The sequence below is a fragment of the Hemibagrus wyckioides genome, linkage group LG06 (assembly GCF_019097595.1).
Source record: "Hemibagrus wyckioides isolate EC202008001 linkage group LG06, SWU_Hwy_1.0, whole genome shotgun sequence".
In the NCBI taxonomy this organism is placed as follows: Eukaryota; Metazoa; Chordata; class Actinopteri; order Siluriformes; family Bagridae; genus Hemibagrus; species Hemibagrus wyckioides.
In genome coordinates, this window is record NC_080715.1 from 18,657,236 (window position 1) to 18,717,120 (window position 59,885).

General features: G+C 38.0%; 2 protein-coding genes across 5 annotated transcripts; one reads left to right on the top strand and one right to left on the bottom strand.

The window, feature by feature from the left end:
* Window positions 1–972: 972 nt before the first annotated feature.
* On the bottom strand, window positions 973–2,644 carry lg06h3orf38 (linkage group 06 C3orf38 homolog). Its single transcript, XM_058391120.1, has 3 exons — window positions 2,440–2,644; window positions 2,106–2,284; window positions 973–2,016 (listed from the first exon to the last, which is right to left on the bottom strand). Exons 1-3 carry the CDS (start codon window positions 2,630–2,632, stop codon window positions 1,456–1,458), a joined length of 933 nt encoding a protein of 310 aa, XP_058247103.1. The 5' UTR covers window positions 2,633–2,644; the 3' UTR covers window positions 973–1,455.
* A 1,313-nt stretch (window positions 2,645–3,957) lies between these two features.
* On the top strand, window positions 3,958–56,706 carry myo1b (myosin IB). Of its 4 annotated transcripts, XM_058392638.1 has the most exons (32): window positions 3,958–4,191; window positions 11,250–11,392; window positions 14,950–15,065; window positions 29,340–29,434; window positions 32,508–32,612; window positions 33,757–33,803; window positions 35,590–35,653; window positions 38,021–38,119; window positions 38,522–38,625; window positions 40,589–40,736; window positions 41,259–41,377; window positions 42,049–42,135; window positions 42,213–42,278; window positions 43,985–44,089; window positions 45,644–45,706; window positions 45,925–46,125; window positions 46,502–46,728; window positions 46,852–47,052; window positions 48,016–48,109; window positions 49,395–49,544; window positions 49,670–49,738; window positions 49,829–49,915; window positions 50,214–50,300; window positions 51,022–51,108; window positions 51,812–51,898; window positions 52,942–53,016; window positions 53,106–53,240; window positions 53,761–53,867; window positions 54,084–54,216; window positions 54,327–54,479; window positions 55,250–55,380; window positions 55,477–56,706. In XM_058392638.1, the coding sequence occupies exons 2-32, from the start codon at window positions 11,258–11,260 to the stop codon at window positions 55,604–55,606; spliced, it is 3,507 nt and encodes a 1,168-aa protein (XP_058248621.1). In that variant the 5' UTR covers window positions 3,958–4,191; window positions 11,250–11,257; the 3' UTR covers window positions 55,607–56,706. The 4 variants fall into 4 exon arrangements, with proteins under 4 accessions (XP_058248621.1, XP_058248622.1, XP_058248623.1 ...); XM_058392639.1 differs by lacking the exon at window positions 50,214–50,300 and having other exon boundaries at window positions 3,959–4,191; XM_058392640.1 differs by lacking the exons at window positions 50,214–50,300; window positions 51,022–51,108 and having other exon boundaries at window positions 3,959–4,191.
* The last annotated feature ends 3,179 nt before the right edge of the window (window positions 56,707–59,885 follow it).

Here is a 59,885-nt window from a genome sequence, read left to right on the forward strand (position 1 = left end):
CACACCCAAGTATTGCATGATAATGTACTATGTTGCAAAGCGAAAGTTGTCTCACACTGGTTTCATTCACACAACAATGTTCTCCAGTGGTCTTCCAAGTCAAAGGATCTGAATCCAGGAGAACAGCTTTGGGTTGTGATAGAACAGAACATGCATATGAAAGTGCACCTGAAAAATCTGCAGGAAATGTGTCCTGCAGTCATTTCAACATGGATCCAAATCTCAAAGGAATGTTTCAGACATCTTGTGGAAATCATTACATGAAGTACTCAGGCTGTTTTTTAAGAGTAAATGGAGGCCCTACCTAATATTAGTGAAGTGTTTCTAATAAAAGGCTTCTATTTCTCTAAAATGCTCTGTGACTGTAGTATATAACATACACCAATCAGGCATAACATTATGTCCACTGAGAGGTGCCATGAATAACACTGACTATATCCTCATCATGGCTGGTGGGTGGGATATATTAGGCAGCAAGTGAACATTTTGTCCTCAAAGTTGATGTTAAAAGCAGGAAAAACGGGCAAGCATAAGGATTTGAGCGAGTTTGACAAGGGCCAAACTGTGATGGCTAGACGACTGGATCAGAGCATCCCCAGCTCTTGTGGGGTGTTCCCGGACTGCAGTGGTCAGTATCTATCAAAAGTGGTCCAAGGAAGGAACAATGGTGTACTGGCGACAAGGTCATGGGCGACCAATGCTCATTGATGCATGTGGGGAGAGAAGGCTAGCCTGTGTGGTCTGAGCCAACAGACAAGCTACTGTTGCTCAAATTGCTGAAGAAGTTAATGCTGGTTCTGATCGAAAGCTGTCAGAATACACAGTGCATGATGTGTCACGGCTGTTTTGGCAGCAAAAGGGGGACCAACACAATATTAGGCAGGTGGTCATAAAGTTCTGCCTGTATTATTAAAAAAGTCTTTTTTTTGCATAAAGTAAATCAGAACATTTTGATAACATATCATATGTTCAGACAAGTTTTAACAAATACTGTGTTTTTATTGAAAAGCCTCAAAATGAAAGCCAAAGGCCTGTCCATTCTGAATGAAGTTATTTTAGTCTTTAAAGAGTGGACAAAGAACAGATACTGAATCAGTAAGCCACTAAATTTCAAGCACTGGTTAGCAACCTGAAGCAAATCATTTACAACCACCAAAGGCATTTTAATCATCAGGCATCTTTGATGATTATATGCTGTATGGATTAACTCTATGACTGAAAATATGGGACAGATTATACGTTTCACAGCACAAAGATAAACAGAAACTGGTAACCAATTTGCATAGCCCCTTTACCCTTACACCTGTCTTAATGTATGTTTTTCTTTAAACAGAATTCTTAAAATGTCACACTGTATGTAAACAGTGAAAACTAAAAGAAGTTAACCATGATAAAATATGTACAATCATTTAAAGTGCTTTTTTTTTCAGTGTAAAAAGTCCAACATAAACAGTTTTACTTAGTGAACAACTGCAGCAGCTCTTCTGAATCATAGGTCACTGCTGGCAATGTCCCTTTAACAATGTGTCCCTTTACTTTCAAGTGAACAGCTTTGATCTTCCAGCGATTGTCGTCCTGAGGAGCACGAATCAGCCCGAACACTTGCTCAAAAACTCCAAGGCAATCGTTTTCTCGATGAATGGTGCCAGCAACTGCCACCACCACCAGCCCATGAGGTGAAGACACACACTTCAGACCTGTCTGCTCCAGGTTAGGGCAGAAGAGCAACCCCTCCTCCCAGACGAGGGCTAAAAGCCGCTGGCTCACCAGCTCAGCTCCAAGGAACTCGTCTTTCTGCTGAACCTGGGCTTGCGAGAGAAGCAGCATCCTGGCATCACTCCAGAAGTGCTGTGGACCCCAGTCTTGAATCGTACCGCATTGCTGAGCGGCCTGAGGGCTCTGGGAGTTTAGAAGCTGGAAGAACCACTGACAAAACTGCTTCCCCAAAGCTTCTAGCTGTCCTAAACCATCTCTATTCTGCTCTATAGAACCTGTCTTGGAGACCTTTACTGTGTTCTGAAACAAAAACAAACACGTCAAGTGAATCGACAACATCACACAGTCAGCTCAGGTCTGATCCGAGTTAGAGAATATAATCTGTGTACCTCGCTGACGGATGTCCATAATTCAAGAGTCGTCTTTACCAGGTGATGTTTGTCACTGTTTGGATTTAGATGAACTTTTTCTGCGGCGAGGTATTTAAATATAACATCCCGATGGACCTTTTTTCTTTTGAGAAGCTCTTCGGCGCTCTGAGAGTAGGCTATAATAGCTTCAATTGCCTCTGTTAACATAGGACAGCATGCATAGAACAGATAAGCAATGACTGTAAAAACTGTTAAATCTAGTTAGTTTGCTAGCTGGCTAGCTAGATAGCTGCAAAGTTAGCCCTCAAGCTAGCTGAACAGTCAGGTATGCTAGCATGTTTTTCTGCCTTACCACTGGAACTCGCTGCGGTGATTAACCGGTTAGTCACTGTATCGTTCAGGGCCAACAAGTCGTCCTCTGATAATAGTTTTAAAAGTTTTCTGCAACCATCTGACTCTTTTTTCGACATCACAGCCATTTTCGCAGTGATCACGTTCGACGGTAGCCTGGAGCAACATCTCACGTCATTTACTGTCTCATTCATTCGCGGTTAATTCAGCGCCCCCTAGCGGAAACATACAGACAGAGCGAGCTTCATAATAAAAGTTTGCTAACTGTTTTCTCTAAAAGTTTTATATCTTATCCGCAAAGGGTCGGTGTGGGTGCAGGTTTTCATTCCAACTGAGCAGAAGCCACACCCGAGTCTACTGAAAGCCAAGAACAGTTGATTAGCCAGTTGGAATCATGTGTAGCTCCTGCTTGGCTGGAATGAAAGCCTGCACCCACACCGGCCCTTTCTGGATAAGATTGGACATGTTTGGACCATGTTTTATATGAACGTTTTGCTTCAAATACATGTCTCATTAAGGTTGTCTCATCGCTGTACTATTTTTATTCATACAGTCATCTTCACCACTCTGGTCGTGTTTTAATATATGGGGAACACACACACACACACTGTGATCTTTTTCCTGTTGTAGCCCATCCACCTTAAGGTTGTGCTTACTCGGATGCTTTCCTGCTCACCACAGTAGTAACGAGTGATTATTTGAGTTATTATATCCTTCCTGGAAGTTTAAAGTTTATCTGGTCATTTTCCTCTGACCTCACTTCAATCCACAAGGCTGTTTCCCACTGGATGTTTTCTTTTTTGTTTATTTGTTTATTTTTATTTTTTCTTGTTGTTATTTGTTGATTTTTTTTGCGCCATTCTGTAGAAACTCTAGAAACTGGTGTGAAACGCTTTCTTTAATAGATGTGTAATGCCTCAGAGAGGCCGCAAGAGGGCGATATTGCAGGCAGTATCGTCCACGCGCTCGTGTAAATGCCACCTCACCGTGCTGGAGGCTTTGGGATGAAACATGGGTAGTTTACTAGTGTTACTGATTCTTCACTTTCAATATACGTGTTAAAGTGAATCAAAGAACACAAATCGAATTCATCACCACATTAACAAATATAATACACACCGGTTATATTATTATTATTATTATTATTATTATTATTATTACTACTACTATCATCATTATAATAATAATAATAATAATAATAATAATAATAATTATTATTATTATTATTATTATTATTATTAGCAGTGTTTTACTCGACTCAAAAATAACATTGTATTGTTTTGTGTAATAATGGTAGAACAACTGAGACCAGATTACAAAGTAAATAACAAATCGGCCGATAACTGTGGTGGAAATAAAGAACGCAACTTCTTTCGAATTCTTTTCGATTTGTTATGAATCGATCAGATCACTCGATTCACTTAAGAGTCATTTAAGAGAGTCATTTAAGAAGAGAGTAAAAGAATCGTTTCCGAATGAACCAGCGTTAGTGACTGGGGGCGGTTTTGGGATCTAGAGCCACTCCCGCTGTCTCCATTCACACACTGGACACATCACAGTGTCTTTACCGGGAGCGAGCAGCGCTGCAACAGACTGGAGACTGACGCGTCCCGGCTCTCTGAAAGGGACAAAACAAAAACACCGACAAAAACGGGAAAACATTAAGAAATCTCAGTTTCACCGTTATAAAGACGGCTGGATGTTCTGTTTCCCTCCGGGAGTGGATTAAAGGGAATTTCATTGTGAACACGAGGTAAGTTTCATTCTCATTCACACTTAGGGTATCATTTTTCCACCAACCAGACCGAGTCCTGACTGCGGGACCAAACTTTTCCGTTCAGATTTTATGCTGGATTGCTTCAACCATAAAATCTATGTGTGAATGGAGAGGGGGACACAGAGTCTCAAATACTGTGTTTAAAAAGTGAAGAAAATGCATGGAATCTGCATGATTTTTTAATAAACTCAGATTTTAGCGCAGGAGAAATTGCTAGAGAGCGCATTAGTAGTGGGGGGTGTTTTAAGGTTGCGTTACATTGTGTGTGTGTGTGTGTGTGTGTGTGTGTGTGTGTGTGAGAGTGTGAGAGAGAGAGAGAGAGAGAGAGACACCGGTTGTGCTGCGGTGTAAGACATACCGAAGACAAAGAGCCGTGCTGAAACTCTGTTCCTGTCCCTCTTGAGTGTTACTAGCCAGAGCTCATAGAGTTCAAGAGTCCACCCTAGGTCTACAGAATGCTCAGTTTCATTTATTGTGTTTCTTTTTGACCACAGAAATATTTCTTTACTAGGTGAAGCAACTCATTTAGTCTGATTTTAAGTTTTTTTAAGGGTTAAATGAATGTGATTTGCAAGCACATTTACTCTCTATACTGTTCACACTGTCCAGTTTGGTGAATTTTGTTTGTTTCTTTTTTTTTTACCCCCTGACAATGGCTATTCTTAATTTTCTGCAGTTAAAACTTCTTACTAAATTTACAGGTCATCCTATTTGTCTGTGAAAATGTCCACTTTTATGTGCCCCATCAGTATTGTTCATCCATTTGATTATCTTGTTCCTATAGAGCAAATTGTTTAGTTGCCATGCACCCAGTGTTGTTTTTCTGCTATCAGTAAATCTGCACACCTTCTTACTGGTTAGTTATTTCTGTGTTTTTCTTTTTTCTCCCCTGTGTATGTTTAATTTTGCTCAGACACATCCAGATTCTGATCTTCTGTGTTTGGTTGTTTGGTAACACAATATGAGTTGTTTTGTGGAGGTTGTGTTATTGTATATAATTTGCCTGCAGAACTTGGCACCAACTCTAGTGCACTTCTCAGGTAAAGTGGATAATAGATCACAGGTGATTTGGGGATGTAGGGAATATTCCAACCCACACTGTATTTGTGGTAGTAGTGTTTAAATAAAGGAAGCTCAAAGTGTGTAAATCAAGATTAACAGTACAGCCCATTTTACAATTCTGGTGTGCCATGCTGGTGTGTTAAAAATGACTATTTAGCTGTGTGTGTAGACCCTGGCTACAGAAATTAAGTGTTACATCAAGGTATAACCTGGTCTATATGGGCAGATTAACTAATTGTTTGCAACATTTTAATGTCTGAGCAAGATCATAAAAACCAAAACCATGCAAATAAATGGAGACATTTTTGCCACTGTTTTTTATTTATTTATTATATTGGGTCGCATGTAGCATACTTTCAAAAATGACTGTTGCTAGGTTGCACTTGCTTAACTTGCAGGATGGCTTTCCACTGCACGCATATACAAGTCGACTCATGCCTCAAAACCAGTGTTAATAGAGATTTATTAGTAGACGCTGTTCTAGAGGCTGTGGCAGGTTGTGCTCATCCCTGTTTCCTTTAGAGCGTCATGGGGTGTTAGCTTTGCAAGGGAGGGGGGGCAGCTTCGTCACTAATTGGCAAACACATGGCTAGCTGAGGGTTGGTGCAATCTTGGGCCCAGTGCCAAACAGGTGGAGTGTGGCAGTTTTGGAAAAACCTCTCGGATGTCACTGTGAATGAATTCTGGCTCACATCCAGAAACAAGGGAAAGTTGAGTGTCTGATCTGAATCAGGTTTCTTTTGTCATGACATAATTTGACACCTTGCCCTCAAAAAATTCTTAATTTCTTGAAATTAATTCTGATTTAAATTTGCCTAGGATTTCTGCAAAGACCACATTGGGCAAGGATCCAGTTTAACAACTGTGATGGTAAAACCAGACAGTGTGCCCTAAGATGTGTAATACCTCATTTGCTTAGAGATCTTTACTTACAAATTGAATGGCAGGCTAGGATGAATTAGTTGTGTAGCTGTGTGTGATTGTGAAATGGTCATAAGTCTAAGCAGATACCAGCTATCAAAATATTCTTGATGCATCTCTGCCGCATTTGAAGTGGAAGGTTTAATGTGTGTTCACTTTTCGGGTTAATCCAATTTTTATTATGGCTTATACGCATGCAAAAGAGAAACATATTTCAGTTCAGGAAAGCCTGTAGCCAACATTATAAATCAGCATATGTTTGCAAATGATGTGTTCATTTGACTAATGTTTTTCCTAATGTGACATACAGTATATCTTGGCCCTTTTAAAAGGATGGTTTTCCAGAGTCTGTCCAAGATATAGCAAAAATATAATTTTGTCAGTACAGATGAGTCTTTTGTAATTGCTTTAAGACTTAACCTCTAGCTATCATTAAAAGGAAGACTGCTTGTTATAGTGATAAATATAATAATAATAATAAAAATCTGTGATCTGTTCAAGCTTAATGGAAATCAAGACCATTTTTATCTTCACTCTATCCTTAAACATAGAAGACAGGGTCTTGATGTAGTAGCAGTAACCTTTATTTAACCAAGATAAAAATTCACAAGAGTGCTTTTACAAGAGTGACCTGGCCAAGAAGGCAGCAAAAGACAGAACAACAATAAATGCAAAATGAAAATAATATAAAATACATGTGTAGTAATATAAAATCAAATATTGTAGAAACATTTCCAGTCTCCCAAACGGCTATATTGAGAATTTTTTTTACAAGTGCCATAAATTCAACCTGTGAAAGGAGCACAGTAAGTTTTAGGCGTTCTTGTAAGTTATTCTCTCAATATGTTCTAAACTGAATTTTGATTGCCAGCCAGATACATCCTACATGGTCTACCAATATTTTATTTTTACATATGGTTATAGACTTTCAGATTTTTCCATAAGTCTCCATAAATTAGTTTTCCATGCATCAGGACAATTGTGCATAATGGTAATTCAGGATGTAGGTTAACTTCATTATAAAGTCTGACTGTGTAGGAGTTGTTATGGTAGAGATGGTCCTCAGATCAGTGATCAGTGGTAAGCAGTTGAAAAAGGCCCAGAAGAGTTGATGCATTTTAAGTGCTGAGTCAGGACAGTGGAAAAGTCTGTCTCTGAGTTTACCCTGGCACAAGGAGATGCTCATGAAGCAGCGTTTCAGGTCACTGAACAAGCTTGCCAGTCCACACAAATAGTCACTGTGTCTGTGTCTTTCTAAAGCTGTTGGATTTGGAAGCACTCACGATTCTCACTTTTGCCAACAAGCAGGGATACAGTTTGGCCGCCACTGCATTTTGGATTTTGCACTCCATTAGAACCACCAGCCTCATATATTTTTGCTCGTGTATCTGTTAAGGCCATAAGGTTTCTAAAACAACAGATTTCTATACTGTGGTTTTAATATAATTGACAGTTGTCCCTTACTTTTAGTTTTCCTTCCAAATTGGTAAATATAGATGGTGTATATTTATTTTTCCGAGATGATCTAAAGCATCATGAGTGAAAAGTGGGTGGACACGCCTCCTGTGCTAGGACAGACAGACATACAGACACAGAGGTCACACCTACTTCATCTGGACTGACGGGCACAAAGACTCAGGCGGAGGATGGGTGAAAGAGTGCAAGAGGGAAATAATGTGAAAGGAATGTGGACAGAAATTATTATTGTGATGAATTCATGATTGCCTAGAATTTATGCTGTGTACATGATGCCATGAATTGGTCAGACCTGTTCTAAGTCAAATTTGTGAAACCAAATTTTATTTTATACACTGTGTGTTTGTGAGAAAAGGTGAGAGGAGGGAGAGAAGGGAAATTCTGCTCTAGGGTGAAAAGGGGGAACGTTTTTTCTATACCTAACCCGTAAGTGGAAAATCACACATGGCGCAGCTCCAGGAATTCCAAATTATATATTATTGTTGTTGCTTTAAGAAAATTAAGAGCAGCTGTGACATTTTGGATGTGGCCCAAACACGATACAAAAGGTAGTGTGATGTGCCATCCATGCATATAGCTTCTGATCAACTGTTCATGCTGGTTTAATTTTTAGGGCAAATGCAAATCTGAAAATATCCAGCTTAGTGGCTATGTTTCAGTAATGGTCAAACATAAATATGAAGACTAGTGCAATCAGTGATGGGAAATACTATACAATACAACTACACTGTTTGACCTGTTGCAGGCTGTTTGACACCATTATAGTACAGACATCTACAAACTGCATGTGTTAGTGTGATGAACCTAAAGCAGGATGTACTGTATAGATTGCACATCAGAAATTATGAGGAAAATCTGTAATCTCTGAATGGTTTGGTATGAAAAATGAGAAGAATTTGCATGTTTCCCTTGTATCAGTGAATTTAAATATCCAAGATTGCAAATATTCTACTTTTCAGGCAAAATTTTTTCATCTACTCTGCATTAGTTGATGTTAGTATTCAGAGCACATGTCCAAGCACTTTTTTTTAATGTAGTTACTTCACTGGCTGTCTTCAAGCATCAACAGAAATTGGCTGACCAGACAAAATATCAGTCTTTCTATTACTACTGTTCAGCCGTCTAGTTTATTAGAAGTCAGTTAAATATTATTTTCTTGTATACTGATGACATCACATGTGAATTCAAACGTCTGGCAGGTCATGCAAAATGTGCCAGCAGTCAAATGGTTATTTGTGATGGAAACAGCATGCAAAGCCAGGTGAATAGTGAAGGACAAAGGAGACATTGACATTTTTACCATCCATCAAATAAAGCAAAGTCTAACAGCATCTAAATATTTTAATGTTATGATTCGTCATAGGCAGGCCACATTAGCTTCCTTCTTTTGTAATTATGGGAAGCGGGAGGTTGCAGGATGTGTATTCAGGTTCTGTTGTCTATTGTTCTATTCTTTTATGGCTTAGAAATTCTGATCCAATCAACACTCCACAAACAAAGAAACACACGTGCCTGGGTAGACATCTGATTTTTAAAATACTGTTTCTATCACACTTGAGTGAAGACAGCTGATGTATTTGCCTACTTGTTGCAAATCTGCTGCTCACATGTCTGTCGGGTTGCAGAGCTCCACTGCCTAAATGCTGGTTTCTACTTTCAGGATTGAACTAAATGAGAGACGAGGTGTGCAGTCCCTATGATCAGAAACTAGTAACAGTAATATTCGGGTGCATAATATTGTGACCAACAGCTGCAAGATATCAGAGCACCACCACAATTTCACAAGATTACTCCAATTTCACCGTGCACACACCCTCACCAGGGTGGGTCAAATATAAATTAGGCTTTACGTTCAGTTAACATGTGGCATGGAGCTGATTAGAAAATAATTGTTTTAAAGTGATTTAATATGGGTCATTTGATGTTCCAGAATGTGGAACAGGAGCTCTATATTATTCTTTTTTGTATTCTGTTCTCTGATTTGTTGTGTTGGAATATCCTGGACTTTAAGCTTAAACAGTCTTTAACCAGGCTGTTTAGGGACAACAGGTTTTTAACCCTCCATTTAACTCTGTTAGACTTGAGCTGTGTATTTCTGTATAAGACATTACATTTTCAGTATAAATTGAAGGCTCTTGTATTATATAAACCAATAATGCTTGTGGTGAAATGCATTCAATCCTGGTTTTGTATTACTGTTTGTGTTTCTCATGTTCTCTTCATGTCTGTGTGGGATTTCTCTGGCTTCTTTGGTTTCTTCCATTCTCCCCAAAACATGCTTGAAGGTGGATTGAAGGTGGTTATACTACCTTGAAGGTGGTTATGCTAAAGTTTCTTTAAGTTTGCATGTGTATGCAAGGTGCTAGACATGGACAGACATCCCTTACTGTTGTGTCCCTTCTTTATGTCCACTGTTCCTGGTACTCGCTCTGCATTTATCATAAACTTGACCAAAATAAAGAAGTTACTGGAGATAAATGAAGAGCATCTGTCTGTTACATGATCAGAAGGCTTTAAAGCTATTTTACTTTAATGGGCAGAGCTTATTGACTTAAAGTATCAGAAAGGAAGTAAATTTCATGGGAACAATTGTGCTGAAAATATAAAAGCTTAATTAGTTGAAAGTTTAATTAGTTGCTGCTTAGTTATACAATGAATTATACAAAATAGTATACTCATTCTTCTATTTTTTTCTGAATATGGTCCATCCGGAGTTGTGTTGTGAGCAATGACATCAAGCAATGAGCACTGGAGGCTCAATAATTGACCCTGTGCTTAACAGTCGTCATTGAGCACAGCAGATTATGATAAGGCACATTAAGTTGAGCAACCACAGTCTGGGATACTGATAACAAGTTGTTCATGTTAGGCAATTTTTTTCCAAAGGAAAAGGGATTGAATTAAAAAAACCTCTTGCGTCAAGGACTAGACTAACAGTCATACAACAAGTGATTTGCTTGTCAGTTCAGTGTAGCCAGATAATTCCAATAAATCCAGATATTAGGCTGTGAATGGACTCTGCCACCTTTTATGTTTTTTAATTTTATTTAATTACAGTGTGATTTGTGGACTGGTAAAGAGAGGGGAAAAATCCACATTCCCTTCCCATCCATGTCTTTATGTTCAGTTCTCTGTCAAATGTGACAGTAAGATGTTTATGCTAAAAAATACTGCTGAATTCTGGTGGAGGCTTGACACAGCCTTTCTGTAAAACTAAACTTGACCCCTCTGTTTAGTTGGAATGTGGATTCATTTTAGGAGCTTAAACCATAAATATCCAGTGAGCAGGGATCAAGAAAAGGGACTGTGTTGTTTTTTATTACATAACTCCCAGTGGAGTTTCTGAAGTCTATAGTGTTCTGGGTAAAACAGACCTCTTGAGTATAATAACCTTTGTGGCCCCAAACTGCTGCTGTGCAAATATTTTGTGTGGGTTTATTTGTAGTGACCATGTTTAGAAATCATGCACTCAGTTCATTACCTTTAGGATTAAAGCTGTATGTGGAACTTGAATGCATAAAAATGGTGTTAAGTGCTGTTAAGTCAGATGTATGTATGTCTTTGCATTTCCACAGGGGGGAGAATGTCCAAAATGGAGGTAAAGACATCACTTCTTGACAACATGATAGGGGTCGGCGACATGGTCCTGCTTGAGCCCCTATCAGAGGAAACCTTCATCGGGAACCTAAAGAAACGCTTTGAGCACAATGAGATCTATGTAAGTTCTCCTAAATGTTCTACAGATATGTTATCTTTAACTGAAGGCATCAGTATTATGACTTCATTTCACTTGTCAACTTTTAAGCTCTTAATAGAAATTATTGTTTATATTTCAACAGTATATTTCAATGCTAAAGTCAAAGTCACACACCAAGTGTTGTCTTGCAATCTAAGACAGTGTTCAGACGCAAATCTAAGTTGGGTAAAAAGAACATGAAGTCAGACCTTTTTCTGTCAACTTCAAACCACTTTTTTATGTCATTTTACGGCATATGGAAATATGCCTGAAAAGTTCTGCACATGCAGCTTGGTTTGAAAGTCAAATCAGCTTTCATCATTTTTCTTCTTCCATTTCAATACATGACACATCTTGACCTTAGAATGTTTTTCAGTGACAACATCACGGATGAAAACCAACAGGAAGGCAGAGAACATGTGCCTAGTTTGTTGTTTTTCCTTTAATTTGTCACCAGTCTGTGTATACAGTCACTAGGGAAAACAAAGTCAACAAAAGTGACCATATGGCAGTCTCTGAATGTTTTGTTGCTGTTGTCGATGTTGAATATGTTTAGAAGTATGACTGAACATTACCCTAATGCAAAACAAATTCATTATAAAGTTGTCAACGTGAACTTCACGGTTTGAATACAATTCAAATGTTTATTATATTTACATATTCAAAGATAAATATTTTCATTTTTTGACACGTTTTAGCTTGTCACTTAACACAAGCGTGCCACACGTCCTTTGCTAAAGCTCAAAAAAGATTTCCATTGGGCATATAGTGTACTCGGTATGGCTATGACATCATCTTTAAAGCTTATGTTAGGAATATATACAGAATGTGCAATAGATGATGCATTATATTATACTTAGTATGCTTTATTGCTTCATATAAAAACGTATACATTTTCAGCCTGCTGTACGAACATACACAATGTCCGTGTGTTTCCACATTCTCATTCCACATCGTATCAGTTCCTCTAAGTTTAGCTCAGATCCCATTCACTGTGTCTCGGTGTGTTTGAGTTGCATATTTCTTAGTGAAATGTGAAAAGGAAGAGGACATAAATGAGCATTCTTTCATTGGTCTGTCACTTCCCTAAACATATTCTATTCATTTACATTTGCTTAAGGGCCCAACACTGGAAGCTGGAATTTGAACTTGTGATTTTCTGACTGTCTGAGAACAATGCCCCATCCACTGAGCTACAACTGTCCTTTTAGATCATGTCTTAGAAGCAGGAACTCACAGAAGAAAACACGCACGAGATCAATTAGATTAGCCTGAAATGTAGATGTTGCCTTAAGCAGGTCATCTAGATAGAGCTAGTCAACTCAAATTTATGAAGATACTTCCAAATTGATGCATGTTATTTGAAATCATTAAGCATTAAAAAAAAGCTTATTCTGACCTTTCTAAGCATGGAATTGTAACACTTTAGGTTAACAATTTTGGCTAGTGCCACAAACTCACAAACTTGAAGTAGAGAATGAATTCATTCTTCTCTGTCTGGACATCTTTACACATTCTGTTTAGCTTCTCTCACTTCATTAATCAGATGATAGATGTAAATGAATAACAAAAAAAGTATCTGTCAAAACGCCTCCTATTCTCAGTGAGCTGCAAGGTAGGTAAGTTACATAAGTGCATATAATTGGCTACAATGCAGAGTCAAAATGGTCCATTTTTATAAAATTCTGTGACTCCGGTATTTTTAAATACATTGATCAGTTGTACGTCAAAAATCTGTACTTAATTTACAGAAAGTCAGCTTTATCACCACAGTCCACCCTATCCTGATTCTGGTGTGTTTGCTTCTGACTTACAGTCTTACAGACTGACATGGATTTTTAGCAATGAAGTTAGCAACTGTATCTATTCAAATAAAAAGAGATCACTAAGAACTGCTTACTTGATCAGTTGTTGGATGTTGTGTAATAGTTTCTATAGCCTTTTTAAACTATAGAATTTTATTTGCATGCTATGTTCTCAGGTTGCTATGTGGTTTCAAAAGCAGGGCATGGTTCATCACCAACACCAATTATGTCCAGCCACATTCAACTTTTAGCACAAACTTGCTATAGCCTTGCACTTGATACTTGACCTATGTCATTCAATGACTCGTTATTTTATGTATACTTTATGCTTTATGATATGACAATCGCCTTATTGACTGGTTTATCTAAAGATCTGTCTAATAGACTGTTACAATAGATACATTATCAGTTTTAGTAGGTTATTATATTCCCTAGGTAACAAAGTCCATCGGAAAAAGAGCTTGAACTTCAGACTTTTTCAAGTATTGTAGTTAGTGATAAGGAGAGATGATGGCTATTACAGTCTTGAAATGAGTATTATGTTCAGGAAAAAAATCCACTAGATCAGTGCTTAGAAATTAAATGGATCAATGTGTAGAAGCATTGTACTCTGGGGGTTTCTTGTGATTTCTGCTCTTTTGCTATTTATTAATGATTAACCAGCCTCATAATGGCACATTATTATCAGGTTAAAGCTAATTCGAATGTTCATGATCCTCGTTATATATCTGTTGTACAGAGGTCCTTGAGTTTTGTGCTGCCTCAATTCATGCGATTATTACTATGTCTTAGGACAGAGAAGTGAAAGGTTGTGCTGAATTATTTTGGGAAGTTGAAGAAAACATATTTAGGTGTGTTTCTTTCACATGTATATAACAGTAGGCTTAGGTTGTTGTAGGCACAATACCTGTTGCATCCTGGGCATAAATTATGTCCGTTATACACTGGGTGCTGTTTATGTGTATCAATAAAACACCTTCCATTTAGTGCTATATGCAAAGATATCATTACACCACCCATTTCAGCTGAACAGTTGGTTGTGCTTTTGCGTTGCTATGGTGGAGGCTTGAATCTCCAGCTGAGTGGGTTACGCAACACCCATTATAATAGAAAGTAAGTGTGGCCTGCAATACTCAGACTGCCATCTCATGTGCATATAAACATGTCCACCCTCTTCTGCTTTTAAAATCACAGGTTTGATAGAAAATTTGATAGAAATATGGGAAAATGCAATTGGGAGGGACATGGAGAGACTAAAACCAGAAACTAATTCAAACTGTTTTAGCTGATGCTTCCTAGGATTCCACACATTTTTCATTGTGTTTTTGTATGCTTGTGTTTTTGGGCCCCTGCGTGCCTGAACAATACACCAAGAATTCCCAGATGAAAAATGCCAACAGATAGAGTTCCTCTGACCTCAGTGCAACTGCCTTCCGAATGGTTGAGTGTTTTTTAGTAGGATCTTGGGACCACATGTCTGTGGTTTGTATATAGCTTGTTTATGTAGCCTTGTAACCTGTATGAGATGTTATAAAATACTTTAGAAACCTCTATAGTTAATGTAATCTAGCTAGAATCTTCTCAACTGGAATTATTTCCTCTTATATTATTGTGCACATTTGATGGTGTACAGACTCTACACTACAGGAAAACATATACCTGATAAGGATTTCTGTGTTTTTTTGTTTTTTTTCACTTTTACTTGTGTCTAACACTTATCTTTTTTTTTTGCAGACATATATTGGTAGTGTGGTGATTTCTATGAACCCTTACAAGTCTCTGCCAATCTACACAGCAGACAAAGTAGAAGAGTACCGCAACAGGAACTTCTATGAACTCAGCCCTCACATGTAAGTCTAGCTTTCTTTTTGTTCAGCCTATTCATATTGTATAGGACATGTTCACAGTACACTCTCAGAAATAAATGTACCAAGCTGTACTTTTCCTTGTTTCAGGGGTGGTACCATCAACATCTTTTGTGCCTTTAGTATGCATTTTGTACCTGGAAAGGTGAACATGATATACCTAATTAATTGGCATTTAAGATAAAACTTTCATGGTAGATCAGTGATATTTAAATCCAGAATGTGGTTCAAAGTACTTTTTATTCTGTAGATATGTTTCCAGGTGAAAAATATATACTTAAGGTACAAACCTTAATGTACCATATCAGCTACAAAGGAAATGTACCCTCAATGGAAAATATTTTTGTGCAATACAAGCGTTATTGTTCGTACCATTATCGTTAGAAGAAAACAAAGCAAACTCATCGTTTGTACTGTTCAGTACTCAGAATGCAAATTGCTTAAAAAAAACAAAGATATTCCATAAAATACAGCAGCTTTTATTTATGTTTTACACAAAATCATGTACTTGTTCTTTTAATCTATACTATACATTTTATTACACTTCATAGTTGTCTTGCTTCATCAAAAAACTTTTCATCAAAGCTTATATGATCACTTCACATGGTTAAACTGCAAACCTCTTCCTGCTTCCTGTGACCTATGAGACCTGCTGCAGTTGTAGGTGGGGGATGGAATGTCGTTTTCTGCCACACTCCAGCTAATGGCCATCTGTCTCTCTCTGACTGTCAGAGGCAAAACAAAGCAGCATGCTTTGTGCAATTAGCCTTTGCTTTCTATAGAAATCAGCAGACACACAGGCCCTGTGAAAGACCAGTGGCCCAATGCCAAGTGTGGGATGCATATTAAACCCAGCGGGATTTCTGCCTGTACCATCACCTCAGCTGCTGTCTCACTCACTCGCCTCTTCACTGGAACAGATAGATGCTTATTGTTTTTTGTATTTGTTAATAGCATTCACAGTTTTCTCTCACCTTAAACTTACATTCCTGTCTAGAAGAGCTCCAGGAATTACGGTCCACTCCATGTTCATGTTTTCCCATTTATATTTCCCATTTTTTTTGGCATGCTGAGTTTCTCATTCATCTCTTCTATCTCTGTCTTCCTTATTTGTTCCAGTCTTAACCCTCACATTAGACTAAAGTCAGGGTCGATGTTCACTTCGTTTGTGATCCTTTGCCAAGTCCAGTGCGGATCCAAAACAGCTGTTTCAGCCATCATGCTTGAGAAGCAGATCTCTTAGATGGTTAAGGACATGTAACTAAAAGTTGCAAAGCCTGTAAATGGGCCATAAACTGCTTCATCATCAGCAATGCAGCAAAGTAATGATTACATGAACCTAAATTAGTTTGTGCAGTTTCTGTCATGTTTTGTATTCTTTTTTTTTGTGTTTGTGTTTTTTAAAATAGATGTTTACAATTTACACAAAGAACATACACAAAGTTTAAATCTATTGCATTGTGTCACACTACTTACAAATTAAAAATTCCAGAATCAGTGGAATAGATGCAAAAACATATAGAATACATAAACCTACTTGTAAATCTGAATATTTTTATTAGTTATTTGAGTGAGTATATTGAGAGACTTATCACATATGTTTGTACTGACCTCACTTTCTTTCTTGCATGTGGGTTTTTCTTTTTGCTGACAAAGACTTGAGCTGTATTTATAGTCAACATGTCATAATCTGGAAACCATCAGCGATCACAGAGTGTAAGCAAAAACCTATCTGGCCTCAGTCCAGTCAACACATTGTCCTGTTGATGGTTGTATTAACTTTAGTCCCTGATCTCATGAAAGTCTGGAAAATGTTGAATTAGTTTTGGCCTAGCTGTAATCTAAAGGCTAGTTAATGCTCCAGTCAGTGCAGGCTCACACCCTCACCTATGCCTTGTTTATCACCCCACCCCTTTGTTTGATGGATAAACTGGAAATAGCTAAATTGCCTTCTGTACTGACGAACATGACACGCTTTTGGGTAGACAAAGCATAAAGTAGCCTTAAGAACTCTCTTGTGCTGGAAGATGTCAGTCTGGAATAGAAACCAATAACAAACAATTGTAATTCTAGTAGCTCACAACTGAATCTACACTTTGTATATGAGCACATGCTCTTGTAGTACATACAGGCCTGGAATAAGGTGTTTTAATTCGATCTTGCAAATGTTTCATGCAATTCTGATCAGAATCCTCCAGTCAGATAACCTGGTTGTGACATTTTCCTGGTTTTCTGGTAACCTCACCTATATCTCCTATATAAGGAATGAATTGTCCAAGCATGCAGATCACTTATAGTGCCAGTAAACTGGATTGTCATCATGACTGCCCACCATTATAGCATTACTGTGTCAAGACCATGTTTTTCCTCTTGGGTAAAATTTCACTTGTGTGACAAGCAGGTTTGAAAGCTTAAAAAACCTTGAAGCAATAGCTACAGCTTGGATAAGAGCCCTGATGTGGGTCATATTCTGCAAATTAATCCTTAAGATGATTTTTAGTCATATACTACCACCATGGTCCAGAAGCCTTAGGAGCGAATGTGTGAGAGAATATTTTAAAAGGAAAGATGAAATTATACTAATATGACTGACCAGCTATGTAAAGAAATCTTTGAGATTTACTTGGCTATTGAGGATTTAACTGGGCTTTCCATGCTCTACCACAGTGAACTGTTTATTTTGCTACATTGGTCAAAGGTCACCCATGGAGTAAAACAGATTAAATGATAGACAAACATTTACCTGGATTAATAAAATCTCTGTTCATACAAGCACTGAGGGACAAGTGTTCCAAGAATCTGTCCATGGTCACTTGATGAATTTTGTATGGGTTACTTTTAAACACATTTACATTAGATTTATCTGGCGAGGTCTTTTAATTTAATCTCAGCAGATATTAACTGCTTTCTTTGGTTTTAATAGACTGGAAATGTTCCTTATTGCTTTATAAGTTGTTCTGCCGGTTTCTGCATGGAGCAGTACTAAAACTGCCCTAATTTTAGTATCACTAAAGGAAATTCCACACTTGATAAGTGCCATACTATCTACTTCTCTTTACTGGGGTATGAGAAACCAGTCATGTTCATTTTAAAAGGGCTAAGACATGCAAGTCATCTTCTCTTTACATCTTTATTCTCTTTATTTTAATATTACATCCAGTTGTATTGGTCTTGTTAGTAAATACAGAGTAGTACACAGAAAATACTGATTATAGACAGAGAATTAAGCTGATAATTAAAAAAACTCTAAATTACACCTGTGTTAGTTTAAGACCTGCTGCTGAACCAGCACCTTCACTGCTGAACAAGTGAATCTCTGGGGTGTTTAAACTCATATGTTGTCACATAGCAACATGCCAGAGGAGCTGCATTGTTTCTGTAAGCAAGGACTCATTGAGAAGGCATGTGATGCCAAGGTAGTTATAACACTCCTAATTCTTAAGAGCGTTTGCATAATGAAGGGAGTACAGTGGTCTGTTTTTCCTGGCGACACCCAAAGGTGACTTTATTACATGTTGGCACGGTCATAAACAGCCTTTAATCACATACAGACGTCCACTTCCAGTGTGTCTAGACAGTAGTTTCTAGTGCGTATTGTCAATGAATTGGATTAGATCCTTGGCCGTAGTGTAGGATGTGTACTGCTTATTAAAGTTAGAATTACCGAGATCTAATTCTGTAGGTTGTTTAATATTTAATATTATACTAGAAATTGTAATTTTGTCCTTGAATCATTACTGGTACCTTGTTCAGAATGTTAAGTATAAGTAATTGTTCTACTTCTGTTTTTTTCTTAGCCGCAACATTTGTTGGCTAATTTTGTTGGCTAACTTTGGGTGTCATACTAGTCTTATTTAATGACCTAGAATGAACAATTAGATATGGCATTTTGGGACCCATGGCGGATGAACTTGCCACAGTGTTTACATTTCTAAAGCCCTCAGTCTATGCTGCTCATCCTGAATGGTCTGGGATGAGACACAATGTATTGCTGACTCTGGGTTTCTGTGGTCATGCTACTGTGGTGAGGTAATTCCAGCTGAGTGTGAATACTTTCGCGTATTTTCTCACTCATTGTTGGAAAAGGCAGGACTGACAATGGTGAATATCCCACTTGGCATGCTTTATCTTTTAGTAAACAGCGTCAAGGGTAGCTGATCTCATTTTAACCTTTTAATCTAGACTTTTTCTTGTTCAGTCAGGAATGCTCTGACAGAAACCAGTGAAACTGGTGTGTAAATATAGTGAGTAATTATTTCCCAACTGAGGATGTTGGTGAGATGTCACATGTGTTCAGCACATTGACCTTTTTTAGTTTACTGAACACAGTACCTCACCAGTTAGACTGCTTTCAGGAATATGATATTCTTTAGTTTACGTTAGGACCTGGAAAGCATGACAGTTGTTCTGCTCTGCCAAAGTATCTTGGAACAATGGATTTCTACTAGAAGGAAATTTGCTGTTTAAAGTATGGATTGTAAAAGCATGAGGCCAAGAAAGAAAACTTACAAGTTTACAAAACTTACAAAACTTACTTGGTTGTTTACCAAACCTTAGTTATAGCCATAATTCCTTGTCTTTTACCACAGTGTTGTAGGTATGAAAATGAAGCTGTAGTTTATTCCTGGATATGGACTCGGATGTGAATACGTGGTGCAGTGCCTGAATGTAGAAATGCATGGTATACTGGTACTGGATGCATCAGTCATCATTAGGAGATATTTGTCATAGCAGTAATATTACATCAGGAATATGTTGAGAGAATGTTGACAGCTTTAGATTTGACAAATTCTTTATTAAACAACGAAACAACAATTAAACAAATTCTCATTATATTTGAATCACTATTCACTAATCAGAGGCAAGAGGACATAATCTATTTGTATCTTTGATCATCAATTCAGTCACTAAAGCCATACCTTGCATTGACAGGCAATTGGTGCAGAAGCTCCGTTGAAGTGACAGCCAAAAATATATAATGATAATCAGTATAAGTGAAAAATGCATAAAATGGGGTTTAGGGATAAAGACAGAAACCCACTAGCTATAATCAGTCAGATTCTGTAACACATGTGGCCACAGTTCATTATTCAGTTAACAATCCATTTTCATTTTTCTCTTTAACATACTTTCCTAATATGAAACATCACAAAAACCTATAATCTTTTAAATTATTTGTTAAACTGCTTGATGGATTTTATTAAAATGTCTTTTGTTTTTAAAATTGCTGTGTGTATATTGCTTTTTAGCTAAAGAACATTCAAATCAAAGGAATTTTTTGTTTGCTATTATGTTCTTTTCAGTTATCAGTTTTCTATTGTCACTTATCTATCGTTTTTGCAGTGCTGGTGTCCCTGAACTCTATTCTTGTTTTATCGCTAAATAAATTAGACTGGTGTTGTCTGAGCAGACACATTATGAATCTGTGTCTCATTCCTAATGCTCATCTGCAATCATGAACCTCCCTCTTTGTCCCACCGGGGTTTAGCGGTGTCTTAGGGGCCTACGCACACCTGCTACTCGATAAAGCCTGGCCTACAGAGAATACATAAAAACTGTGCAGCTGGCCTCCTGGGCCATTAGGACCAATTGTGTCTGCTCACCGAAGAGCTTTAACTGTGGCCAGTATGTCCATATATTTGATGTCATTTTGCCCCAAAACAGGCTTTCACAGTTATTAAACATTTACATTTAATTCATCAGCCAAATCCATCAAGCTCAAATATTGGAATGAGTTAGAAAATAGGGAGAGAGAGAGAGAGAGTTATGATATGCAGATTTGAAGTCCTGACTCAGGTGCTTGGTTCTCCTTGAACGACATGCACAGATTGTGCTGGATAGGGGCAGGTCTCTGGGGCAGTATTATCTTACCGTGTTTGTAACAAGGTAATGGGACCCGGGTGCACTCTCAGCCCTTGTCTTCCCCAGTATAATGATATCGAGCATCACTAGGGCTTTGTGTGTGTGGAGGACACACCCTGCTGATGGACTAGCCGGTCCCACATAAATGGTAGAGTTGGGGAATTTAAATCTCTCACAACCTGGGTCTTTTTCATGAAGCTCTTGCATCATCCTTTCCGTAGATCTAACCTCTGTTAGAGTGTGTGTATTAGTTTTCCGTGTGGAAAATCCATAATAAGTAGCTCAACTTATCAATGCAAACAACACAAAATGAAATGTAATGCAGTTATATAGCCAGTTTACAGCCACCGTTAAAATGAACATTTCACTGTTTTAAAGATATTTTTCTGTTTTGACCTGGAGGTGAATTACAATGTTCATCCAGCAGCAGATCAAAAGCAGAACCTTGAAGTCAGGCATTAAACAGTTACTACCTCCCATCCAGACGTTTAGTCTCTTTAAGCCATGGGCGGCAAAACTGGCTGCACATGCCCTTCTGTCTAAGGAAAAATAAGCTCTGAACACCTGGGGATTTTTAGACCATGGTTGGCAGTTCTCTACCTCCTCCAATCTGTGTATGTTCCACATTCATCCAGGTCATACTGGACGCTTGTCTTTCATTCCATGATAAACGATTCAATGTAGAAATTAAGCAATTTTTTCTTTAATTATTTATCTAATATGTATCATATATGGTATACAGCTACAGTATTTGACAAGCAAATGTCTATTTAAATTACACCAGAAAGGATTATGGTTTGATGCAAGCAAACTTTCTGCACATGATTAATGGCCCTTCCGTAAATTATAGTCTACAGATATTTCTAAACAGCTCTGTGATGTGTAGCCAGAGGTTCTGCATTGTTTTTTTTTTTTTTGTTTTTTTTTCATACATATTGTTATGTTGGTGGAAATTACAGTCTACTATTAGCAGTTTGATTATGGTCGTTATTGTTTTTCTGTTCAAATTTCATTTAATGGTTTACGGGTTTAATAATTCGAAGTCAAGTATGCCTGTAATGTGGATTTTTTTCTAACGATAATATTGTCCTGAGTGCAAAGATCAAAAATGTAAAAGCTCTGTGGCTGTAATATTTTTGTATACATTTTAATCAAATGCCTAGTATTATCAAATTTATAAAATAAAGCTATACTGAGAGGTGCAAGGAAGTACTTTTTTCTGAATGTTACACTCCCATACCAATCCTCTGTTGCTCATACAGCACAACATTAGCCTGTAGCTTTGGAGGATACTGCCTCTCTTCTGTTAAAGGAAAAATGTTACTGTACTGCACAATATTCAGTGTAGGCTCAAGGCGTGGTCTTTAATTATGGGGTCAGAGAGCCGTCCTAGAAGACTTTGAGAGCAAGTGTGTATGTGTGTGTGTGTAAGAAAACTTTGTATTTGACTTGGTTCCTGACTGCCACATCTCACATGCATGTGTTATACAAACAAGTTTCTGCGTCTCTATCTCTAAACCAGGCCCAAACCCTTATAACAGAGCCTTAGATGGCCTAACTTACCCCCTTTCGTAATTCACAGTAAAAAAAAAAAAAACTTTTCACTGTGATATTGAAAGAAGCAGTATTTATTGTTGTTCTATGTATGTTCTGGTGTGTTTGTCTTTCCTTTACCTTCATGCTTGCATAATGGTGATAAAACTCTAACAGTTACATCCCGTGTCTCTATGCTACAATCTATGCACTGATGAGCAAATAATTATTAGCTTAGATTATACTGCTACCTACTGGGCAAAGGTCAAAGATTCAACTGCACTGATCTTGGACTAACACCATTTATGCTACTTTAGGTAATAGATTAGACCCAGCCACAGTGCCATGTAATACTGATCTGTTGCCTGTGAAAGTCAGCCAGAGGCAGCTGAGGCAATAAGGAACTGCACTCTTTCTATCATCTGTTTGTTTACACAATTGGTATAGTTGTTTGCTTTCCCAGAATCTCTTGATCCAGCAGAATTTTATTGGCTAGCTTCTTCCTTTAAATAGCTGCAGGCACAAGGCTGTTTGGCATTTCTGCTTCACTTTAATGCACTGACAAATTGTGATTGTTATTTCTGTAAGCTACCTGGGTACAGAAAGTTCCCACTCTTTATGCTTTCCTTGAACTGCAATTTCTGATAAAAATGCTAAATAGCTGTTCAAATAGTTGTTAACTCATGAAGTAGTGGGTCATCTCACCAATCAGTGGTTCAAGCAGGAACATGAGAGGTGATCTCTGGACCTTGTGCGTTGGCAGATTGTACGTTTAGCCAGCTAGATAATGGCGACTGCATCTCTTTTTATCAAAGAATGGCCGCCCACCCTTCAATTCAACGGCACATTGAATACAAAACAAATTGTTGTTTCCATATCAGCCAGTCTATAGTTTGATCTAAATATGCTGCAAGGCTAACAGCTCTGGCCTGTGGTCTCCACATGCGTTATAAGTCCCAGGAGAAGCAGTTGGAAAAAGGCTCAGAAAGCAGTTGGAAAATACCCACTTTCTAGTAAAATTAGCTCATATTAGTACAGTTATTCATTCATTTATTTCCCTGCAAGCATTGCTGATTAATTCTTATTATTTAAATCTTATTGCTAAATACGATTTCAGATCCTTTTAGATATGAACAAAAGTATAAATTTGCAGATATAGCAACAAAATTCTTTATCAGATTTTTATACCCCTGTTTGGATTTATGATTGCAAAGTTCACATGCTTGTATGTCTTGAACATGACCTTGGCCTGTGTTGGTTTTTTTTTTTCCATTGCTTACATTCCTGTCCATTGACTTCCCTGGTTTCTCAGGGTTTCGTTAGTGACTTAGTTCTTCAGAGTGGTACTGATGCTAAGAGATGATAAACAAACGTTTCTGGCAAAATTTTTGTGTGTTTGGTTGTCTTTATTACATTAGTTAGTTTTTCTCAGCCACACCCAAATACCTTTTAGTGGCAATTTTTTTATTTTAGAGTAGCCCTTATTTATTCATTTATTCATTTATTCATTTATTCATTTATTTATTGCCAAGTAAAGGCAGTGGTGACCCAGTCCCAGTCTGCTGACCTACTCCACTCCCTCACTTTCTGTTAGGGGGTTGGATAAACAAGGTTTGCTGCATGTTGTTTGGCCTTCCTGTAGCCCGTTGCATGAACTACGTTGGCTCCAACTGTAGTCAAGTAGAGACTGGTCACATGCCCATCAGCACTGTATCCAAATAGGTTAAATTTGGGTCATGCCTCCCCAGAGAGATATCAAATGATGTACTATTTTCAGCATTTTTCCTCTGTGCATCCTTTGTGTGTGTGTGTGTGTGTGTGTTTCTGCTTCATCATTTAGTTTACTTTTTTTCCCCATTTTTTTCCATCTCTGAGGAATTTGAATAGAATTTTAGAAAGGATGTTCTCACTGTGGGGCATCAGGGCACTAGAACACAAAAAGGATTGTTCCTTTGAGCCCCAGAGACTTGAGTGGTGTGTTATGGTTAGAAAAGTGTCTCTAATGTTAGACTGAAAGACAGTGTTCACTTAGTGCTTCCTTTTGCCTTCTCCATTCTTACCTACACAGCCTAAAGGAGTGGACTTTTGGCATATCTGGCTGCTGTTTTCTTTGTGGACGCAACAAAACATTTGCAAACTTTTAAATCTATTTTTGTAAACCTGCCTTGTAATACAAATCAGAATCTTTTTAGACACTGATGCTTTGCCCCAGACAGAGTAGGCTGACCAGCCTCGGTTTACTTAGGGTGGTACATTTTTGTGTTGCTTTAGTAAAAACTATTATCCTATGCCGACACACTTCTACCCCTTTAATTTGGATGGTGTATGTGGCCAGCCATCACTCAAGTACATGGTACGATGTGTGTGATACTGAAACAGCTCTGATTCAGGGTCAGCTGGCCAACTCCACACACCCAGATCACCCAGTTTGTAGCTCTCCAACTCCTGCCTGAGTCAGGAAAGCTGACTCAGAGTAGACAGGGGAATACTATATCCATCCAGTTTTAGGAGGCTAAAAAAAGCCTTCTTCACTGTTTCCTCTTCCTGAACTCCTGTGTGTGCACAGGATGGCTGTATGTGTTGTTTGGAACTAGGGGCTTTCCTCAAGTATATCTCATGTGATGCTATTGTTTTTAAGTGTTAAACATGTGAGCTAAGATGCACGTACATGTTGTCTGGAAATAAGGCAGGCTATATGTCAGCCATGAAAATAGACAGAACTGCTAAATGCCCCAAAACCTTATGGTGTTTTTTTAATGCCTTATTATAAGTAATCAAATAATGTGGCTGTTTGCTACATGGAGCAGAACCTCCAAAAGTTTACATATTCAAATAAGACACAATGTCCCTGTAAACATTCATTGTAAACTGCTTCATGCTTCAGTAGGAAACAGCTGACAGGTTTACTGCCACCTGGTTGATTACACTTGTGTGTTTTGAACCTTTTTCCCATTGTCTGCTGTAAAAGACCACATTCCCATCCTGCCTGGTCTTCTCTGAAGGAACACCTCCATTTCCCCTGCAGCTCTTTCAACACAAGATACAGAAATTCTACAGAGTGCAGAATCAAATTCAGAGTGCAGAGGGCATTGTGTCTTACAATTCTACTTTGTCAGTCTTGAGGCTTTACTACATCATCAAACATTTTAAATACATTACATGCTTCCATACTGTATTGTCTTCAGGCACTGCCCAAATCATTATTATTTATTCTTTAATGCAACAATGCATTGTGATCACTCCTGCAAACATGTATTGGGGTATGTCCATATTTTTGAGTCTTCTCATTACTTTCACATCCTGTATTGATTGAAGGTCTTCATGACCTCAATGTCAAAAGGGAAACTGTAAGCTCTGTTGGTAAGTCTCTGTCAGGTTTCATAGACCCTAAGAAGCGTGCCCAAATGTGGTTGTCTTCTGATATAACAATAGACGGAAGGAAACAAAAGCCAAGACTGTAGAGGAAGGATCTATGAGTTCCTTCTTTTTTTTTTTTTTTATTACATCTACTTTTTGTTTATATCAAACTGCTATGTATAGGTTCCCTGTGTGATTGGAGTGATGGGAGGAAATTATGGATGTGGCTGAAATTGAGTTTCATGAAGGTCTGATGTTAACATGTGTACAGTATTCATTCATTCATTCATTCATTCATTCATTTTTCTTCAGCTTATCCTGGTGGGGCTTAAGGTGGCAATAGGCTCAGATGATCAGTCAAGACTTCTCTATCTGGCCCACAGATTCTAGTTCATCCTAGGGGATCCCCAGAAGTAATAAAGCCACATCCGAGTCTCCATTGGGGAGACTTACAGGTCTTCTGTTGATTCTCTGTCCATTGGGACATGGCTAATATGGGCATTGCACCTGATCCTCACTCTTCATTTTGCAGGTGGCGAGTCAACAAATTGACTCCATACTGCAGATTTTGGTTAAGCCTAGCCAGCATACTGGTGCCAGACCTGACTGTGATGTCTGCAGGATTTTAGGATCTCTATTTGTCTCAGATCTGCCCTACTGGGTGCATTACACTACTGATTGGCTGTGTAGTATTATTCTACCTGAATTTGCTTAAAAGTCATAATTAATACCTTAAGTACGACCATTTCTAGTTTCAGGTGACCTATAATAAAAATGGAAAATTGACACTATATTAAGGTTCATAGCTGTATTCTCCATCTACAAGTTTATCTTGGGTGATTCTGCTTCCCTCCTCACCACCACCTTTTCAAGGATACTAGTGGAAGGACGTGCTATTTTCAACATTGAATCATTTTGTGGCTTTTGGCCTCAACCTTGCCACAAGGAAACTGAAATTACAGGTCATTCTCCTGCAAACTGGTGCTGGCGGGTGTGCCAGGCACCTCCCCATCCTCCACACAGAAGTCCTCTTTCAGCCTCTGGTCAGATGTGGAGGCCTCGGAGGAAGGCCTTACCAACTGCTTGCTTTGATGTTCACAGATGTTGCTTTTGATTTCCTTTTGTTAGGCTTCGTATCAATCACAGTAGCACACTATTTTAGAATATAAGTTCAGGCACTGTGTTTATTATTTATTATTATTTTATTTTCCTTGGGCAACTTTGTAAAAGATCTGATATGTCCCCTCCATTTTGTTTGGAGTTTTTGGTGACTAGACACCCCACTGAAGCCCCCAATATGCATGTGTCACCATGGAGGCTCTTTTCATATTCAGATTTAATGCTTTCATATTCATCATGATAAGCCAGAGTCACAATTTCTTTGTCCTGCTTCCCCATTGAAGCCTGGGGTAATTCTGCCATTGTCCTCTTTTGTATGGCTTATGTTGTGCTTCCACATTTACCCACAAAGCACAAACATCTGTTCTCTAGACTCTGCACATTTCTTTCGTGATGTAATGCCCAATGTCCTTCTGTCACCCTCGCTCTCCTTCTCTTTTTCTTGAACTGTGCCTTCACATGTGCCAAGCCTCCACCCATTTCTGTTGCCATTTCCAGTTTTTGGCTTTCCTTTTCCGTACTGAGCACAGGTGGATATCCATTTGCAGTTAGGATCCCTTGGACTGTCTCAGCAAGGTTTTGCTTTGAGTAACATGATACTGTAATAGAGATAATGATTAATGATGAGAAGTAACAGATTCATAGTTTATGATAATGTATGTGTTTACAGGGAATCCAGGACGTTTCTGTGCTACTGTTGGAATTGGGGCCTTTATGTATGAAAAATAATAGAAATGACCCAAACTTATATTGTTTAATTATGCAGTGTAATTTTAGCATGAGGCAAATGTTCAGCAAGAGAGGCAAATGAGGGGTTTATTTAATTCTTGGTGGTGTAAAGTTTAAATATAAACTGTAAGTTGCAGTATACAGGAGATCTGATTGGAGAGGTTGCGTTAAAGAAGCCCTTTCTAAAGACAACCCACAAACTGCAGTGTCTGAACTTCACAAGTCATCAAAACGGGTGGAATTATGTCTTGTGGTCAGATGAGACCAGAACTGAGCCCTTTGGGCAGACCTGCAATTGCTATGTTCATTGAAAAAATTGGGACTGCATGCAGAGTCAAGCACCCACACCCGCTGTAAAATAAGGTAGTGGCTTAATTATGCTTTGGGCTTAGATTTTTTTGTTGTTGTTTTTGTTGTTTGTGTTGGTGGATTTTGGACCCTGAACTGGTCTGAGTTAAAGAGGACAGTCAACTTAAGCAAATGTGAATATAAAAAGTGCTTGAAATGTTTGGCATGGAGGACTGTTTAAGTACAAGTGTCTTCAGCCTTGTCAAGCATTACAGGATATGGTCCATTTACCTTGTGTGTAGTAACTTTTACATAATTTTTTTATTTATTTATTTGTTTTTATTTTTTTTTATTTATTTATTTTTTTTTTTTACAATTTTTACTTTTTCATGAGTGATGGCAGTAATTCTGGAGTTGTGTGTGTGTGTACCATATATACAGGCCACACAGAATTCCCTGCAGACTTAAGTCTCATGTGTTTCTAAATGTTTTACAGAAGGGGAAACTACATGCAACATTTCCCTCACAATCAGAGCTATTATTAGTGGTGGTTCTGGAACATTCCTGTGTAATGATTCTAGAAAAGTACAGACAGAGGGAAAACTGGGAGACTGAGCAAGTTAGCTGCCTGGCTGAGTAGATTAAAGTGTTGTGGCATAATGGAAGTGAAATAAAATGGGCTCGACACAAAATGCGGGTCATTTGAGTCTGACTGCGATAGTTAAGCATACGTCATCACGTGTATGCTCTCTCCATTACATCAGAGCTCCTCTCTGCGGGTGGCATTTTGTTTGTACAGTTACAGGCAAGAAAATCAATCACAATCATCTTATTGTTTTGCAGCCTCCTACCTGCAGGAAAATATGACCCATTTTTCTGTTCATTCCACCTCTGTAACTTAGTTTTTCTCTGTAAACTAAGTTTTTGAGAACTCAGGATGCTGCATTCTATGTTGAGTTAAAATGATGTTACATTTAAGTTCATAAGCATCCAAGTTGCCAAAAGTTGTTTTTTTGTGTGAGAACTTCATAATGTACATCAGCCAAGATAAAACCACCAGGAAAGCAGAATGCTGAATCTCTTGATTCAACACATTTGTTGACTGCTATGCGGATGCAAGCTAATTCTCTCCAGCATTGCAATGTGCTGTTGTTTAGCTGACATATGGCATGCACAAGCACTCCTAACCATGCATTTCCTCTCCTCTCACACATAAGGAACAGAGATGAAGAAAGCTTTTTTGTGAGGTTGGGAAGCATAATGTTGATTTTAAAGTTGAACTGGGAGCCTTCAGTGAGTGTATGAGTGCATATTAATGACTATCGATTTGTCATCTCTAATTATCCTGTATATTTATATTTTGCCTTACAGTTATGCTCTGGCAGATGAAGCTTATCGGTCTCTTCGGGATCAAGATAAGGACCAGTGCATCCTCATTACTGGAGAAAGTGGTGCAGGAAAGACTGGTAAGGTTGATGCATGCCCTGTTAAATTGAATATGCTTAATTTTTTATCTACCAGGACATGAACTTATGCATAGCAGAATAGTATGTATTCCAAAGGTGATATTTTGCACTGCATTTTTAAGTAGATTTTAATGAAACTATTGAGTTTCAAAAAAATCTGAAACTGTGGGTAATGCTGCTTTGATAAAGAACAATTAGATATTTATAATCTTTGTGCTTTTTATTTTATGTGATGAGTTTCTCATCTGCAGTCCTGGAGTCAGATAAAGAGATGTGAATGTTTGCCAGGTGTCGTCCAGCATCAACCAGGAAAAGTTATGAGTTATTTAGTGGTATGGGTGTGACTTTTGGTCTCCATCTAATATTCACACATGGTGGCCATGTTACACTCTCCTAAAGGCCAGGGCTTTCATGTCTGTGTGTATTTACAATGCCTAATCCCTCACAAGTCATAAACTTCCTCAGTTCATTTGTTTTTATAAACTAATGACAGTTCTGCTGGAGCATGGGCTCTTCCTGATCTGTCTTCAAATGTAGTGTGTTTGTTGGACCACAGTGAGATGATTTGAGGGGCCATGTGATGTAGCAGTCTGCCGGGTCCAGGGCACGGCTTTAAAGAGTGGATGAGGTTATGCTGAGGTCTTCTCTCAGTGTGAATGTGCTCCACTTTAGCCCGTCACTCCAGTGCTGGCTCAGCTGAGTTTTGCTTGGGCTTGCAAGAGAGCTGCAGAGAATGATGTCAGCATTTACAATTCTTTTTACCATGTCTGATGGGTGACTCCTAATTCAGTAGGAAGTATAACCAAGAATTTTGCGACAAAATCTGTTTTGCAAATAAAGGAAACTTTTATATATTATTTTATTCCATTCATCACAACTGCTTGAATGAAGGTAGTCCAGTGACCAAGTAATGAGAGCATTTGGGATTTGCGTTATCACTTGCGTATCATTTGTGTTGTTTATATATATATGGATCATAAAATTAATATGTTTATAAGTGCGTTTCATTGATGATCTAAATTTCTTCCACTATTAATGAAATTGCAGAGTTTTCTAGTTTGGTGTTTTCTAGTTTGGTCATGTGGTGCATCTCTCAGGGCATATAACTGGATGTTGTGTTTGTTTTTCACAACTCAATTTAGTACAAATTTATTTTAGTTAAATTTTATTGAAATAATTATTATCTTCTTTTAGTGGCATTGATTTGGAAAAATATGCTATTTGAAAGATGTAAGCTGTTCCATTTGTTTGCTTGCTTCTCTTGACGATGCCTGTTTGTGAGGCAGCATGCTCACTGTTACTTTTACATTCATAGAGTTATTATTGCACCTAGTTGTCTCAAATGGAAACAGGCAAATGTGCTTACATTGGGGGAGCCCATTGGGGAGGGAATCGTGCTGTTTGGGGAGGCGCAAACAATTACTAAGAGGGTTGCTAATTTGGGCTAGTAAAAAATAATCTGTGGTCACCATTATATTGTTTTTTAGCAAATAATCAGAATTAAATGTTAAAAAAAAAAAGAAATTCCACAATTACGAGTCAAAGTACAAGTGCAGACAGTTTGTTTATGGTGTACAGAAAACCAAACATTTCTATTGTAAAATATTAAGAATTGGGAGAAGGAAAGTAGATAAGGAATAATGTATGTACCTCAGAAATATGAATGCACCATAGTGACATTGCCCAAATTTTTCTAGTTTCTGGCTAATTTTAGCTCTTTTGTGTGTGCATTGCTGTATTGAACACAAAGATATGCTAATACTGCTAAAAACGAGTTGCTAGACGGCATGATGTTTACTGTTTACTCTCAAATGCCTATTACAGGGTTAGTCTTAAAATTCACCTGATAACACTATGTAACAAATTTTTACTTTTTTATTGTTCCTGAGAAATAAGTGTTATTTCCGCATTCTTTGTAACTCAAATAAAGAGAAAGAAACCATCTTGGCCATGAAAGTTTGGGTTAGTTTTGGGCAGTTTTTTTTAGTAAAATGGGCTAATTTTGAGGTTTTCGTTCTCTTAAAAGCCCAAACCCAAACTTCAAGGGCCTTAATGGCTATTTTTTATCATTTTCTATCAAGAGTAATTGGAAAATGTTATTCACTACCCAGGAACAAAAATCGTGTTACATAGTGTAATAGCCCATAGCATAGCCAAGTAATTACATATTTTTGTTTGAGGCTATGTCTGTTAATATCTTCCTGCTCCACCAAAATCCATCATCAAAGGCTGCTGTTGGACAGGTATCAGGACTGTTACCCTGTGCCATGTAAAACATATAAAGAAATTTATAACAGAAAAGTATGTTATCTGCTTTGAATTGTGTTGTTAGTTTATATTGTGAATGCTTAAGCAATGGGCATAGATCAGTGTTAGAAACACTACAATAATACATCATTGCTTATTTTATTATTAATTTAATCACTTAATCATCTACGTAATAGTTTATGCTTCTATGTGCATGATATGACATGATAATTTTAAAATGATTTTGTCAACCATACTGTTTACTTTAAATTTTGTGTTTCATATAAGTCTGAAGTCTTTTCTGTTTTTCTTTAGCTTTTAATGAGCAATTTTCTCCACATAAATTGTATTCAATGTATTCTTTCTAGTAAGAAAAAAAAGGAAATCTAAATCCACATGGAATAATCAGCATTAACATTCACTAAACCTAGTATGGTTTTCATCCATCTTCATGTCCAAGTATATTCTCATACCGGGTCTTTTTATAATAAGTCTGTCCTAAGCTCAAGAACGGCATAATGTAAACATAGAAGACTAATTCACATTACATCCTGGATTAATTACATGAGAGTGTTTTGTTGTACACTAGGTCTGGGATTTGGCCTTGTGCCACTTTAATAATTGTCATTTCATTAGTGTGATATTAAATGTGGGCTAAACGGGATTAACTTGCTGTGTGTTGGAGGAGGAAGTGTCTGCAGTGGATCAGGGTGGGGTAGGAAAGCTGAGCTGACTGTAATGATGTAAGGGGGATTTTGGGGTGCGGTCTTGTCTCATCTGGAAGTGTGTGACCTCTGACCCTTTCTCATTGTACTATGTTTTACAGAGGCCAGTAAGCTGGTGATGTCATATGTGGCTGCAGTGTGTGGGAAGGGCCAGGAGGTGAACAAGGTGAAAGAGCAACTGCTGCAATCCAATCCTGTACTGGAGGGTATGTGTAAAGTCCTATTTCATCATGATTTCTCCAATCATCTTTATCTTTATCAATAGTAAATCTTGCCATTTATTTTTTTCCATACTGAACTAAATATATACCTAAAACCAATTTAAAAAGACCATCTGCTAATTATCTTTTTGATGTGCTTAACCAACGGTTTTAATGAACAGTTTAGAATTCATGTAGCTTTTAGATAACATTTATATAGATGGTCTAACAAATAATTTACCTAAAAATAGTTGCAACTTACAACTGAATTAGTAAAATATATAATCAATGTAAAGTAAATTAACCTTCTGGTTGTATTCGACTTTATTAACTTTTGTAATCCTGACCACTCAAAAGTGACCATGTGCCAAAACATCTGTCAACCTCAAGCACCAATAATAGGTAGAATTTACATTTGATATTCACAAAAAAGAAATATGTATTCTACAAGGTGCACATTTGTGTTCCATGGTTTTCCACGAACTGTTGAAACTGTTGCATGTCCTACTAAAATGATATTAGTTGAAATGTCTCTGAATCTCACCTCTAACCAAGCAGTGAATTCACAAACACGCCTCTAGCTTTTGACACGTTTGAAAACAGGGGTGCTAAGATATCCTCACCCCCCTTTTTTCTTAGTATTGCCCCTCCTTCAAATGTCTGCCTTTGACTATTAATGGAGCACAAAGCTCTCTGCTGCCTGATCGCAGACAGGAATGTGTGTTTTTAACATGGGGCCATGCACAGGAAATGCCCATGAGCAATGAAGTGCCCGGCCGAGTTCCACATCTGTGAGAGTTTAGCTATTGGCTGTAATGATCTCCACTCCTGATGCTCGGCAGACTTCCTGCCCCATGGCCTCACTCCTGTACTTGCTCTGTGTAGCCAGAACTGAAGCGGTATACTCCAGAGTAAAAAAAAAAAAAAAAAGATTACTTCCAATTTTAACACAGCAGCTCCTATCAGTCATGCTTGCAAAGTTACAAGAAGTTTAATTAGAGGCTAAAATCACTGTATGGGTCATAAGCAGTTGTAAAAATGTACAAAAAAAAACCCCAAAAAAACTACTCAAACAAGCATTGTGTAGATAGATCAGTAAGCAAATTTACTGTACATTTTCACTAAATTGGTATGCGTTTCCTCTTTACAGCTTTTGGGAATGCCAAAACTGTGAGGAATGACAACTCTTCTCGATTTGTGAGTATCTTTCTAGCCGTCTGTTTTCTGGCACTGTGCTCTGTGGCTGGATCAGTCCACTAAGTATCTTTCGTTTACATAAGATTAAGCTCATGTAGAGTGTTGATTCTAGTAACATACCCTGCCAAAGCAGCTCTTTTTTTCCATTCTAAATGGTTTTTGTGCCTGTTAATAGTCCAATAAGGGTCCAGAATGCTATTGACAGGAACCATCTTTTTTATAGATTCTTTTGTCTAATGACTAACATTTGACTTATGTTTGGCATTACTGTTCTTCACATAGTCACTATTACTGCACAAAGCAGGATTCCAAAAAACACTAGTAACTTTCCAGGCAACTACATCAAGATGTATAAAAGTATGCATCAGCAGTTACTGGGTGTGTCTGCAGACACTTCTGAGGTTCAGAGCGATGCATAGAACAGCTTGCTATAAAACAAATTACCATCAACGCACAGCTGTGTCTGTGTGTGTCTGTGTGTGTCTGTGTGTGTCTGTGTGTGTCTGTGTGTGTCTGTGTGTGTCTGTGTGTGTCTGTGTGTGTCTGTGTGTGTCTGTGTTCTGGGTGTGTTTGTGGATGAATGTTGCCTGATGAGAGAACTTGGGAGCTTGAAGGTACTTTTCTTTTCCAGTCCTTTCCAGTGGATATGCATTATGTAATGGGTGATGGCTGAGCGATTGATGAGAGAAGATTTCAGCACTGTCACTGAAATATATCTTAAACCTACGTAATAATAGTTTTAGTCATTAATATATGTGAGATGAAGACATACTGTAAAAAAGGAATACTAATAAATATAAGATTCAGTTCCACAAAGAGGTAAAACAGGGTCATCAATAATGCTGTATCTGTGTTGTATCAGTTAATGTTAAGATTGCTGTGGCATGTAAATGCATTTAGAGGGACAATCCAGAGGGGGAACAAAAATATTAGATTCCAGCATGCGGATCTGAGGGGACATGGAATTGTGCAGGAGTGTTCTCACGCTCACTACATGCTTTTAAGAGAGTGGGGGTCTGCGGGCTGTTTTCAGATTCTTTCTTGATGTCATTGCGTGATTCCAGACTTCTTCAATTAGTCCTGAGCTCCAGAGTCACTACATGTTCTGCGCAACAACTCCGCAAGTCCATTAGCTACTGCTGTCAGATCTTCACATGCTTTTTTAACTCGTACTATAATGTGTCATCATCTTTCGTACAGTGAGGGGAAAAACACAATCAGTTACTTCCCATGGCTGGCAAAAAGTTTTATTGAATTTGGCTACAGCTAACAAGGCTGTAGCTTTGAAGAGCCGTTGGCTGGGGGGGAAAGGGGAGTGAAAGACACTTCCAGACAGGAGGCTTACTGTTACTGTTTTAGTTTTAAGTTTTTTTCCACTTTCACACTTTTCTTTATTGGTACTTCATAACTCCAGCAAAAATTTATAGTCTGCTTTATGAAAAAAGCTGACTAAGAGACCTAGCTAGAAGGAAAAAGCATTTCTCTTGCTTGCTCTCTTGTAGAAGTCTTGTGTTTTTAGCTCTGCTTCTCTGCTTTTTGCTTAATTCTGCCCAGAAAGGCACATGTGAAAGACATGTGGTTCTTCATGTTCAGCCTTCCACTAAGCAGTATTAAAGGCCTTGATGCAATCTCTGATCACAGAAGTGGGACACACTGGCCCTTCATATCTTATTTTGACTGTATAGGGCTAAAATAGTTTGAAGCTAGTTTAAAGAGGTCACAGTTCATTTCAATTCATTTGTGGTTCTTTATAGTTTTATGCAAATAATTTCTCCTCTATTTGCAGGGGAAGTACATGGACATTGAGTTTGACTTCAAAGGAGATCCATTGGGTGGCGTCATCAGTAACTGTGAGTATAATTACAGGATCGATACTGGGCTTGACCTATTAAACAGTACTTCACTGAGGCTCACTGTCTATTACAGAAGCTGCCCTTTTTCCACAAGGTTCTCAGATCCAGCTGTGTGGTCATATTGATGGCTGCAGCAAACAGCAGTGGAGCTCTGCCCTGCTGCAAACCACCCAAAGTGTGTTCTCCTCCTGCAGTTATGCTAGTGGGCTGGGACACACACAAATACAGGGTGTGCTCAAAAGCGCTTGGGCTCGGATTAGCCTTTACTACATGTCTCACTCTGACACTCACACATTCCCAGATCATCTGCTATGGATACAGTATCCACACAACCTATTTTATGCCATTCTGAATGCCACTGTCTGCTGCATTGTTGTGTGATAAGTGACTATAAATCCCATGTGATGGTCCATGAGAATCAAACTGAAAGTAAAGATTTAAAGTCTCAACCTTAACTCGTTTACCCAAAGAGTGCTGTGTATATTGAACACACTCGTGTTTTGCTTTATTCCATATACATTACAAATGAATTCAGCAGTACCCTGATGTAATAGATGTTTTGTTACTTGGATTGTGTTTGGGAGTCGAATGTTGATAATGTGGCATGTCCAAGTCCACGTGAGGCATAAACAGCGTGAATAAGATCAATAAACCCGTGTTTGTGTTTTACCAGTGAAAGTTCATGGGCACAACCAAACTTTCTCCTGTACTTTCCCTACTTTTTATCTGTCCTTCTGGTTTTCCATTGTTTTGACTCCATGAACACCCCCTGAGACAAGAAAATAAAAGATGCCTGCTAATGTTTTTCTGCTGCATACTAATTCCAATGTAGTATATTACTGATTAATATTCAAAAAAATTGATTAGCTGTCAAGGTAAAATGCCTCAAATATTACAAGTAAGTGTGTTGGAATGTTCTTTTGTTGTTTGTTTTTTCTGAATGTACAAAAGGCGAAAGTGCAGACAAGATTCTCCTTTGACAGAGTTAGAGTTTTTGAACATTTGTAACATTTGTAAACATCCTCTCTTTTTTTCTTTACTCTTACCGCGCTTCTATTTACACTACCAGTCAAAAGTTTGGACACACCTTTTAATTCAATGTTTTTTGTTTAGGGATTTATTTTCTACATTCTAGAACAATACTGGAGACTTCAAAACTATGAAATAACACACATGGACTTAAGTAATCCATATGTAATGACAACAAAAAACAACAGTCAGTTGTTATTTTAAGACACGAAGGTCAGGTGTTCTGGAATAGTTCTTGCAAGAACAGTATTGTCAAGTGCATTTGCAAAACCCATCAAGCACCATGATGAAACTGGCTCACATGAAGACCATCCCAGTAAAGCAAGACCAAAATTTTCCTCGACTGCAGAGAAGTTCATTTAGAGTTACCAGCCTCAGAAATCACCAATTAACAGCACCTCAGATTAGAGCCGTTATGAAGGCTTTACAGAGCATCAGTAGCAGACATATCTCAATATCAACTGTTCAAACGAGATTATTGTTTATTTCGGCCGCCTTCAGCATTGTTTTACAATGTAGAAAGAAATAAACATCAGGAAAGACCATGGGATTAGAAGATGTGTCCAAACTTTTGACTGGTAGTGTATATATCAAACATATGTAAAATGACAGTGGGAGAAAGTTTACATGAAGGAGAAGAGGTCTAGACTTGTGCATTCTTGATTATGTTTTTGCCCTCACTGGCATGAGTTAAACCAGCTCAACAAACATCTTCCCTGTAACCACCTCTAAAATCTTACTCTGTTCTTTGACTATTATTCATTTCAAGTATAAATATATCCAGTGAAGTGTATGAAATAAACTGAGTGAGCTTTGTGTGTGATGATATGATAAGAAAGGGTATATATTGGGTGATGCCTTATATCTTGGTTTTTCTTCTGTTTTCTACTTTAGAGGTAAAAAAAAAAGTGGGACAAATCCTAGTAAACTTGCAACATGAACACAGCATGTCTGTAGACAAAATTCAGATTTGAATAGACATGCCAGTGAAACAGAATCCCATCTCTAAATAGACAAGATTGGAGACCTTATGACTGCAATATTGGCTCTAATAAATGCAGTTAGTGTGAAGTGAGGCATGCTTTCCACTCTTCCAGATAGATCTCTCCTGTGAGATTTCCTGTTCCAGTGCAAACACAATGGACAATGAGAGGCTCCATACACTCCAGACACCTTGAGTATGCAGATATTTGTCCCTCCTGAAAAAATACACCTTGTGTGTTCTTCAGGGCTTAGACACGCTTTGTAGGGGGTGGCCTTGATGAATATTCATCTGGCCAATGGAATGGAAAAAAAGTTGTGCTTACCAATGTTATTGTGCTTTCTTTTTTTAAGATCTTTTGGAGAAATCTCGTGTTGTGAAGCAGCCACGAGGAGAGAGAAACTTCCACATCTTTTATCAGCTGTTATCTGGAGCATCAGATGAAACACTCAGTAAGAAACAACAAGCACTCACATGCTCTGCTCATTGCCTTGTGACATACACCTTTACACATGGACTTTATTCTTATGCAGAAATGAGGTATGAGAAGATTTTGTTTTAATAACCGAAGGGAAAACCCTGAGTAACTGGGCCACCAGCTATTGTTCTGGACCATGGTCATTGTTGACATGCTTACTGTAAGAGAACAATGTAGTGGCTTTTCATTTCAGACATCAAATAACTAAAGGCCCCCTGGGGGAAGTGTGTCTTTGTAATCCTAGGTGACCATAAGCATGTCTGGGGATTATTTAATAATGGAACTGAATGGGAATTGTGTATGGAAAATCTAGTTTATTCAAGTTTAGGGCTGATTCAAACTGCCTCTAAAATACATGTATTTTTTTTCTTTCCAGAAAAACTAAAGTTGGACAGAGATTTCAGCAAATATAATTATCTAAGTCTTGACTCTGCCACAGTCAATGGACTTGATGATGCTGCAAATTTCAGGACTGTTAGGGTGAGTTATTCAGTCATATATTTTCACAAACACACAACTACACTAGATCAACATCCATTTGAGAGAGCTCTTTAAATAGATAAAACTTTGTGATTGTTGATTAAATTGGGTTTCAAGCACGATCCAGAACACAGAGCAAACTCTCACCAACAGTAAGCTGTGCTCTAGGGTTCATACAATTACTGTATTTATATGACCCCATACTGGCACAAATGGCTAACAATGTGCATATTATAACTAATTCCAACCACAAGTGAAAGGCATTGTTTTTTCCCTTTGTAACAACAGGTAGAAAGAGAGCTAATGCACTAATAGTTAGCTGCGTGACCATAGTTGTCACGTGTGGTTTAGCCTCAGGATGGAAGTGTGGCTGCCTTTTTGTGTTTTCTGCTGTAAACAAGCACAGCAAGCCTGCTGTGGGATGACCACGGCCAGTATTACTCAGTCAACATTTGACTTCCAAGGGCGGAATAACAGCTGTCTATATTCAGAATCATAGAACCAAACAAAAGTATTTTTATAATAGGACAATACAGTAGTATTTTACACCTTGAGGTTTTATTCTAAGACCATACACTTTTTGACTGATGACGGAATGTAAAGACAATAGAATCCAAGTGTTTAAACAAATATCACAAAACAGCTTTAAAAGTAAATATACATTTGAGAAACTGTAATATTCATAGTTTATTTGGTCATTTACAAAACACTATCTGTATCTGTTACTAGCCATACCATCCTTGGTAGTGATCTGATATTGCATCAGTGTTTTATTTGAACCATCTGACCTGTTCTATTGAATGAGAGTAGCTCTGCTCTTGTCCATGTTCTTAAAGATGGCCTCTTAGTGGATGTATGTAAATGTATGTATGATGTAGAACATGTTCAGCAGTCTTACTCAAAGTAGAAATTGATTTTAATTTCAGCTGTAACAGTTCAACAGTAACAACTCAACAAATGCAAGTAGCAGGTGTGTCCTTCCCAAAGTTTCGATTAACTCCATTCATAAAGTAAAATGTTACCACACGATTTTTGTTATTGCACATAATGTCATGTTCTGTATTTATCATTAGATGCCTGCATCCAACACAACTGGTTTGAATTAGTGGCTGCAGCAAACAATACTGTGCAGTTCTCCTGAACAATAAGTCTAAGTCCAGTAATGCGATGCATTTTTTTGGAAAGAAAAAAAAAACACATAGTTCAGTCAGTTCTGCCTTGTGACTGAGAGATCATATCCAAATAATAATACAATACACAGCTTTTGTGCTTTTTTATTTATTCAGACTGTTGCATCTTCAGGAAATAACAGTGAGTCATGGTTTTTGTCGAATGACTGTCGAAACTACCAAAACAATCATAAATTAGTTTTGGTAAGATATACAGAATACTGCACACAGCAGGAAAACATCCATTTAACATCCTCTCATTCCAGCTTCACATTCTGACATGTCAGATATACAGAAAAAGAACAGGCACTATTTACAGATGGCTTACTCTGTGATTATTTTGCTTATCCTTATCTTGTAAGTTAGGATAAGGACATGAGTGGACAGTCAAAGCTTTGTATAAATCTGTTCTTCAATGTGCAAATCTTCTCCACCTTGTTATTTGCTTATGCATTTGGTTTTGGAGAGGATTGCTCTAAACATGCTGTGGTAATTCCCTACACATAGTTCCTAACTTATTTGGTTAAATCCTTTCATGCAAGTTTTCCTCTCAAACCTATCCTCCTTACTATGACCTTTCTGCCCTAAGAGTTCCTACATCAGCCCAATGCTTCCATAACCACACAGATTGCTGTGTATTAAGACCAAAATATCAAGCATACATTGTTTTTACCCAGCAGCTTAGGAAAAAGCTTAGTAAAGCTGTCATTAATGCAGGTTCGTTACTGGATGGTTTCCATAAAACCTATTATCTGAGCTGTAGTTACTGGGGAATCTTCTCTTCTGTTATCCAGAATGCCATGCAGATTGTGGGTTTCATGGAGGACGAGGTGCAGTCAGTGCTGGAGCTGGTGGCTGCTGTGCTCAAGCTGGGCAACATAGAGTTCAAACCTGAGTCACGTGTCAACGGCTTCGATGAGAGCCGGGTTAAGGACAAGAACGGTGAGCATTTTACTCAGTGAAAAAACTTTGTTCATCCATTACCTTTTTTAATGTAGATATTAATGCTAATTATATTCAGTCAGAAAAATCAGGAAGTAGATGTGAGGTAACTGGGCCAACATCTAAAACATTATGCTTTCTGTTAGTACACCTGGTTGAACTCTACTGCCATCTATTGATATTTGCATTGGAGGTTTAAAAGCCTGATATCATTTGTATTTGCAAGTATTTCATTGTGTAAAAAACGTTGCTCTTACAGTTGGTTATGCAAGCTTTAATCCTACAAATAGTCAAGCAGATGTGTCATGGATAGTAATCTGCCTGTTTCCATGACTCAAATAATAATATAAACTAATAATATTAGTTTAACTAAAACTAATTAAATTTATTTAATTAAACTATTATTAGTTGAAATGCTTGTATGGACTAAAGTCTGATCTTTAGCAGACCGCTCAGAGGAGCACCTTAACTTTTTTTTATTTCTGTTCCGTGTGTAATGCATCTGCACTGTTCCTGTCCCAGATCTGAAGGAGATGTGTGAGCTGTTGGGCATTGATCAGTCAGTGCTGGAACGGGCCTTCAGTTTTCGCACTGTGGAAGCTAAGATGGAGAAAGTTTCAACAACACTCAATGTTGCTCAGGTTAGCTGAACTCTCTTACCAACCTTATCTCTAATCCCCTTTTAATTTACTAGCTCTCACATGGTACTTTTTGTATCCATCTCTTCTTGGGGCAAAAACTGTACATACCCTACAGTAGTGGGTGGAATTATTCCTTTCATATTATGTCTGAAATATTTATCATTATGCTGATGTCAGTAAATGAATATTATTTAATGCATTTTTAAATAAAATGGCATTCAGTAAAATAGTTTAAAGGGGATTGCTGCATCTTATAGCTCCTGGTCCTGAAATCAGATTTGGTTTTGTAAGAAGACACTCCACAGAGCTGGAGCATTACTCTCAGGCTTGCTCTCTTTTCATGCAAACATCTGCCAAGATAAAGCAAACACTGTGAATTGCAGTGAATTCATAGTTTTAGGTCTAATTATAGACTGTTTTACCTTTAGCTTCATATCACTATAATCTCAATATACTACTATAATGTCATCTAGAGTTCAACCTCTTACTGCATACTGCTGTCACGTTGACATGTCAGTGGATGATTTTATACATTCAGAGCTCACAAAGCCTCTAACCTTTCACTATAATTTAATAACTATATATTTCACTATATATATATCTTTAAAAAAAATAATGAGAAAAAATATTAAAGCTTAAGCAATTAACTGGAAATGATTTGTGTGTTCTAGGCCTATTATGCACGTGATGCACTTGCCAAAAACTTATATAGCCGCATGTTCAGTTGGCTGGTGAACCGAATAAATGAAAGCATCAAGGTATGGACTTTTTTTTATTCATTTTATCATCTTTAAATCTCAACACTGAATAACACTTTGTCATCATTTATGTTTAGGCTCAGACCAAAGCCCGGAAGAAGGTTATGGGGGTCCTGGATATTTACGGTTTTGAGATCTTTGAGGTAAGGTTTATCCAGGAGGAGTCATCTGCTTCTAGACAGCTTCTGTTCAGACTTGTTGGCTAATGACTAAGGGAAGAGTAACAACAAGAAAGACCTGTCGGGTTATTTAAATATGTCATGGATCTAAAACGTCTTCTATTTACACTAATCAAGAATCATACACTATCATGTTTCTTACAGGAAAAGCATCTCCAGAATCTGTTTAGCGTTATGTTAAACACTGAACAAGAATTAAACATGCCATTTCAAATTCATTATGCTTTTCTGTTGAAATTTATATTCCATATGTTGTCTAAAATACAAAATGAAAGTTATTCTTCTCTGGTAAATGTTGTCAGTTCTTCATTCTTTACACAGTGTTAAACATAGTGTTTTCCAAATATAAATTCTGCTATGCCATCTGGTACCATTCAAGTTTGCTTATGACAAGCATGCCTAACAGGAAATGGTTATATTCACCATTTATTGGTTTGCCTGCACTTAGCAGTGTGTCAGCAGTTTGCTTGTATTAACTCTGGATATGGCAATAATATTCATCTGTCTGTAAAATGCACCACTGTTTATTGCATTTGTCCATTACATTTGCCTGCTGTCTGACTGTGTTCCTTTCTCCTTAATGTCGTTATTGTTGTTTGTTGTTGTGTCTGGGACAACAGGATGGAGTAAGTACTCCTCTGAGGATGTGGTATGGCAGTGTGCTTGCTGCGATTAGAGCCTTTGATCCTAGATTTAATTTAGCCTTTCTCTCTATAATTTTCTACTGCAAAGGTGCATGACCAGCCGTGAGGTACAACATTAGCTGCAGTGTTGGCAGTGTTTGTGTACTTTATACACCTGACATTGCCTCGTTGACTGTAGTAAAGTTGCACCTCCGGGAGCAAGTTGCTGAAACAGCCCAAGATTTGCGCTGCTTTTTGTATAGTTGCCATACAGGGAGTAGCTCTTACGAGCATAGAGCTGTTTTACTGTAGCACTTTGAAAAGGCAGCTGTTGAACATGATTTCACCATTACTTAGTCAACTTCAGGCTGAGGTTACAATAGGCTATGTTTGTAGAGAGGCCAGCTGAAAACTGGTAGTGCCAAATTAAACAAAGAGATGAGTGAGTCTTTCCAGTGTACCATATGCTGCCTTTTGAATTAGTTTTGAAGTTTTTGCCTGGTGCCAAAAGCACACCAGTGGTTTTTGGTCTAACATACACCAGGTTTGTTTCAGAATGGCAGGGGTGAAAACACAAAAGCCTCTCATAAATAAAAAAGAGACAAAAAAGCCTTTTGTAGCATGGAACGAAACTGAGCAAAATTCCAACCCGATTATCACTTAACCTGTAACAAGTGAATCAGAACTAACACAGCCATCGTTTAACCAATAAATACTACACTAACTGCTGTTGCTATATTAACACTTCACAAGCAACTGTTTTGTTTGTTAGTGTTAGTTATATTATTTTTTGGAGGTATACATTTCAATTATACATACACGGTTGTATTTTTCTATACAATATGAAGTGCATATAAATAAAAACGTAAAAAGTACAAGGACATTAAAGGGGTAAAGTGATTGTAGCCAATCATAAGTCGTCCTACATCAGTCAGAAGATTTGCTGTGCTTAATATTTTGGCTGCTGTGTGCATCTGAATTATCCAAGTAAAAGTTCAATTTTACAAAGAAAAAACACATTCACATTGTATCTGGTTTGTGCCACAGGACAACAGCTTTGAGCAGTTCATCATCAACTACTGCAATGAGAAACTTCAGCAGATCTTCATCGAGCTCACCCTGCGTGAGGAGCAGGAGGAGTATGTGCGTGAGGTAAGAAACGCAAATTTCAGATATTTGCAATGCCGGAAAAATTTTTAATATCAGCAGTAGTAAAAGTATGCTTTAGCATTAATTGCGAACACAGTTCACTGGTCTTCTTGTATAGAAATGAGAACCACTGCCACCTGGGTCAGTGCTTCATGCAGGCTTGTTGTGAACATTATATAACCATAAAACTTCATGAAGTAACTTTATGCCAGGCTTTTATAAACCTTGATACATTTACACAGTACCAAGTATCTTCTTAATTGGTAAATCATTTTTCGTCCCAATCTACATCTTCATTTGAACGCTGCTCACTCCTACTCTGTGGGTTTTGCACAGAAGTAATCCCTCAAAGCAGCATGTGTAAACACACTTGTCCCTGAGGGCTTATGGGCTGTGTTTGCTTTCTGAGCACTGAGTATGTGCCCTAATGCAGCCATGACCTCCACACTGTAATATTCAGCTCTCTGGACCAGTTCCAGGCCAGTACATGGGAAAATACCTCCGTATTGGAGACAAGGGAGGAAAATGCAGTGATCTGGGGAGAAGTCCACCCAGTCCACACTGTAGATTTCCCCGGCCACTACTTGCCCTCCCACTTACACTCGATCCCTCCTTATGAAGCTGTTCACATAGCCAAATGAGCCTACAGCAATTTTCCAACTCATTACATTCACAGTTGACCCATGTTGTGGGTGGTTCTTGTTGCTAAAGCCAGACAGATGGTGCTCTCAAATGATTTCATTTAATTGAAGAAAACATCTTCTTTCATCCGTTCTTTTTTCCCTGACAACTCTTAACGTTTGTGTGGATACCTTGTATAAAAAGCCTGTATATATAGGCCTGTATAAGGCCTTACCCCTTAAACCTCTAAATTTTACACTATATGGCCAGAAATATGTGGACACCTGACCAAGCTCGTATGTGGTTCTTCCCCAGAATTTCCTACAAAGTTAAAAGCACATAATTGTCTACAATGGCTTTGTATAATTGTGCATTAAACATTTACTTTCACTAGAATTAAGGGCTTCTAACTTGTTCCAGCATGACAATGCCCTTGTGCACCAAGCAAGGTCCATAAACATGGTTTGCCAAAGGTGGTATAGAAGAACTCGTATATCCTGCACACTGCCCTGCCCTCAGCCAAACTGAACACCTTTGAGATGAACTGGAATGACTGCTGCACCCCAGACCTCCTCACCCAGTGTCCGTGCCTGACCTCACTAATGCTCTTGTGGCTAAATAGAGACATCCCCACAGCTACGCTCCAACATCTAACAGAAAGCCTTCCCAGAAGAGGGGAGATTGTTTTAATAGTGTAGGAGACCAAATCTGGAATGCAGTGTTAAAAAAAAAAAAAAACATATAGGTGTGACAGTTAGTTATTCAAAAACATTTGCCAATATATTATTAAGCTGCTTTGTGGCAATGTCCATTTTAAAAAGCACTATACAAATAAAACTGAATTGAGTGTATTAGTATTATAAGAATACCCCATTTCACAGCAAAGAGCTAGAAGAGAGACAGCAAGTACTGATTCTTGTTTTCGTTTTATTACAGGGCATTGAATGGACTAACATTGAATATTTCAACAATGCCATCATCTGTGACCTCATTGAAAATGTGAGTCAGCCTGAATTTATTTGAAATAAAAATGCTTTCATTGTTCATTTGTTTGTGACATTGACTCCATGTTTGTAACCAAAATTGTACATCATATTTATAAGTGACTTAGTTCATAAGATCATACTATTATCCATTCACTCAGTGCTTTTTGGTATATGACATCATTCACTAATCTTGAAGTTCAGTTGGTTTATAATCTTTTTTCTAACCCTCAGAACCAGAATGGGATCTTGGCCATGCTCGATGAGGAGTGTCTGCGGCCCGGGACTGTGACAGACGAAACCTTCTTGGACAAGCTGAACACTGTTTGTGCTGAACATCAGCACTTTGAGAGCCGTCTGAGCAAAAACTCAAAGTTCCTCACAGACCACAGTTTGCCTCATAACTGCTTTCGCATCCAACACTATGCTGGCAAGGTTAGGCATACACACACACACTCACATGCACAAGTGCATTGTGTGTAACTTGATGCATTTCCTTAGATTACATTTGTTTGATCTGTGTGTTTTTGAGATATCACTGAATACAAAAATATATGTTGCATATCCTCCTACTTGCTTGAAAAAAATCACAACCCTCCCAGAAATTTAGTAAAACTGAATGCAATTACAATATTGCAACAGATCTTTGACGTTCTGAAATTTCCATAAGTAACTCTACACTCAAGTGACTAGTTCATCAACTGGAAATACTGCACATACTGTACTGAAATACTACACAAAACCCACAGATATGTTGTAAATGAAAATTAAAACTGGAAACTGTCTGACTAATTTCTTATTCCCTGTGTAGGTGCTGTATCGGGTAGAGGGGTTTGTGGACAAAAACAATGACCTACTGTACAGAGACCTGTCCCAGGCTATGTACAAGGCAAACCACAGCTTGATGAAATTACTTTTCCCAGAGGGCAACCCTGCTAAAGTTAACCTGAAGAGGCCTCCTACTGCTGGATTCCAGTTCAGAGCCTCAGTGAGCACACTCATGAGGAACCTACAGACCAAGAACCCTAACTACATTAGGTAAGAACGGCAATTATCAGCACCCCAACACATGAATGAGTCAAGACACTTGTTTTAATAGCTTGCAGTTAAACATATCTTCAAAGTTTTGGTAATCTTGTGTTGTCTTATTTGTTTCTCCAGATGCATCAAACCCAATGACAAAAAGTCAGCCCAAATCTTCACAGATTCACTGGTGTGCCACCAAGTGCACTACCTGGGCCTGATGGAGAATGTGCGTGTTAGACGGGCTGGATACGCCTTTCGCCAGGCTTATGAGCCCTGTCTGGAGCGCTACAAGATGCTGTGCAAGCAGACCTGGCCTCACTGGAAAGGCCCTGCCAGGTCAGACTCAAGCATTAGAATATTTTTTAGAAACAGTGATGGAGCAGATACTCACTGGCATACAGTCCTCCTGACCTCAACATAAAAATTAAGGCCAGGGACAGTAAAACCCTGCCAGATGTGCTAGGTGTCTAAATATACACCTGCTATAATTAATTTTTAATTAATCAGTTAAGTACCATGAATTCTATCACTAAAGCAGATGGTTTGAGAAAAAATATATATAGGTATGAGGATGGATTATTGCATGGTTGAAATGTACAAAGCAGTTTCACACCTAGCTACAATTTCAGTGGCTTTGCTTAGTTGCCAAATCTGGAATCAGGTATGATGAAGAAGAGAGGTTTGGATGGAGGCATTAGGGCTAAAATGGATCTTCTGACTGCTAAAAACGCCATGCTGTTAGCAAGAACTGCAACATCATATACAATGTCTTAAAGCATTTCATTCAGTAGTAGAAAAATCTAAACTTTATCATTGACCCAAACATGCTATATCTTGTTCTTCCTTTGGGGGAAAAACCTTGCGATAACATTGATGGTTTGTCAACATGTCTAGCCTGGTTATGCCGTTTATCTAGGACAACAATTTGACAGTGCTCCTTAGAACCCAGCCATATCTAGACATGTTGGGACAGAATTCCTTCACATCACCGCCACCAGGAATGACTCACGTTTCATTGACAAATAAGATAATTCTCGGAATCATATCATGTTGGATTTGCTTAAGCAATTCTTTATCTTTCAGTGGTATGCTGATATCTTTATTCTCTTGTGCTACCTTTGTTTGTGGGGCAGATTGCAGTGTTGGCAAATTTTTTTTTCGTCCTGTCATACGTCACGTACCCCCATTTGCTTCATTGTTTTGTCTGTTGCTGAGGTTTGTCTGTTACTGTCACACCTGCTGGTATGCATACATTGATCAAAACCACGAGGGAGTAAATTGTGGTTTCTGTGAATGCAGGGAAGGTGTGGAGGTTCTCCTGAAAAACTTGGAGGTACCTGAAGAAGAGTTCTCTTATGGGCGCTCCAAGATCTTCATCCGGAATCCCAGAACTGTGAGTACTCCTTAAGTTCTCTACAAAGTTCCTAAGCTCTCTATCTAAATCTTTGAAATGCAATAAGCAGATATTAAAACCACAGAAATACTATAGTGAATAGAACAACACATACAAGATCTATGCTGAAAAAGATTTATAAATAAGATTACTAAGGGAACAGGCTATTAAAGTTTGCAGTGTGTTCATGCTACAGAGTTTTGTACAGCTTTTTTAATAGGAAGTTGTTCTTCTCCAACATTATCAGCCCCCCACCCAAAAAAAAGAGATGAGGTTAAACACATGGTTTCACTTATACATTCCAGTTTGCCAGTTAGCATGGGAAAGCAGATTGTAGTTAAAAGCCTTCAGTGGAATTAAAAATGGCTCTATGCTGAGCCTCAACATAATAAACGAATAAAAATGTTTAGTGTGTGATTTTATTCATGCAGATTTCACCTCTGCAATGTTTATCTCCTTCTGACCTTCAAAAACTGTATCAGTAATTGATTATGTTCAGGCTGCTATTATGGCTATTCCAGATATCTGAGAAAGCAGTATTGTTTAGATTTTTGCTATATACAAATACTAGGAGTAGTGTATTCTTGGCAGTCAGAAGTTCTGGCCTAGATTTATGACATTGGTTGTTGGATTATTCGTAATTTTCACCAAAAATATATTTTAGTGCTTGATGTGAAAGACATGTATATTAGGCTGGTAAAACATTTCAGCTGTATTCAACTCCATGCATTTTTTTTTGCTAATTGTGGTGGCAAGAAAAATAAGATTAGGAGACTAAGCTTCATCTGAGTGAGTTGTGGTGGATCCTGAGGAACTCAAAGTGTGAATGCTCCTTGAATATGATGTCAGTCCATCACAGGGCACTATGCACAATTACAAACACTGTTACACACATACACAGAACCAATTCAGCTACTAACATGATTTTAAGACATAAAAGAACCCTGGAAAATCCACAGGAAACCAACACAGACATTGGGGAGAACATGCAAACTGTGCACTGTGAAGCTGGGAGGCAGTAATGCTACCTGCTGCATCTCTGTGCTGCCAAGTGTTTTAATTTCTAGGCCTTAATATTCTTTTTCATAATGAAATATATTAAATATGGTGCTTTTCTTGGGTTTAATAGATATTAGCAGTGTGACACAATATTTGCTTCAGGAAATCAGTATAAATAATTTAATCTCACGCTGGTTATTTATTATAAGACTTGCAAGGTCTTGGGTGACTCTCATTGTTTATCTGCTGGCATTTGTGTTCATACTTGATTTTTGTTTTTACTTAGCTCTTTTTCCTGGAGGAGAAGAGAAGGCAGTGTCTGGAGGACTTGGCTACACTCATCCAGAAGATCTATCGTGGCTGGAAGTGTCGCACGCATTTCCTGCTCCTGAAGAAGAGTCAGGTGGTGGTGGCCGCTTGGTACCGCAGATATGCTGTAGGTTCATTTTCTTTCCATGCTTGTAGGCTTTGACTTATTTATTGGCAAATGTATTGCTGTTTAAAAAATAGCACTTCCATGGTACATGATACTCAGCATGTTCTTGATGCTTTTGATTACAGCAACAAAAGAAATACCAGAAGATCAAGAGCTCCTCCATAGTGGTTCAGTCTTTCATCAGAGGATGGAAGGTAGGAATAAAACTAAAAAAGTTATTTCTGGACACTATGTATCTGAGAATTATGCAATTTCCCCTTCCCTCATCACTCTGTCTCTCCCAGGCCCGCAAGATGCTGCGTGAACTAAAATACCAGAAGAGATGCAAAGAAGCAGTGACCACTATTGCCGCCTACTGGCATGGAACACAGGTACTGAGTCTCATTTGAAAGAAAATTATTCATAAAAGGAAACCACCAGTTGGGCAAATGTCTCATTTTCAGGTCAAGATCCACCAAACTCCTCTGGCTTTTGCCAACATATTTCACAGTTGGTTTAAAGAGCCGTGCCATTGCTTTTCCTTCTTGAACTCACTATTGCTTAATTCAGTGCTGCAGTTGTCTCTTTCTTTCACTCTGTGTCTCTCACTATCCTTACTCTTTTTTTTTTATTCTAATCTTTATCCTCCTTTGTGTGCTGCTGCCTCATCTCAACGGCTAACCCTTGCAGGCTCGCTGGGAACTGAAGCGTCTGAAGGAGGAGATTCGGAATAAATACGCCGTGTCTGCCATTTGGGCAGCCTGGTTGGGAATGAAGGTATTTAACCAGCCCGGCTAGTTAGTTTTTAGGGGATTCCGAGCATCTGTCCAGTGAAACTGTGCTGTCTAGCCATCCACTAACTTCCTGTAGCTGGGTGTCTGACTAATTTTGTTTTGCTCATTCATAGGTTTCATTTTGAGTTGGATTCTGGGAACATCTTCATCAAACCTTGATTCCTGTAGCAATGAGATACTTGTTGGTTGAAATGATAATGCCATCTCAGTTTAAAGGAGCAGACTATTTGATGTTTTAGTATTTAATTACTTCTTGTATGTATTGACTACACGTTTGTGCCTAGACTAATGTTATAGCCAAAACAATGCTTAAAGAATCTTAGTCACAATCTAAGGCATTATCATTGTCATCCTTTGCCTTTTGCAGCAGCATGTCTCTGTGCTCCATGACTTTTTCTCTCCAGATAAGCATCAGAGACCTTTTCAGTCAAATTTTATGCTTGACATCTTGAGTTGCAGTATTATGCAAGGATAGTCATGCACTGCCAGTATTATTCTACTTGAACATACATTATAATCAGAGACATTATAATGTAAATGTTGAGACAGACACTTTGCATCATATATCTTAAAGGTTTTCTGGATGCTTAATGCTGTCTGCTTTTACCTGCTTTCTCTTGATAGTCTGATCTGCTCTGTGTTTCTAACTTCTTCATGTTTCTTTACCTTTCTCTGAAATCTCTAAAAAACATCACCTAAACGAGGCTCGGCGAGAACTGCGGCGCTTAAAGCATGAGGCTCGGAGTAAACACGCCGTGTCCATCATATGGGCCGGCTGGCAAGGAACTAAGGTACTGATGATGTGTTTGAGGCTGCTGTCCATGATTAAGAGGACCATGAGCCTCCGTTCCCCTAGAGCCATCTCATCTCATCCCATCCCATCGCATGCTAAGAGTATTTTTTTTTATAGCTCACATTCGCATAAACCTAACCAGTATCACATATTAACTCAGATGAGGGATCCAGCCTTAAGCCTCTTTGCTCTGGCAGATTTTAAGCTCATGCAGACACGCTTCCAGGTACTTTGGGTTTCTCAGAGGGACTTGTGTGCACAAAATCATTAGGTATATGAGGAAGCATATATGATTTTACATATATAAAGTCCATTGCATTTACCACATTTCTGTGCATGATCTGACCAAACATTTTTATTTGGCTTTGCTTGGTTTTTACAAATTGTCCATTTTTCTGTGTGTGTGTGATGAACAACTTGATGAATCTGTTAGTGATTTATTTTCCCTCCATTACCTCAGTCTCCTGAAATGAAATTGTGTGATTCCAAGGGATAACCCCACTGATTTAAATGCATAACTTCTGCCAAACACCTTATCTGACAGTACTGGTAATGGGAATTACAGTGTAGCTTTGTGTGAGTGCCCACCCGTTTGCTCTTGCTCTGGGCTGGTTATGTGCCTCCTCTTCATACTGCTCTACTGTTTTCAACAGCTTCACTCTCTTCTGCATTCCTCGTCCCTCTCCCTCCTTCTCTCACAGGCACGCAGAGAGCTAAAACGACTGAAGGAGGAGGCCAGGCGTAAGCATGCTGTCGCGGTCATTTGGGCGTACTGGTTGGGACTCAAGGTACCTGCCAACTAGTGCACTGGCCCTGTCCCATCATGAACCACTCTGTCCATGGGAGGAAAACGCACACTAACAAGCTGCCTTATGGTGTCAATATTAGATGATAAAGCTAGCAATAAAACAGACGACAGTGCCATTCATTTCTGCAGCAAATTAAAATAAAACCACTGAATGTATGGAAGTTCCAAACCAGCGGGTTGCAGACCAGCACAGCATTGTGAGATCGCACCAAGCTGCTACACTGCTGTAATTGGGGCACTAAGCAAGAGTAAAAAAGGGCCATGCTGCCTCTGTGCTGAGATGGATTAATACTTAGAAATTGAAGATCAGATTTTAGATATGTGCCGTGAGAGTGCACTGTCAGTCATGCTTCATGAAGCAGATTCAAATCTGCTCTCATAATCCAGGGCTTTAGATAAGCCACTTCTGGATAGATGAAATGCCCCTTTTCATTTAATAAGAGAGTAGTTTTTATGCTGATTTTTTAGAAATTATGACCTTCACTCACACCACTGTGGTTGCCTAGAGATTTTCCCTGTCTGTCTTATGCGTCCATCTGCCTGCCTGCCTATTCACATCTGTGTATGTACCTGTCCTCTTGCCTGATGTCTGCATGCTATGCCAACTAACAGACTAACCTAGTATATGTTGCCTTTTAGCATGTTTGCCTTTGAGTTGTATGTTTGTATGATAACTAGTTGACTTTGCTTTAGCAGCGTTGTGTGTCTTTTTGGAGGAGAAGCTGCTTTGCAGAAAGAAGAGACCACTGTCTTCATATCTGTAGTATTTTTTTCAACACTTGCTTATTATAACCACAGGAATAGCAACATTACTGAATTTGCTGGAATTTCCTCTGGCATTGGTTTAAAAAAAAAAAAATCCCTGCATTCATATCTTTGTGTATCACCCTGTTTTCTACTAACATATGTTTTAAACTAACCTTGTTTCCTGAAAGGATCATTACACAGATTTTCATCAGAATGGTCGAACAAACATCAGTGTGATCGATAGCAAGTGACAGATTGAGTCCTCTTCCTTTTCAGGTCCGAAGAGAATACAGGAAATTCTTCAGAGCAAATGCTGGCAAGAAAATCTATGACTTCATTATGCAGAGAATTGTAAGTGTGTTCATAATTGTCCTACTTTTACTTTATGCATTATTGAGAGATTTAAGTAAAACATTTGCTTTGCAAACATTTGTTTACAGATGCAGAAGTACTTCACTGGTTTGAAGAACACATTGCCTTCAATGTCACCAATTGATAAGAGCTGGCCATCGAGATCTTACCTGTTCCTGGAGGGCACACATGAGGAACTCCGAAAGATCTTCCATCTATGGAGGGTCAGTCCTCATATTCCAACAGAAACATATTTTTTTATTTAGAAAACATTTATCTATCCAGTATTTGTTTACTTGCTCCTTTAATTGTGTATTTAGTTTTATATATTTATAAATGATTTATAATTAGATGTACTGATTGTTCCAACAAAGTAGAATGTAAACTCTACAAATTCTGTTTTAACGTATTCAAATTCAGATGATGTTTTCTACAGTTATGCTTTTCATGTAGTACATCATCTGGCCATACACGTTTCCATCTTAATTAAGCAAAAGGTGCACAACTAATGTAGCTTACCCCAAAGCCCATCTTTCTTTGACATACATTTTGATGCATTCAATGTGTTTAACAAGTTAAATAATACACAATTTAGTGTGTTCAGTGTGTATATATTTATCCATGAGCCTTTTTCCACGAATGATTAGTCGGCTCAAGCTTTTTGATCAAGCAATAAAAGCCTTAATCGGGGACAGCCCTAGTAATCCTTTATATAAATCTTCTCCACTGCATCCTAAAATTCAGTGCAAGAAATACAGAAGCCAGTTTACAGAAGAGAAGAAAGCCATCTATGAGGAGAAACTGGAAGCAAGTAAGATCTTCAAAGACAAGAAGGCTCTGTACCCCACCAGGTATGAACAAGCATTTACAACAAATTCATAAGTAACATGTATTCTGTTGTTGAGATAATATATAAATATATATAAATATATATATATATATATATATATATATATATATATATATATATATATATATATATATATATATATATATATATATATATATATATATATAATATATATATTTATTTTTATTGCACAAGATTATTCTTATTTATTCCACAGTGTGGGACAGCCATTCAAAGGAGATTATCTGGATATTAAGAAAAACCCTAAGTACCAGAAGCTAAACAGCGTGGTAGATGAGAAGGTGCTTCTTGCAGATGTGGTCAATAAAATCAACAGGGCCAATGGCAAGGTGAGCTTCAGAAAAAGCTGCCTAAAATTAGTCCGAGCAGCTCAGCGAGTCAGTGCTTCAAATGTACAACTACATGTCTAATGAACCGTTTACTGTACTCTGTCTTTTAGGGTGCTTCAAGAATCTTCCTCCTCACCAAGAAAAACTTTATTCTTGCTGATCAGAAGACTGGCCAGTTGAAGGCCAGCGTACCGCTTCCTGATCTCGCCAGTGTCTCTGTCAGCACACAGAATGATGGGTTCTTTGCTCTCAAACTCAAAGAGGTAAAGCCCTGGCACAACATGTGTGAAAGCGAAGCACATTAAATATGTTTATATAGAAATATGTATTTTCCAACTAGCAATTCTGATGCTATATTGCTGGTTGGCACTGTATTTTTGTTATTGAGAAGTTAGCCATCGTGTGCTGTCCTGATGTCATAGGAGGACACACCTAGTGCTGCTACAGTGGTAGGAAAACAGGAGAAATTTCTAGGATCTCGGACAAAATGTATCTACTAAAAATAAGAGTAAAAGCTTTTTTTTTTCCCCTCACTTACCATTTTCTTGTGACTTTCAGGATCATATTAATAAGAAATCCAAGGCAGAAGTAATGAAGATAGTAGATGTTGGATTTAAAGATCTAAAACCCAATGCAGCTGCAATATGACAAATATGATACCATAGACAGTTGTATTAGCATGAACGTTGACCTGCTCTGATTTGTGTGAAATGTGGGAAACCATTAGTTATAGTGAAATCAGAATGTCAGTGAAAAGAGTTGAAATAAAATAAACCTTGGGCGCCACTGAAGATGAAGATTTGCAAATTGTCTGGGGTGCATTTTTTTTTTTCTTACTTCAAATTATTCCAAAGTGTGTCGCTTTACTGAAATTTTAAGTATACATTCACTCTGTGTATGAAGTGATTTCAGCATGACCTTTTACTTAACATTAGTATACTAACTCTCTCTCTCTCTAACTCTCTCTCTCTAACTCTCTCTCTCTCTATCCATCTCTCTTTCTCTATCCATCTATCTATCTGTCTTTCTTTAGGGCACTGTATCAGCAGCCAAAGGTGACTTCTTGCTGAGCAGTGATCGATTAATAGAGATCATCACCAAGATCTATCGCACAGGGGCTGCTTCAGCCGACATGGAGCCAATCAGTGTTGACATCTCAGATGAGTAGGTGTTCCTCACACTGTGTTTTCAGATATATGTAAAAAGCTTAATTAATATAGAGATTTAGTAATTTATTGATTCTTTCCATGTTGCTTGCAGATTCCTTGTGCAGTTCAAACAGGATAAAGTGTGCGTCAAATTCATCCAAGGTGGACCCAAGAGCAGCAATCAAGTCACATGCAAGCGTAAAAACAACCGGCTCCTGGAGGTGTCTGTTCCATCCCCTTAATGACCGATCATCTTCACTCCCTCTCAGGGTGCCATTTCTGTGACTCTTCACTGTCAAACCCAAACTTAAACACTTTTCTTAAATGACTTGTGCATTACTTAATGATGCTCTTGTCATTGCCATATCTTATATTTTTTAAAATAATTAATAAGTGCATTGTTAAGACTCAAATATTCCATACAGCAGTATTTGGGTACATAAGGCAGATCTCATATTTACATTAGGATAGAGATGGGAGATGATGCTTTCCATACCATGATCGAGTAGAGTGCATTAAATGTCCAGTTTAATCAAGGCATTAATAATAACAGTTGTGATTACGATGCTAAAGATGTTTGATGTCACGTGTCAGGGCATCATGTACATGTGAATGGGCTGAAAAAATGAGCAGAAACTAAGGTTGCACTTGTTTTGTTTACAAAAGGGTAAGAAAAGACATTTTGATTTTGACAGTTTGTCTTTGCTTTCTTTTTTGTTTTGTTTTGTTTTTTACCCCTAGACATCTTTATTCTCACAGTGCACAATTTTGTAGCTAAATTGCCAAAGTTTTATAATTTTGCAACAATTATTTAAAAAGCCAAATAACTTAAAATTCGTACAGCCTGAAGGTAAACTCAGAAAACCCAAAGGCCTTTCGAATCTTGTGTTTGCTCAAAATGTACCTTTTCAAAATGGGAAATAATATTTTGTATACTATTATCTTTTCATAATAGTGCTCTTGTGCAAAATGTAGTTCAGCTGCAATCCAGACTCGTGCACAAACTGACAATGCCATGTTTCATCTCTCAGAGGATTCTGCTTCTTCACCCTGCTGTGTTTAGGAAATATCTGTGAAACTGACAGCTACAGTGCTCAGGAAGACCTTGCAGAAAAATCATAGTACCACCGTAACTCCCACAATGTGCTTGATTGACATTCTCAGTTCTCTGAATGGAGCGATGTCAGCTTTAGTCAAGAACTTGATCAGTGCTTTTGGCATGCTGAACTGATTTTTAAGGGAATTAGATTAGTTAGTATGATGTCTAACTTCAGGAAATGACACAAAGGAATCTATGTACATCAGAGATTAAACTTTCCTGTTTTCCCAAAAAAAAAAAAAAGAGTAGAATGAGGAAGTCCCATCTTGCTTGATTACTCATAACTGCGTGTAAACTAGCCAATTCGTAAAACCTACAAGGATGATTTTCAGGAAACCCTATTTTGTGTATGTAGAGGGCTAAGAACAGTAGCTGATATTTATTTACTTATTTCTTATATTTTTCACACTCACCATTGGAGTATGGGTGGATTTCCTTTATGTTTTAGCTGGCAAATGATATACGCAATTATATACCTGGGACTAATCAAGATGTTTTTGAGTGAAAAGCATATACATTGACTTATTTCAAATGTTGGAATGCTAACACAGTACAACCTGCAGCAACGAAAAAACACACAGCACAATTAAACTAAATGTTCAGTTGAAGCTTTTGTCACTGATCAGGAAAGTGGGTGCTTTGCTTTTAAATATACTTAATATAATATTTTCTCTTTATTTTTCTGTGGACATTTTGTGTTGTTAAATTTATGAAGGTCTTAGCAGACATTTTTGAAGACACAGCCCCTGGGAGAGGATTTAACATTTGCTCCTGCAGGTGTTTAATCATTTTCAAGCTTTTATGATGATTATGTAATTTTACAGTAAACAATAGTTAAGATGAATAGATTATTGTTCCCTTTTCATGAGGGATGCATGGGGAAATTGTGCAAATTTTCTTGTATGTTCTTTGATTGTGTACAGTTTCAGTCTTCAATGCAGTATATTATAGTTAATCTCTTTTGTGTCAGGAAGTTCAAGAGAAAGGAACTTCATGTCTATTTTCAATGCCTAAATGTAACCTGGTGTTTCTGTAATGACTTAATGCAAGTAAAAGCAGACATTTTTGCTTTTTTTTAAATTAAAGCAACAAATAAATGTTGGGCAAATCAACATGGTTTGGTGTTATATTGTCATTGTCAGGTTTTGTTATCAGATTTTATGTAGCCTTTTGAATTAGCACAGTATGGACTTGGAGTTTCTATGCTTATGAACTACATTATCTGTGAGCCAAATGGGCTTGAGAGGGCGTTTAAGTCCATCTTCATCCCCTCCCTGGCATTTCTTAATCCAGAATTTGTACTAAAATTGTAAACTAAATCAAGATGGTGGTTCTCACAAGCTCTGTTCATCCTAAAGACCAAGAAGTACTTAGGGGCAGAACAGTTGGGACCAGATGTTTTCCATCACATCTGGAAAGCTGTCCTGGGTGAAATTCCGCAGCTTAAGGATACTGCTGGTGGCACATCCCTGAGGAGCAGACCTTGACAGATTGTGCATGTTGAATGTAAAAATAGCACCCAATTACAGCGCTACCCTCAGCAAGTTCCCACCAGTCTGAAGTCTGGGAACAGAGAAGAGGCCGAACCTCCTGTGGAGTTCAGTGAGAGGGGGGTGGGGGGTGGTGTACATCCTGCTGGATGGAAATGTTATGAAAACTTTGTAAAATTCTACTTTTTATTCTTATTTTTATTTCCTAATGTGCCTTTAGTCTGTCACTGTGTTCACTGGAATGGGAGATCTACACCTGTTTCTGTTAACTTAAAAAAATAGATCTCACAAACTTTTACAGATGAAGCTCTTTCGGATTTGTCAGATATTTAAAAAAAAAAAACAATACAAATAAAACTGTTTCCGCTTTCACTTGGTCAGAAATTAGTTTTATTGTGAACGAGATGTCTTGGTAATATTCTATGAGCTGTGCGATTCCGTGAGCCATCAGTGAGCTTCTATTGCCATCTAGTGGGTACATTTTGTCATTAATGGTGTTTTAAAACTGAATAAGGTTTTTATGAAGAAAAGGTACCATAATTTACTCTTTAATTTTACTGACCATTTGGTTTGTGCAGTGAGTAATGTTGAAAAAGTTCTTAACAGTTTTGATAAACACTATTTTTATATATCATTTCGTTGCTTACACAAAGATGCGATGGTGGTGAAATAATGATGTAATAAGATTAGCCTTTAGAAGAACAGAATATTTTATAGAACAATGCATTATGTGTTTAGTTACATCTTTGATGTAGCTAGGTTAAGATTGGCAAGGGTGTGTTTAAACATGTTATGTAACAGGAAGGAAACTGTAACACTAAATATAAGGGAGGAGGCAGCTGAAGGGGAGTAGAAGGGAAGTAAAACGTCTTGAAACGATATAGGGGCTTTGCTGAGATTTTGCATGGACCAGTTCAGATTTGTTGATTTTCAAACAAAAACATTTCCAGGGCAAGAAAAGGAAGTCATGTGGTTATATGGTGTAAATACTTTAAATAAGTGCATAACAAATTGACAAAATGTCTATTGTTACTAAGGCTAACATTAATAACTTTTCCAAACCCTGTTTATATGACTTACCCTAACCAATAGTAGACATATAGAGCAGTTAGTGATATTGAATCTGTGTGCAGTGATAGCAGTTGAAAGACCGTGAGAGTAGAGATGAAGCCACTGATCTGTCTTTTATTCCAATATCTTGAATGTATTCCGGAATGTAGGTCTTTACCAGAAGTGGAAAGATTTCTATATAAATTTCTGTATAAGGCAGATTTCCTTCATGAGATCACACTTCTGTTTTTGCATTTGTGTTCCATTACATGTGTGAGGATTCTACTTCCTCTTTGACTTCCTTTTTCTTTTCTTTTTTTTTTAATGTGTTCCATTCCATCAGGGTAGTGAGAATCATTATTAGAACTTTTATGCACTTGTACATGCAAATTTTGACCTTCCCAAAAAAGTTATAAAAATGTTATAAAAATGTTTGAACATATAATATACTATCTGATATAAATACCAAGAGCATATGTCCAGGACAGTGAAGTGCATAATAATTACATTTTACACCATGTAACAGATGTCCTTATCCAGAGTAAATTACATTTATCTCATTTACAGTATACAGCAGAGCTCAAGGGTCCATCTGTGGCAGCTTGGTGGTACTAAGATTCAAACTCAGTAGTCCAACATCTTAAGCACAGAGCTACCATTTTTCTTTTAGCTTTTCATGTTTCACTGTCTAACCAAACTGCAGTCTACTAGAATGTTGAGATGCTGGAGCTGGAGCCAAGTTGTCCAAGTTCTAACCTCTCTTTTTGTTTCTTTTTTTCCCACCTTGTGACTAGGTCCTCAGCTTCCAAATACCCAGTTTGTGACTCCATTCTACTAGCCTATTCAAGGTTTTTTTATGACATCACAAGATCTTCTTGTGGT

Bases quoted from the DNA above. Each gene is read 5' to 3' on its own strand.
- lg06h3orf38 (XM_058391120.1), bottom strand. From the start codon at position 2,632: ATGAATGAGACAGTAAATGACGTGAGATGTTGCTCCAGGCTACCGTCG. The intron at 2,285-2,439 runs GTAAGGCAGAAA...CTATGTTAACAG, and splicing joins CACCGCAGCGAGTTCCAGTG to AGGCAATTGAAGCTATTATA. The intron at 2,017-2,105 runs GTACACAGATTA...TTTTTGTTTCAG, and splicing joins TATGGACATCCGTCAGCGAG to AACACAGTAAAGGTCTCCAA.
- myo1b (XM_058392638.1), top strand. From the start codon at position 11,258: ATGTCCAAAATGGAGGTAAAGACATCACTTCTTGACAACATGATAGGG. The intron at 40,737-41,258 runs GTGAGCATTTTA...TTCCTGTCCCAG, and splicing joins CCGGGTTAAGGACAAGAACG to ATCTGAAGGAGATGTGTGAG. The intron at 49,545-49,669 runs GTAGGTTCATTT...TTTTGATTACAG, and splicing joins CTTGGTACCGCAGATATGCT to CAACAAAAGAAATACCAGAA.